General features: G+C 32.1%; 9 protein-coding genes and 1 long non-coding RNA gene across 11 annotated transcripts in view; 4 read left to right on the top strand and 6 right to left on the bottom strand.

The window, feature by feature from the left end:
- Positions 1-4,117: 4,117 nt before the first annotated feature.
- On the top strand, positions 4,118-5,316 carry LOC100526861 (uncharacterized). The gene has a single exon (XM_003528193.5). It carries the CDS (start codon positions 4,378-4,380, stop codon positions 5,203-5,205), a length of 828 nt encoding a protein of 275 aa, XP_003528241.1. The 5' UTR covers positions 4,118-4,377; the 3' UTR covers positions 5,206-5,316.
- Positions 5,317-10,843: 5,527 nt separating this feature from the next.
- LOC100816325 (protein MIZU-KUSSEI 1) lies at positions 10,844-12,364 on the top strand. The gene has a single exon (XM_003528192.5). It carries the CDS (start codon positions 11,006-11,008, stop codon positions 11,699-11,701), a length of 696 nt encoding a protein of 231 aa, XP_003528240.1. The 5' UTR covers positions 10,844-11,005; the 3' UTR covers positions 11,702-12,364.
- Positions 12,365-23,793: 11,429 nt separating this feature from the next.
- Positions 23,794-24,941, top strand: MYB124 (MYB transcription factor MYB124). The gene has a single exon (NM_001248996.2). It carries the CDS (start codon positions 23,919-23,921, stop codon positions 24,582-24,584), a length of 666 nt encoding a protein of 221 aa, NP_001235925.1. The 5' UTR covers positions 23,794-23,918; the 3' UTR covers positions 24,585-24,941.
- Positions 24,942-29,097: 4,156 nt separating this feature from the next.
- Positions 29,098-30,222, bottom strand: LOC100810439 (uncharacterized). Its single transcript, XM_003528188.4, has 2 exons — positions 30,008-30,222; positions 29,098-29,569 (listed from the first exon to the last, which is right to left on the bottom strand). Exons 1-2 carry the CDS (start codon positions 30,183-30,185, stop codon positions 29,316-29,318), a joined length of 432 nt encoding a protein of 143 aa, XP_003528236.1. The 5' UTR covers positions 30,186-30,222; the 3' UTR covers positions 29,098-29,315.
- A 2,124-nt stretch (positions 30,223-32,346) lies between these two features.
- LOC100808301 (uncharacterized) lies at positions 32,347-34,059 on the bottom strand. The gene is made up of 2 exons (XR_001388970.3): positions 32,990-34,059; positions 32,347-32,901 (listed from the first exon to the last, which is right to left on the bottom strand). It is a non-coding gene; the product is annotated as an uncharacterized lncRNA (long non-coding RNA).
- Positions 34,060-35,663: 1,604 nt separating this feature from the next.
- LOC100782299 (gamma-tubulin complex component 5) lies at positions 35,664-44,847 on the bottom strand. Its single transcript, XM_014777238.3, has 16 exons — positions 44,518-44,847; positions 44,147-44,410; positions 43,953-44,050; positions 43,558-43,720; positions 43,352-43,462; positions 42,124-43,149; positions 41,887-42,039; positions 41,711-41,810; positions 41,472-41,566; positions 38,590-38,778; positions 38,425-38,481; positions 38,204-38,275; positions 37,945-38,043; positions 37,485-37,616; positions 37,189-37,362; positions 35,664-36,099 (listed from the first exon to the last, which is right to left on the bottom strand). The coding sequence occupies exons 1-16, from the start codon at positions 44,830-44,832 to the stop codon at positions 35,941-35,943; spliced, it is 3,207 nt and encodes a 1,068-aa protein (XP_014632724.2). The 5' UTR covers positions 44,833-44,847; the 3' UTR covers positions 35,664-35,940.
- Positions 44,848-45,454: 607 nt separating this feature from the next.
- On the bottom strand, positions 45,455-51,715 carry LOC100781764 (mitogen-activated protein kinase kinase kinase 5). Of its 2 annotated transcripts, none has more exons than XM_041016237.1 (12): positions 51,298-51,715; positions 51,074-51,204; positions 50,028-50,517; positions 49,669-49,756; positions 48,683-48,745; positions 48,408-48,571; positions 47,915-47,990; positions 47,686-47,745; positions 47,469-47,594; positions 46,492-46,713; positions 46,046-46,152; positions 45,455-45,928 (listed from the first exon to the last, which is right to left on the bottom strand). In XM_041016237.1, exons 1-12 carry the CDS (start codon positions 51,591-51,593, stop codon positions 45,739-45,741), a joined length of 2,013 nt encoding a protein of 670 aa, XP_040872171.1. In that variant the 5' UTR covers positions 51,594-51,715; the 3' UTR covers positions 45,455-45,738. The 2 variants fall into 2 exon arrangements, with proteins under 2 accessions (XP_040872171.1, XP_006581230.1); XM_006581167.4 differs by having other exon boundaries at positions 51,074-51,207; positions 51,298-51,714.
- Positions 51,716-55,657: 3,942 nt separating this feature from the next.
- Positions 55,658-58,496, bottom strand: LOC100806180 (serpin-ZX). The gene is made up of 2 exons (XM_003528182.5): positions 57,966-58,496; positions 55,658-56,737 (listed from the first exon to the last, which is right to left on the bottom strand). The coding sequence occupies exons 1-2, from the start codon at positions 58,353-58,355 to the stop codon at positions 55,958-55,960; spliced, it is 1,170 nt and encodes a 389-aa protein (XP_003528230.1). The 5' UTR covers positions 58,356-58,496; the 3' UTR covers positions 55,658-55,957.
- Positions 58,497-64,728: 6,232 nt separating this feature from the next.
- Positions 64,729-68,760, top strand: LOC100781215 (protein NRT1/ PTR FAMILY 4.5). The gene is made up of 6 exons (XM_003527662.5): positions 64,729-64,822; positions 65,027-65,105; positions 65,196-65,413; positions 66,498-66,944; positions 67,331-67,455; positions 67,583-68,760. The coding sequence occupies exons 1-6, from the start codon at positions 64,820-64,822 to the stop codon at positions 68,427-68,429; spliced, it is 1,719 nt and encodes a 572-aa protein (XP_003527710.2). The 5' UTR covers positions 64,729-64,819; the 3' UTR covers positions 68,430-68,760.
- A 1,776-nt stretch (positions 68,761-70,536) lies between these two features.
- Positions 70,537-71,553, bottom strand: part of LOC100802457 (thylakoidal processing peptidase 1, chloroplastic) — a 2,603-nt gene continuing 1,586 nt past the window's right edge. The window contains exons 4-6 of the mRNA XM_006581166.4: positions 71,535-71,553; positions 71,373-71,440; positions 70,537-71,145 (exon numbers count right to left, since the gene is read on the bottom strand). The exon at positions 71,535-71,553 is cut by the window's right edge and continues 68 nt beyond it. Coding sequence (XP_006581229.1) covers positions 71,019-71,145; positions 71,373-71,440; positions 71,535-71,553 — 214 coding nt within the window. The 3' untranslated portion in view covers positions 70,537-71,018. The remainder of the gene's footprint in view (positions 71,146-71,372; positions 71,441-71,534) is intronic.

The raw sequence follows: 71,553 nt of genomic DNA, 5'->3' as shown, positions 1-71,553 counted from the left end.
AGCCGCCATGCCCAACCGCGAGGACAACTAAAATTGTTTCCTTAGAGGGTGGTGCCGCGAGGGTGTGCATGGTGGCGCGGAGCACGTGGACGCGAACGGAGGACAGGTGGGACTTGGTGGATAGCGCTGCGGTGACAACATACATTTTTTCACTATCATCATTTTTCTTCTTCAATATGAAAAATTAATTAGTACCATATAATTTTATTTCAATTTTGTTTGTTGGGGATGTTGTCATTTCCAATTTTGAAACATGGGTTTTGGTCTAATTGAGTGAAAATATCGAAAAGGTTAAAACTTTGTCTTTGGTTCGTAATTTCCACAGGTTGTTGTTGACATACATATGCCCTTGCTGCTTGTGCATAACAGTAATAGTGGAGTGTGCGTTGGAGTTGAGGAAGGCTCCATTGCATGTTATGGAGTGGTAATAAGAGCGATTGTTGAGATGCAAAATGGGGAATATATTGCAAGTGGAGGGGCGGTGGGGTTGGAGAAGCGGCGGCGGTGGCGGCAACGACAGTGGGGGTTGGAGAAGCTGCGGTGGCGAATGATTTACCAGAAACAACAAGTTTTCCAGTAAAGGGAAGTTTTTTTTATTTTTAATAATTTTTAAAATAAATTAAAGATAATTAATTAGGGTTAGGGACACGTGACTGTCAATGTCACTGCCTAATGGTCAACGTCCAATTGTGACGTCGGGGGACCAACATTGCGCTTTTTTACAAAATAAATGACTCAATTCATAAATTAAATTATCGAGGGACCAAATACAAAATTGAAATTAAAGTGGAGGACTAAAAGTGTAATTTTTCCAAAGGAATATGTTAAAAAAAATTTGCATAAAGAAAATATGAGAGACAATAATTAGCAAGAATATCATGTGTTATATGAGATCTTTTAATTTAGCTAAAAAAAGTAATTTACATTTAAAAGGAAAAGAATAAATCTAAAATAAATTAAAGCTAAGATTTGAAATATTAAAATTTTACCATTAAAAATTAATATGAAAAAGGCATCTTGAATAAAAAGGAAAAAATTAAAAATAATTAATAATTTAAATTTCGTATAAAAATACAAAAAAAATCAAATACTAAATAATACTATAAGATTTTTTTTAATTGTGTTAGAATTTTTGAAAATAATTGAAACAATCATTTTAGATAAAGAATGATTCTTATATAAAAAACTGTTACTCTAATAGTTTCAATAATAAAATTATATAAAAATTACTTCTTATATTTAAGAATTTTATAAGCAACTCACAGCAGGGGATATGCTGATAATGTTAATCTCGACACGTGCTACAATGGTTCCCCTTTGTACAAAGAGTTTACCTAAGAAGATTTGAAATCGGAGGCATAATGTTTGACATCGAAGAAAGGGACAGCTTGAATCCTTTAATTTGGTGCTGCATTTGCTTTAGAGGGACATGAGGATAAAGCAAATGCTAGTTGTGAGGCAATTCAAGTCTCAAGAAGTTCATTTGTGCTACTAATTGATGCGTTAAGGATTCAAATGACCATGTTACTGTTACTATGTTATCTCCTAGAAGCCTTTTTCATGGGCAAAGAAATTTCGATGTACTGTAAGAGATTGCATTCAAGGGAATTTCATTAGGTCGTTTTTATTTTTACCTTTAAAAGATTTTTTTATTAATGTTTATTCGTTTATTTAAATTTTTAAGATAATATTAACTATCATCTTTCATCTTTATGATTATATTTTTCATTTTTATTTAGATTTTAAGTACTTTACATACTTTTTTTTTTTGCTGAAAATACTTTACATACTTATCATATTTAATGGTGAGTTATATTAAGAAATTAAAATAATTTAATAAAAATATTAATTACTCTTATTAATTCATGTATTATCTTTTAAAATGGTCAAATGAAAAAAATCAAAGGAAAAAATAAAAAATAATGTTAAAATTGTAAAAAAAAAAAATTTAAATTAATGAATGAATAAAACAGTTAAATTATTTATCTTCATTGACATTTACCTTTTCAATCATACTTTGAATAATTCATTTGTGCCTGATTAAAAGTCCATTTTAATTAATTCATGTTTCTTAAGAAAAAAAAGTTAATCACATTAAATTTATTAATTACTTGTATTGATATTTTAAAATTATTTTTTTCTTATTTCTTTATCTACTTACTTTTCTTAATAATTTTTGGATAGAAAATAATTAAATAATGATATTTATGGGAAAAAATTATTAATACATCTAAAACTTAAAAATCAATTTTATAAAAATGGATAAGTAGATTTATGAAAAGTGTCTTAGAATAAGATACGGAGGGAGTAAAATACTCTCTCTCTCCATTAATAAAATATATTAAAATAATATAAACTTTCATTGGTCACCATATTTAAAATTTTGTTATTTGTAAAAATTAAACTCAAATAAACACACTCCTTAATCAACTTAACTTGATTTCTTTAGTTAAATATTTAAAAACACTTATAGTAATAATTTTAAATTTCTTACTTCAAAAAACATATCTACCAGATTAGTTAGTTGCTTTTATAAAATAATTCATTCATATGTTAATTTTTTTTGTTTGTTATATGATATAATTTTTAAAAATTATCAAAATCATGGCTTTTCTAAATGAAAAAAATAAATGTTTTTATAAATTACTTTGATTATATTATTGTGTCCAATTCATTTTCAAACAATAAACACATGAAACAATACACGCTTTAAGGGAGGAAAAAAAAACTAGCATAAAAGAGATAGCTTTTGTTGTTTCCTTCAATTTCGAAGAAGTATTTTTAAATAGTGTGCACACGAACCATAGACAACTTTAGTGTGTTAGGAAAATAAGAACATGAACAAAGTACTCATTACGACTTTCATTGTCGCAAAGGTTGTCAGGTTGGTGCAAACATATAAAAAAATCAAACTTGATTTAATCGTGACCTAACTAAGGAGGAAATTAAGTCCAATATTCTATATTATATTAAATTCTCTATAGCTAAGTTATACAATCTTGAGAGAGAGAGAAGAAAACTAAATTGTATGATTCGAAAATATTATAATTATAACGAGGAATTTTACAATACAGTTGCATCGTCCAGATTCAAGTTTTCATGAAACAAATGTCGAGTTCTCGGTGTTTCTATTGTTTCAGCTATAGATTTTAATTAATTATTATGTTATAAAGAAAAGGTCATTATCTTCTAGAGTCCAACCTCATCCTTTGTTTACCGCCACCGAAATTGATAGCTATATATCCGAGCTTGTTGCATATTTTAATAGCAGGTCCTAATTGACCAAGTCATATGAGTAAGACACCGCATATAGGCGGGGGCATCATTCAAATTTTAACTTTTCTTAATATAATTACAAATTACACTCACAGTTATACATTTTGATAATTATTAATTACATACTTTCAAAATATAAATCATTTTATTACTTTCTTCTTATCATTTAATTTTAATTAAATTTGGCATAAACAGTTTAGGTAATATATATTTATAATTCAACAGTTTGATGATAAAAAAAAACAAAATTTTATATAAAATTATTAATAGTGTAATAATAAATTTAAGTTAATTGATATAATTTTATTATAAAATTTAATTATCACATGATTTATAAATTATATCAGTGTAGCTATTAAAAAGTATTTATTAATTATTTAAATTTTAATTTTATAATAATAAATATAATCATAATAAACACATTAAAATACTAATATATATATATATATATAGTTCTACAATTTAAATTTTCTGAACTTATCAGCGCACATGCAGCTACATACATCCACTCATTAAAATATAGGATCTGCATCAAAACTCATCTAGAAGCAGCCAAAAACTATAATTAATTAATATTGATATATATCACCGTCCATATGAAATTCTGAATCCGTTACCTCACGTTAAATCCACACGTTGAACTACTCGCTAAGCTATATTTTATCATTTACATACCAACAAGGGATTGTTGATACAAAGTGATATCATACTCAATTTATTTAAAATTTAAGATAAAATCTCATGAGGAAAAAATGCGATTAAGAAAAAGAATTTTCAATAAAAAATAAAAAATAAATTTACAGATAAAAATTAATCATAAATAAAACTAATAAATATTTTTAAAAAAAAAAATATTATTATACCCCTGTTCCTGCTTAGCAAACAAGGCGTTGAAAATCTTGCCATACCACGTGGTCCATAGTAGAATGATATTATGAGAATAAAATAATTGTATTGATAAGAAGTAACCGAGCGGTATTAAAAGGCGGCGTGGCCCTGTGAGTGGTCAACAAAACAATCTAATCCCTTTTCTCACTCCTTCCTTCACTATATAATCACACATAACACATCTATTGCTATTGCTAAGCCAATTAGGTCAACATGGAAGTCCTCAGCAGCCACAGTCCCTCTTCGAACGACCCCTTCGATTTCAATCGTGCAAGGATTTCCCCCTATCTCAGCGCTCCTTCTTCTCCCAAGCGTTTTGGCCAATTTTATTACCTAAGCGCCCCCTCAAGCCCTTCTAAAGATTTTGATCTTGCGGCTCACGATGATGATGCCTTCGCCTTTTTCGTTACTGGGGAATCCAAGAGCCCTCGATCCGCGGCAGAGCTTTTCGACGGCGGCAAAATCAAGCCGCTGAGCGAGGATGATTCCTCGGAGTCTGCTAAAAGCCCACTTCTCCCTGCCAAACGATCTTCCATAGCCCAAGGCAAGAAGGCCATTCGCGAAGCCTTCTCGACGAGAAAGAAGAAAGAAGAGGGAGATTTAAGTGAAGAAGAACAAGAGACACGAGGGAGAGATAGGACTGCGAGTTCTAGTAGGGTCACGCGTTCTCTCTCTCCTTGTAACAGAATATCTCACTACACGTGGGACGAGGAACGCAACCAATCGCAGAGCAACAAAGCCGACTCGCTTTCTAAGACTTCCAGGAGATGGAGGCTCACTGACTTTTTGCTGTTCCGCAGCGCCTCCGAAGGAAGAGGTTCCAGCAAGGACCCCTTGAGAAAGTTCCCCACTTTCTACAAGAAGCCCGAAGACCCAAAAGCTTCCAACCCAGGCCCAAAGACTAGGAGAAAGGAACCCCTCTCCGCGCATGAATTGCACTACGCCAGAAAGAAAGCGGAAACAGAGGATTTGAAGAAGAGAACCTTTTTGCCATACAAACAGGGGATCTTGGGAAGGTTGGCTGGCTTCGGATCAAAATGATTCATCATCACGTGCTTTTGCAACCACCGCTATCAATCCAATTCCTTTTTTCTTTGCGTCAGCAAATTGTATTCTTTTCTTTAAATTTTAATATACTACCATCTTTTCTTCTTCTTTTTCTCATTATAGTATTTTCACTGATAGCTTTTCTCGGTAAACGTGTTCTCTGACGATTATGTATTTTATCTATTCACGTTTTTCGTTATATGCCGACACTGTCTCAGACTCAGACAATAACATGTGCTGCTAGCGATGAAAGACAAATCGGTATGCGTATGGGCCTAATGACATTACATTGTACCAAATTCAATTTGGTGATAATCCTCTGCTGCTTAGAATTGCTCATTACTTACCGGCAAAGTATTAGACATCTCTATTTATGTATGTTTTGTAGAGGAGAAGAAGAAAATAATAATAGTAAAAAAAAAGTATGGGTCTCGTACCTTTTTTATTTCTTTGTAAGTAAGCACGAAAGTAAACATTTTTGTTGGCGTTGATTGCGACATTGATTATCACATCTTGATAATCCATTACCATATTTTGAAAATTAATTATTTTATTTAGACCATTTATTTTTTCTGATTTCTTTTAAATTAAATATTTCTATTTGTATTTTATTTCATATATTTCTTTTTTTATACTAAAAACTCCGTAATTAAATAAATGAGTCCATTAAGTCATGCACAAATACACGTCTCTTCTCATTTTCAAAAGGACTGGATGCAGGCTGTAGTGTGATCTAATGTAGGTCACCTGTGGCATCCTAACTCAACGTGATATTTCAAAAGTCTTTGATAAAGTAACTTTTAATGGAATGACAATATACATTTTTTAGACTAATAAGGTTTGAAAATTAAATCGTTATAAATATACATTTGATGAAGTTTACAAGAATGAATCAATATGATTTCCTTAATATGTATGTAGCCTCTTTAGTGTAAAAAACGTTGTTGGCGTATACTGTACACGTGAAATACAGATTTGGGCTATGATCGTGTGAATAGAAAGAAATGTAATACTCCACCAAAAAAGAAAGGAATGCAATAAAATGAGAAGCAATACATTACACGAGGAGTATTATTTTTTTTAATTTAAATTTTTTTAAATGTAATAGCATGAAATGAAATGTTTTCAGTTCAATTAATTTTAAAATTTAATATTTCGTATTAGTTTTGAATAAAAGACTAATTATTTTTTAAAAAACTAATCAAAATCTAACATACAATAATAATCATCAGAAATTGAGTTAATAAAAGGGACAAACTTCCCATAAAATATTTTTAAAATGCACTCTCATTTAATGTCTAATTATTACACTTATTTTGAATAAAATCATCTCATTGAAGAAAAAAAATAGAAGAGAGAAATGTACCCAAAAAAAAAAAAGTTCCTCTATCTATCTACCCAAGAGAGAGAGAGAAATGTACTACCAAAGGCACGCAAATAATGAATCGCCATATGCGGTCTGTCCTAAGTTAACTACTGTAATATCAATTTAAAAAAGATTAAGTTTTATTAAATTAAATTAATGAATTTATTATATATCAATTTAAATATTTAAATTTTATTATATAAAATATAATCTAAATTAAATTCTTCAATTTTTTTCATGTTTGAAATTAAATAAATTACGATTGTTTCATAATAATATTGAGGTTTAATTACTCATTTAATCTATATCATTTTTAAACTTATCATTTTTTGTCCCTATAATTAATAAGTGAATTTTCTAGTCTAGTAAAATTTACATTTTAATTCTCAAAAGATTCTTATTGTTAAATTTTTTTTAACTCTGTTAATTAAATAATTTTAGTGACAGAGACCTTTTAAGAATTAAAATATAAATTTTAAGGATTAAAAAAATTCACTATAGAGATTAAAATGGATAAGTTTAGAAACTATGGAGATTAAATGAGTAATTAAACCTAATATTTATTTTTAAAACTGTTTTTAAAACTGCAAGAGAGATGGATAGTGTTGAGGGTTTGGATGATGATGATGATGGGTTGGAGAAGATCATGTGAGAGAGGGATGGTGTAGGGTACAGTATGTTTGCTACATATTTCTTTTATCGAATCTTGGCACAAAAAAATTAAAGACATTAGACACCATCCTCTCTTTTAATCACCGAGAGTTTCAGGAATTGGAGGGTGATGGTTCTTGGATGATAAACTGGCAATTAGGGGGAGTGGAAACGTTAAGCTGTTTCAGATTTCTACAAGAAAAGGGTATTATGGAAAAAAATATATGAAAAGAGAAGTGTACTTAATGGATTTCTTCTCATGGTCTTTTGTCCATTATGGTTGCCAAAACGGGCCAGGAATTAATTAGGCTTGAAGTCTTCATACCGAGTGGTAGGCTGATGCTAGGTGCACCTAGCATTATTGTTGGTGCACCAGCACTTAAGGAAAAAAGACTGAAATATCCTTGATCCGTAAGTCTTTTAAGTTGATCCGTAAAAGGCTTACGGATCAACTTGATCTGTATGCTTAATATCAATATACGGATCAACTTGATCCGTATCAACCTTATGGATCAATTTGATCGGTACGATTTACGGACCACCCTTACATACACCCAACACAAATGCAAAGAAAGTGCAGGAGCAGCTTTGGTATTTTAAAAAAATGCTGGGTGCAGCAAAAATACTGAATGCACCTAGCATCAGCCCGAGTGGTAATATTATAACAGGCCTTACTTATTTAAATTGTCATTTGGCAGTGAAAGCCCAAATTAATTAGACCGACAGCAATATTGGAAAAGTAATTGCGTTTGCTACCATATGTTGGAAAAACAATAGCATTTGCTACTATATGTTAACTATCAATTTTACAGTGGAAGGGAGAGTCACGGGAGGGGTATTTTAAGGCAAATTACATCATTCTCTTTTCAAAGATTTTTAAATTAATTATTATTTTATTTTAAATTTCACACTATATTTTCTTAAGAAATGAAAATATGCTACACTTATATTAATATACCTCTTAGAGGTGGTAAGCAATTATGAATAAGCTTCTAAGAGAGTTTTACTCTATGCAACATTCATTGTCATTCTCAGTGTTATTATTTTTTAATCTGACTTACTGTTTATTTTAAAACTTTATTAAAAGATGTAATTAATTAATTTTGAGACTTTATCTTTAAACCTTTATTTTATCAATAAAATTAAAAAATAAATATTGAAAATTACACTAACATCAATAACTAATAATCTTAAAAAGACAACCACTTTTAAATATATAGATCATTTGCTTGAAAATAAATTAAAATGTAACACATTAATTTCTGAAGAAAAATAATTAGAAATTTCAAAATGAAAAACAATATTATAATCTACTATGATATTATAAGTTAAAATATATATAATTTAGACAATGAATCTTTCACTCTCCCCGCTCTCAGTTAGACATTCTCAATATCTTATCCTTTCTTTTTATACTTACGGATTCTTATTCTCAGTTATTCCTGTCTGCATAGAAATGCATTCGGAGAAAGTATAAAGGAGGTAGATATAATAAAAGTACCGAATATTCCATGCATGTTTATGTGAGTTATTATGAGAAATAGAAAAGTAAAAAACATTTTTGTATGATTAACTCATCATTAATTTGCGGTAATATTCTCAATGTTGTTGAAAGTTGAAACGGAAACTCTTTTATTTTATATTCTTGTACTTTTTTTCCATTGAAAAATTGAATGGAAAGTTTAATTTGGATATATGAACAAATTGTATCGAATACGCGATTGTGACTGGTTTTTTGGCGAGCTGTTACAGTCAAATCTGAGATACAGCATTATTGCCCACCAAAGCTTCCCGCTATCTCCTGAAAGTGTATTTTCTAGTAAAATGTTTCTGTTATGTCTATCTTCCCAAATGAACAACAGCCAATTCAATCTGTCACATAATACAAACCAAAAAGAAAAAAGAAAAAAGAAAAAAAGTAGTGTACAATCATCAATTATCACCACCCTCAATAATTCCAAGGAAATGACAATGCCACTTTGATTTGAGAATAATTTATTTTAGGCTAATTCATTGATTCGGAACTGCCGCTCTTCCGTTGATAATAATGTCAAAGTTTAGCCTAACTTGATGTTTCACTTGTAAAGAAAATCAGAACCAAAAACATTAGAGCTAGCTAGGGACGCAAGTGTAAGGTGGAGAATAAACATTGCTCCAAGTAAGGACATACTTAGAACATAGTGGCTGGCTGGTAATCAGTCACTGCTCTCTGTAGTGTTGTAGGTCCATTCAACCAATTAGATTATCAAATCCATGGCATAGCTGTCTTCAATTCTTTCTTGGCCACATTTGAAATCCATATATATCCACTAAACCATAAACCACAATTTTCTACAGTATCCCACACCCCCACTTGATACACCCTCCTTAATCCTGATTATGATATGTGAACTTAATTAATTAAGCTGTAATTTATTTTTGGCGCTAGCATTTATTAAATAGAGTACCTAGCTAACTTGCTCGTGAATGATGCAATCAAAACATAAGCACATGAGCGGCAGAAAAATTAGGAATGACCAAATCATATTGCAATGCGCCATACGTAAAAGGAACTTTTATTTCCAATGCGTACTTGTCAATCTCCCATGGTACCAGGCTAATACCCACGTTGCTTCTTCCTTTTTTCATTAGTCGCGTGAAAGGTCCCCACCTTGGACGCTAACCATATTTGTTAATTTTGAACATTATTGTTTTTTATGCGCCTGTTAATTTGATCGATTTTCCTTCTTGCTGTTTACCGATAATTAATAGGGTTTCTATATATCTTTCTGTTTTCGTTTTTTACTTGTAGGACATTTTTTTAAAGGAACGCATGCATATATATATATGAAGGTAGATAGAGTTAGTTATATTATATTGAAAAGATTCACTTTGTAGTTTGCAATTATCATAAATGTCAGCTGTTTTGGTTCGAATTAATGAGACGCTTGGAGCCTGTTGTAACTGTAGAAAAAAGTAGTGTTACATTTAAGATTATTAAGTATCCATAATTACCATTAAACTGTAATTGAGTTTATAAATTAAAAAGGTTAATTTCACTTCACGTAAAAATTGATGGAAACCTCAAATACAGTGATCCCGGACCATACGTACAAGTTAGGGGCGAAGAATGGGGTAAGTGCAAAAAGCACTAGCGTGGTGGAAAAACAAAAGAAAGAGTCGGTTTCGTACAACCAAGGCCTCTTGATAATTTCTACTGCCTAACACGCCTTTGTTGAATATGACCTATGGTCTGACACATTTAAAAAAAAAAAAGAAAAAAAAAGAGGAGCAACTAAATAAAGAGAAGAAGGAAAGAGAGAGTCACTAAGAAGCAAAAGCAAGTTTTCATGTACACACAGCAGAAATGTTAGGGGAAGGACGGGCTTCATCTCAATAATTATTAGTGAGGGTTTGAGAAAGCAAAAAAGCAATTGACGTTGATACTCTAAGTAATGATCAGAGAGGCACATGCCAGTCTAACACTACCACAATCCTTTTTTCTTATAAAATTAATTTGAGTTTTTCTTTCCTCATTATAACCCCACACCCCGTGGTCCAGCCTGTCCTTATCTTATCAATTCACAAACTTGGTCACACCAACCTTTAATCTCGGTTTTTTTCCCTCAGTGAAGCAAATTGAAAGTAACCCCCTCACTTGCCACTATAAAGATTCCCATGACAAGCAAATTTAGTGAGCAACTAACTTCACCTTATCAGCTTGGTAGACCCAGAAGTTAGTCTTCACACCTTCCCTTGAATTCTATATATATTGTATTGCATGATTAACATGCTATAATGCCATCCGTGCATTCTAGTCCGTGTTACTCGATGGAAAACCCGGCTTTAGCATCGCTACTAGGGCAGACGAGAGGGGAAAACAAGCGTAGCAAGTTGTCGAGCGGAGGAGGGCTTTTGAAAATGTTGAAGCTGTTTCCCATGTTGAGTTCGGGATGCAAGATGGTGGCACTGCTGGGAAGACCACGAAAGATGCTAAAGGACAGTGCGACAACGGGGACAATCTTCGGTTACCGGAAGGGGAGGGTGAGTTTGGCGATACAGGAGGACACGCGCCAAATGCCGATATTTCTTATAGAGTTGCCAATGATGGCGAGCGCCTTGAACAAGGAGATGGCGTCGGACATAGTGAGGATTGCGCTGGAGAGCGAGACCAAGAGCAACAAGAAGAAGCTTCTGGAGGAGTTCGTGTGGGCTGTGTATTGCAATGGGAGGAAAGTTGGCTACTCCATAAGGAGGAAGCAAATGAGCGACGATGAGCTTCACGTCATGCAGCATTTGAGAGGGGTTTCCATGGGAGCAGGGGTTCTCCCCACCTCATCGGATCATAAGGATTGCGATGGGGAAATGACTTACATCAGGGCCAGCTTTCAGAGGGTCGTTGGCTCCATGGATTCCCAAGCCTTGTATATCATTAATCCTGATGCCACTGCTCATGGCCCTGAGTTGAGTATCTTCTTTCTTAGACCTCACTAGAAATCAATTAATCAAATCTAGCTTACATTTTATCATTATTATTCTAACCATTTAAGCTCAAGCTTTTTCAAAACCTGTCTTTCAATCAATCCTCTCCCTTCACTCTTGTTTAATTTTTAAGATCAGTTCTTCTATTATATATTACTACTACTATATTACATCCCATGTTTGTGTTTTTCTTCTCTCTCTCCCTCTTTTTTTTTTCCTTCATGATTGGCAATTATGACCGTCAATTGATCCTCAAGCAGCCTAGTTTTTTGGGTTCCCTCCCCAGATATCATAGAAACTTTTTTCTTGGGTCAATTCTTTTTGAAAAGGAATAATCCAACTTAAGCTATGGGCTAAAACTATAAACCCCTTAATCACTTGTTTGAGATAAGTTATTTTATTTGTTTATTGTCTAATTGCCTTTCTAGTCTCTCGATGTTTGTCCATTAGTAGTTTAGTCAAGCTTGAAAGGATTTTGGTGGCGAAAAGAGTTCGTACTGGAAACAAGAATTATAGGATCTTTGGCAGCTGGGACGGACTATTAATGGTAATGAGTTTTACGTAACATTTTCGTAGAAGATTTATTAACGAATACAAAGTTACAAGACGTGTAATTTTTCTCTTGGATCATGTAGAAATGTTCCAGCTTTTAGTGTCAGATTTCAATTACAAGTATACGTCAATACTCGTATCTCTTGACTGTTTGGGTAGACATAAAGTGAAAGAAAATACAAGCGAGAAAAATATAATGCAAATATTAATTTTTCACATTTCTTTAAGTGGAAAAATAGAAAAGAGAGATGTTATTTTCGTAGGATCAAACAAGAAACATTTAGTTACCAAAAAAAAAACAAGAAACATTTATCTCAGAATTGATGGAATGAAAAAGGAGAGAAATCTTTTTTTTGTTTTTTTTATGGTTTTCATAATACAATTTTTATAAAATAAAATATTATATTAAAAATTACACTTTTAATTGTTATAAATAATTAACTATTTTCTATATATAACTCATTTAATTTATTTCTTTTTACTCTCTTTTATATTCATTCCTTCTCATTTTTATTTATCTAAACATTTTTTCTATCATTTTTATTTATTTTCCCACTATTTCTTTCTTAATAGACACAGAACAGTAAGGAACTTTGTCAGCTACAATCAAATCGAGTAGGACTATTGTTACTCGAGGATACTTGTGATATATATGATAGTTTCTTTTTTAAAAAAATAAAATAAAATACGTGCAATTATGTTTGAACATTTTTTAAGACTATTTTTTACCATATTTATTTCTTGAGAATTTGATTTCCTACTAGTTGTTTTCTCTTTCCTCTGAATAAAAAAAAATATATGTGAATGCATTTTATTTTTGCGATTAAATTTGTTCAATTTGTTTCATAATAAATAGAAGTGCTCTAATAAATAAGGAATTCTTGAAGTAGTTTAGTCAAATAGTTTCAAAGAATTTAAAGAGGAGCTGCACCAAAGATGGAATATTAAATAAAACAATGGTTTGTACCAAAAAATTGTTTTATTTAATATTCCTTTTGCTAAGCAGACTATCAATAAAAATTATATCACTTTATTTAATAGATATTTGTTTTAAAAAGTAGATTCTTTTTATAATATTTATTAGAATTAAATATGTTTAAAGTCAATCATAAATGATAAAATTTACTTTTGGGTTCCTAATAATTTTTTTTCTTATTTTAAATCATTAATATATTAAAACTTTTATTTTGGGTGATGAGTTATGTAATAGCGTGACATTATTGAATGTTTGAAATATCAACTTGTAATGTGATATGTCATCACTTAATTTATGATAAAAATTTAAAACAAAAGTTAAAATATATCAAAGACTCAAAATAAATAAAAAATATTAGAAATCTATAATAAAATTTATTCATTTATCATAATGTAGTTAAGCTTATTTATTAATGTATTATTATACAAATTATCACTTATATGCTATATATTTGTTTATTTCTATAGTTGTAAATGTTCTTCTTTTTTCAACATTGCGAGACGGTTTCTTCTAAGATTTTTAAGCTTTGATTCTTAATACATTATAGTAGATTTCTCAAATAACTACTATTACATTTTAAGATTAAATAATATTTTTTATCTTAGATTTGAGTTACAAAATATTTTTCTTTGATAAATATAGATTTTATAAGATTTGTAGTTCATGACTGATCATAGCTAACTTAGATATTTGTCAGCAGCGGCCTGTCTTTCCCCCCCGCGTACATAGAGGACAATATATATATATATATATATATGACCTCTAACCTTACTTGAAAAGACTACAACCAAATTTTAAAAAATAAAAATGCTTTCTATTTATTTATTATAATAATCTGAACTTTAGAATGTTGAAAACAAAATGAAACTTGTTTTTATTAGATAAAATCGTCCTTTATTCTTTAAACTTTATTTTTATTTGATTTTTCTTAATTTTATATTTTGATTTTTTTGTTATTTGTAACTAGTTTAATCGTAAAAATATGACATTTTCTGTCAATTTCTGATGTTCATCTGCTACCATTACAATTAATAACTCAACAAAAATATTAAATTGAAATAAATAAAAAAGGGTAAAGAATCAAAGATAAAACAAAAATTAAACCTAACTTAAAGTATTTTTGTTTTGCTCTTTGACAATTAGTAAAACTCAAGTGGAAAATCAACCTTATATTTTTCTTACATAGATATTTTTTTAATTAGTTCAACAAATTGTACCCTAGGTTCAGACTATTAGTAAGAGACTTGGAGTACTTTACATGAAAATATAGTCACATATAAAGTTACTATTTCATGTGTTTTTTTCTTTTTTTGAAAGCTATATATCTCATGTGTTTTTTTAGTTATGTCAAATTTGAACATAAAATTTCATATAAATTATTTAAATCTTCTATTATTAGGCTGATTTTAGTGATTTAAACATAAGATTTCGTACAAATTATTTAAATTTTCTATAATTAAGCTTATCTTAGTGATTCAGTATCAAAAAGATTTGTGCAAGAATTATATATAGCATGATGTCATTATCTTACAACTCAACAGTAGTCATATTTCATGGGGACAAAGGTAGGCATGAGGTATTTGATGTTTACTCTCAATCCAGCAATCACGCGGTGTAGAGTGTAGACAAAACAGACCCAGAGTTTGTTTCGATGAAAAGTAATAGGGATTAAGGGGAAAATGATAGCAAGCGGATAATTATTATTATTTTGAGAGATTTAAAAAATTATTAAAGCTGAGCGAAATTGTTTCCTTCCAACATTTCTTACTCTTAATTTTGATTTGTTTTTGCTTTCTCAAAAAATGGGAGGATAACGATGGAAAATTTTTCAAGGATTTGAAGTATATTTATGTTTTTGTTTTAAGTTTCATAGAAATGTCCTTTATTTATTCTTTGAATTTATCTACATTTAAATAATGTTTTTGGAAAAAAAAGACTTTATAGTATAATGTGAATAACTAACGTGCCCATGCGTTGCACGAGTCCTATAATACAAGTTATTGTTATCTGGATAATTGAAAATTTATGAAAGCTACGAAATGTGAGGGGAATTGTTTCCTTCCATCAATCTCAAAAAGCTTCTATCATAATGCTTGAGATATGAGATAGAGCACAAGCATTTTCTGTCTCTCCAAACAAACACAAACCTATGTTCAGAATTTGCATGAACAGGAGGAAAAAGAAATAGGCTTTATTGGTTTAGGTTATATAATGGGCTAGAAGGACAAAGTCTCATTTACACAATTTTTTCTTCCTAGGTCAGAGAATCAAAATCATGTGTGTCTTCTACATATTAGGTCAGAGATTAATCTCGCTCGTAGTGTATAACTGTTATTGATCCAAGAAAATTTTGTCTAAGATAAGAATCAAATACAAATTCTCTTGTTAGATAGATTGTTTTTACTCATATGAACGCAACGAAAATTTATACCACTACACCAATCCTTTAGGTTAAAGCCCCATTTACATAATATGTATACCTTACTAGACATATGACTATTGCTTCTGTGCAGGAAACAACAATCTAAACATATTCCTCATTTACGTGCATTTGACAAAGGCAACTTTAAGCAATAAAATAGTCCATAGTTTTTTTTGACAAAAAAATAACCCATAGTTAATGCTTCCGAATTCCCATTTTTGGGCTTGCACTTGTTCCGATTATTTTAGTATATAGTAGTTTCAAAACAAAGCTAAATGTTGTAGCTTGTGCATAAAAAAATTGCTTCCTGCGCCCTTGCTTGGGTTTTAGATTTGTCAATTCAGTCGGATTGATTACACCTTTTGTCTTTCAGAATGACCAATTCGAATGGTGAAAATACGTATTTGAAAAGATGCAGAAAAAAAATTTTAAGGTGGAAAAAGCAATGGCCCATAACTAATAGACAACATTAGCATTTAAAGTCCATACTACTAGGGCCAAGACTTAATGGCTCAGGTCAAAACAAACCTTTGTTATTCTTGAGAGTGCATTTATTTTTTACCATAAAAAAAAATGTATTTCAAGGATTGAAAAATTATTTTTGAACAAAGGGTTTATCGTTACATTTTTCTTTTTCTTTTGCAAAAGAATCATTTTTTTAAGAACACTTTTTAAGGGTCTATTTAGGGTGCTTTTAAGTTGCAATTTTTTTATATAAAAAAAATAAAACGACAACCATTTTAGGGTTTTGGTTTCAAAAATTGGCCATACCTCCTAATGTTATCGAAAATCCTGCATCTTTACAACCATGTCCTCTAACATTGCCCAAATCGTCCTTTACACCATCGCCTCGAATGGCTCGAAGCCTTCTATTACCTCTTCCCCTTTTAACCCCAACATTTGTCTCCGTCCTTGCCTTCGATCGAAACATCTTTTTTTTCACACGATGATGCCATACTGCATATTGGTTAGATGTACATTACCTTTGTTTTGAAGGACAACTGAGTAAAGGACTAAAGGAGATGTTTTTAACAAAATATTAATTAATTATAAATAAATGATATAATTGGTAACAATCTAGTCATCTAATCATCTTAACCTTTTAAACTAACGGTCCTCAACTGTTTTCACCACCACAAATCACATTTAGCCATGTTTCACGCTAGTCTCTGTTTGGAAAATAAATATAAAATTTTTCTTTCCACTTTAATTACATAGAAAGTTAATATATATTGAGAGATAAATAAATAAAAATATAATATAAATAGTCATTGGGTAAAAAATAACACAGTTTTTATTATTTGAGTAATGATATATAAATATCTATTTTTTAAAAAAAATATCTAACAAACACTCATCATTTTTTTTTATTTTTTTCCCTTATCACATGTTTATAATGCATTAATACTTAATAATATTTTTTCCTTTCTCATTAAATGTCACATAACAGGTGTTGGTAAAGGATTTTTTCTTTTATTTTCATCCACTAACGGACTGATTGTAAGAGTACAATTGGACTCATCTGCAAAGGAACTTCTTTCCACTACACAGAACACATCTGCACATGTGCAGATACAGATGAAGGAGGATTTTCTTTTACTTTTTGACTTTTTCTTTTCCCCTATATGCATCCCTCCCTATTCTAGTGAAACAAACTAACTGTTAAGGTTGATAACATTGGTATTTTTATAACTATTGTCTCTAACTCTCTATTCCGTTAAAGCCAAAATTACTTATGTTCTTTTATATATAATTTTCTGTCGTCTAAATTGTGTTCCCAATACCTCACAACAACACTACAAAAGAAAACAAATCATACTAATAAAAAGAATTAAAACAAACGAAACACAAATTTTTAATATGTACTTATAGAGAGTGTTTAGAAACAAATTAATTATAAAGAATAAATTGATCGATTCTTCCAAAAAGTCTTCTGAAAACTGACAAAATTAGCTCACTATTTTCTGTAAAACATGTTGAGTCAATTAATTTACCATAAATTATCCAGATGCGAAATTGTTCCCTTTGGCGTAGGGTAGGAAAAATCCATGCATAAAATGAGTATATAGACAAATCCAACAGACTTTTTATTTTTTAATTATCAAGGGAATATATAAAAAAATTATACATTTTTAAGATACTAAATGCTTTTTGTTTTAAATGTAATAGCAATCACTAGGAAACCTATTAATTATGAAGGGAGTAGCATATTTATTGATTATAAAGTCTAGATAAATGTTGTAGTTTATTAAATTAATCATAATCTGAACTGTGCTTTATCATTGAAAAAAAAGAAATTATAATATTATCAATGTAGAATTAAATCCATTGAGAGAAGTTATAATAATGAAATGGAAAGAAACAGAATAGAAAATGAAAGAGTTTCATTTAATTAATTAGTTAAGGAGAAAGAAAGAGGGCAAGATTGAAAGACGCGTAAGGGAGTGGGTCCAAAACAAACAAATGGGTTGTTAGGGGGCACCCATTGATGGCAACATTTCAATGTCTTATGAATGAAACATTCATGCTCTAATTCCAGGCCCCACTTTGCAGCCGCATTCGTACCACACCTAAATTATTACTATGCTCCAACCCGACCCGTTTCCGTTAAAACCTAACAAATGTTTCCTACACTTGAAATTCATGGACAAAATGTAGTATTTCCTAAACACATTGATACCGTCCAATATTTTAATGATTTATTAACGTTTTTTTTTTATTTTCAAGAAATATACTATTAGTAAGTTATATTTTTATATAATTATAATTCCATCACTCTTACGAGACTTAACTTGATATGGGAAACAGAAAAGGAGCAGGGAATAATTTGGGGAGTGGTTGAATAAAAAAAAACTTCCAAATATTTTTTTCCTTGCACTTTTAGTTTAACTACAAACATGCGAGGAAAGAAAATTTTGTGAATCCCATCATAATTTTGGTTCTCCTATATTTGATTAAAAAAAATATAAAAGAAGACTTTTCACTACATAAAAATCAAATTGATCTTATCTTTGTTCTGTTTTTTTGGGATATTAAAGTTATTTTATGTATATTTTTTATTTTAATTATTTACACATATGACATTTTCCTCTATTTTATTTTCTCTTCCACAAGATAACATTAAAACCTTACTTTCCATTATTTTCTCTTTCTTTATTTGTACTTTTTTTCTTGGTTTTCATCCTAAATTATTTTGCACTGATAAAAATATAGTAAAAAAATAAATAATAATTTTATAAAATTATTGTAATTATTAATTCATTTTTTAGGGTTTGTAGCCCATATTATTGATATAAAAAATATAAGTAAGGGAAAGTAACTAATGATACATTAAAAATTTTAAAAAATAATAATTAATAATATATGAAAAACTAAAATAATTATTATTTTAAAAAAAAATGTTTCACGACAATTATTATATGAGGAACTTTTATTATCGCAATAGATTATTGTTATTATATTCACAGAAAAAAAATATAGATTATTGTTATTGTGCGGTGCTGTGGTCCATTGATTTGGTTTGGTTCTAATTCCAATGTAACGGAAGAAGTCGGTGCGTTAGAGTTTGGTGCCAGCTGTTTTAATTAACTGCCCAACTGCTTCCCTTCTTTAGGATCAGCTACAACACAACAATCCAAAACCCATTTATTATTATTTATGCCACGTGGGCGGCTACTATGTCATCATTCCTTCCTCCAAGAACCAAACTGCATTTTAAGCGCGTGCGTTACTCAATTTCTCCCATTTTTTTTTTATTCACCCAAATAATTCTCTCACTTTATATATATATATTTGATTTTCCTATCATTTGCTTATGAAATATGTTAAAGAATAGTATTTCTTTTTGTTATTAAAAAATCAATGTTACATATATCATTTTTATATATTCAACTAATTGATGAATTTCGTTAATTCATGTGATTGATATAGTAATTTAAGGTCTATGGTATCCATGTGTGAATAACTATAAAGATTTGTATTTGATTTTTTTTATATGTAAGATTTCTTTAGAGAAACCATACTTATATATCATGAATGAGATTAGTATTGATCCAATGAATTGAGAGATAATCATGGTCTCTTATTTAGAATAAAAAAGTATTCTTAAAATACTGGTTAATAAATTAAAAAATATTAAAATTATATCAACATACATATAAAAATCATAGGGGATAGTTAATGAATTTGATAAGAATTTTTTCATAAAAAAAAAACAAAAACTATTATTTTCTCTCTAAATCTGAAAACAATTGACTATGAAATTATAATTCTCTTTAAATCTGAAAATAATTGACTATGAAACTATAATTCTTAAGTTAAATGCTAACTAGTGATATTAATTAAAAAGTTATAATTTTTTTTTTATTAAAATACGTAAAATTATGTGATGTTTAATTTTTTTATATCCTCTTATTATTTCCATAATAAATATATTTTTAAAATTTTTTCAATTAATGTAGTTAGCAAAACCCTATTTTTAATACTTCATCGCTTAAACAAATAATTTAATTTGACAACAAATATTAATTAGTGGCAAATGATTGTGTTAAATGCACAAGATGTAGGTTGGATTTTCATCGTCGCCTCAATAAAAAAAAAACTATTATTGGACTCAAATAATTATGAAATGACACGTCATTGAAATAATAATTATATTTTAAGTAATTTTTAAAAATCTAATCACTGTGTGAAACCTCAAAAGGTGATAGTTCTGAAACGATTTTTTTTTTTAAGATGAACGTTAAACATACTTCAGAACTTTTTGTAATACACTTTTATTATTAGATAGAATTATTTATTGATCATGTTAAGTAGTGCTTAATTTATTTTATGACCAGCTTCTATTTTTTAAAATAAAAGCTGAGCTAAACAAAATTCAAAACAAATATTTTGTAAATTAACTTTTTTAATAAAGAAAATTCTGATAAGCATACTTTTAAAAAAGTTAATTCCATGAGTTTTACTTTTTCCTTTTTATTTTTTAAATCCCAATATCCAATGACATATTTAAAAAAACAAATTAATATAAAAGTAACTTCTAAAGATAATAAATTTGTAAAATACTAAACAACTTTAACTTTGAAATTTGAAATTTTAATTGGAACTTTGAAATACTTTTAAAACTCTAGAAAATAAAGTCAAACATTATTTAAAGTTTAAATATTTTGACTTTCCTTTTTATCGGTAAGATAAGGATAAATATAAATATTTAAAATTTATTATATTTTAAATAGATAAAATTTTAAAATACCTACTTAGCTACATGCTTTTTAATATAAATTTTGTAGCTAATTGTTGTTAGTAATTGCATAATCATTGAAAAATATATTTATTTATTTTTATTTTAAATTAATTATTAGCATACATTTTAAGATGGAACATTAGTTAAATTTACTTAATTATTATATATTTTTCTTCCAACGAATACATGTTAGTCCTATGTTGTTAAAAATTCCTAATAACATATTATCTGCATTTTTCAAATATATTTTATAATATTCAATAATTTATTAAATTATCCGAGTTCAATAAAGTTATATATAATCCAATAAGTACAAAAAGTATGACTCAAGTACATTATTTATCTCTTTATTATTGTTAAAATTTGATTTTGATCTTATTTATTTTTTCATGTTTTTGGTTTTATTATTTATTTTCCACAAGTATTTTTTTAAAAAAGATAATCATATTTAAAACACAGTCAAACATTAAATATTCAACATGATATTTTGATATTGTTTTGACTATGTAATATCTGAACATGACATCTAATACTCCTTTTCATCTTTTTTATAAGAAATAATTTATAATATAATTTTTAAAAAAAGTTATAATAGAAAATATAATATAACTTGTTAACACATAAGAATCAAAGGTAATATTTAAGGGGGGAAAAATTTACGTAACAATGCAAGAGGCGAGAGAGTATCACATCATAATCAACATAGTGACATATGCTTGCATATATTAAAATGTCATTTATAATTTTTGTTAATTATTTTTTAAGGGACAATTTCGTTAATTATTAAATATCAAATTAACAATGAAATAAAGTTTTATAATGTTTTTATTAGAATAGAAAGTTTTATACTTAAAATAGTAGAGAATGACGTTCACACAAACAAAAAAACAAAATCAAATTTCAATACTAATAAAAAGACTCAAAGTTGGATTAAATCTAAAACTAAAAGTATCTAAAAATGTTATCAACAAATATTTATGAAAATAGGTGCTTAACCGAACATGGACGTGGGAATTGGTTACGGGTGGATTCATTGAAATTGGTGTGTAAAGTCAGGCTCTAGGAGAAAATGTGGGGCCATTACTATTGGTAGATTTAGAGCTAAAAAGTCAAAGGGATTCAATTTGAATCACGTGAGATTCTTACAGGCTGGAGTGGGGCCTTCCTACGTGGAGGACGTTGAAGTCATCTATATATATAACATAACTGATTGCTGCACAGCACTTATAGATAAAGTTGAGTTGAGAGAGGAGAGAAGAATGAGTTTCACTTTTACATTACAGCTGTATCTTTATGTCCGGCAAAGAAAAGTAGTCAAAAAACTTTCGACCCCACTTGTTCTTCTTTTAGTAATCTTTGTATTAACAATTTTAAAAAACGTTTGTTGTGTGTTAAACAGCTCGACTTTTCCTGTCATGTCATGTTTTAAACGCACCCAACAAAGACCAATTAAATTAACTATTTGTGCTCCTATCCATAGTATTATTATTATATCCAGTTACTATCCCAATTTCCATACTTCACTTATTCAGTACCAGAATGATTTTTTATAATTCAATTCACACCCACTTTTATTTCTAGCTTAATGTGCCTAGCTATCCTCCTCTCTGTACAAACCCACCATATATTATAATGGGGAAATGACGAATATATACATATTAGGGTGTATAGGTAAAAGGAAGAAGAAGAAATAAATAAATATAATGAAAGATGTTATGGAATGAATGATATGTTTGATTCAGAGAAAAAAATGAAAGGAAAGAATAAGAACATTTTAGTCATTTAAATAAATACTGACATTTTTATTTCATTTTCTTCTCATTTTATAAAGAAAACTAAACATGTAAATTTTCAATTGATTTTTAATCATTTCCCTCATCATATTAATTACTAAGTAACCAAACTAAGGAAATATGATTTTTCTATTTTTCCTTTCTCTTCCATTCTTTCCTCTTGTTTTTTCACCGTACTAAAATAGTGTAAGAGATATAAGAAAAAAAATGTAATGTATATGAAAGAGAAGGAAAAAAGAAATAAAAAAACCAAAGTATATAACAGATAAATTTTTATTGGAGGATTGCACACAAATTAAATATTTTTCCTTTAATGTTATTTATTTTATAATTAAGGATCAGTTAGGATTTAAATTCTACACTATTTAGATAGAAGACAAGGACTGTTTTCATTTATATTGATGATTGTTGGTACTAAAGTGTATAAATTTAGTTATGAATCATAATAATAACTCTATTACACTATTACGTACGGTCTCCCCTCTACAGCTGTTGATTAGGGTGGTGGGGAGGGAGGTGTCTGTTCCAATCGTGTAGCCACTCTAAATTTGGATTGTTTATTTGTATTACATACGTGTGAAGTCGAATAATATGTTTCTTATTCTAACCTGAGGATACCTAAATACAGGCTAACTGTTATGAATTACAAGGTGCCAAATTAGTAAGGAGAAGATGTCAGAATAATTAATAGCTAGAATAATACTATTGCAGAAGAATAACAAAGCTTGGAGCCATACTATTATATTATTGATTATACGCCATGTCTGGAAGCAAAAGCAATAATAGTAATAAAGTAATGTAAAATGAAGGTGGTGAGGAAATTTCAAAGAGGAGAAAATGGACAAAGAAAGGAAGGAAGACAAAGGAGGATCAGAGTGTGCCAGCCAGAAAGCTTGGTTTCACAAACAGATAATAGTAGTAGTAGATATCGATATCAATACCAATATCAAATTCAAAACAAAAACAAATGGCATCATAGAGTCATAGTAGTTAGACCCCTCACACCCACCAACTATACATAAACCCAGTTTCCTGGAAGTACCCCTTGTCCCTAATCTCATTCATTTCATGCCATTAATTATAATTATATATAATTCTACGCTGCATGCACCTTTAAGTATAATCATCATCATCACTCTCTCCACACACATATATAAACCCAAACAAGTGAACAACACTCCCTCCTTTGTCCCATTACTAGTACATACATTCCCCTAACCAAGTTTTAAGTTTTTCTCAACAGAATGGAAGCAACCAACAGAAGCTCTTCCTCCACTTCCTCTTCCTCTGATTGCTGCTCTTCCGAGTCCAACCCCAACAAGCCCGACAGAATCAAAGGCCCATGGAGCGCCGAAGAGGATCGGATCCTGACCGGACTCGTCGAACGATACGGCCCACGAAATTGGTCCCTCATCAGCCGCTACATTAAGGGAAGGTCCGGCAAGTCATGCCGGCTCCGATGGTGCAATCAGCTTAGCCCCGCCGTGGAGCACCGCCCCTTCTCGGCCCAAGAGGACGACACCATCATCGCGGCCCATGCCCAGTATGGTAACAGGTGGGCCACTATAGCCCGATTGCTACCGGGCCGAACCGATAACGCCGTTAAGAACCACTGGAACTCCACTCTCAAGCGCAGAGCCAAAGGTATTAACATTAATGTTAATCACGCCAACAACGAAGTGGCTGCTTCTTCTTCCGCTCCTTCTCGCCACTTCGACTTCGAGGATGATCCGTTGACCGCGTTGACTCTCGCTCCTCCTGGTATTGCTAATGGCACTGTGGCGGAGGACGCCGTGCCGGACCATCGTGCCTCGCCGGAGGGGTTTTGGGATATGATGAGGGATGTGATCGCGAGGGAAGTGAGGGAATATGTGTCTTCCAATTTTTCTGATAACTCGGGTTTTCATTAAATCAATCATAATCATAATTGTTATTATGCTTCTTCTTTTTTCTTTTTTTTTTTTTAACTTTAGGCAAATTATTCTGCAATTTGATTTTGCCTTACTGGACTTTGGAATCGGATCAGAGAATTAAATTAAATTAGACCCTTCTGACTTTTGCTATTCATAACAATTTTCTCTTCCGGCGAATCATACTTCGTTTTCTAGCTGATGGGTCTATTTTCTTATGGAGACTTTTGTTTATTATATTTGGGGCAAAATCTATAACGTAACAGTTTGTGGATTTCACTGGCCAACTCACCGAGTCGAATGTTTAAAGATGAATTAATATTCATTGTTGAAGCTGCATAAGTGATAAACAGTACCTCGATCTTAAAGCGAGATTTTGTTTCAATAATATTGATGATTTATTTTTGTTACCGAAGTTCGACCTGGAAAGGATTGGGGAATCAACTACAAAGTCCTAACTTGGACAAATAAAAACAAGCATATATATACAAATGGAGAAATTGAGTCTAATTAATTACTATTAACTTATTAACGATATACCTTTTATGTTTTGATAATTGATATATATCTAGTCTAATTCAAACTTTGCTATTGAATTTGAATCCACACTTCACATTTCGACAAATCTACTGGTACATATATGATTTAAGGAATCCCATATTTCACTGGGGAGAGGGAATGGAGAGAAACGAGAAATGAATGGGTAAATGCATAATTATAGCAGAATAAAATATACAACAGGAGCAGAATCTGGATTTGTCGTTATCGAGACACGCTTTCTATTATTATAAACTCTAATTCTCCTTATTCTGTTTAAATTAATGAAAAGGCCATCCTTTAATAATTATTATTTGAACCGAAGCTCCTCAAGGCATTGTGTCGTTACAAGTGAATATATAACTATAGTTTATAATTTATTTTATCAGTAATGAATGACTATATATAGTTTATAATGCCAGGATATTAGTAATCTATATTTTTTATAATTGACTAAAATTTATTTAAAATTATAAATTTGTGTGGAAGTCTCTTCTTAATTAATAAGTACCATACATTATTTTATATTTTTTAATAAATTTTAGTCAATAACAAAAAGTGTACTAAAAAATATATCACTGGTAATTTAAATGACACATGATCATTTTTTTGAGGTGAGATTATTGCACTCAAACACTATAAGTATAAATAAACGTTTCGAAGTTCATGCCAATACCAAAGACTACGTACAACACTTGAATTTTCCTTGCTACTCATCGATCACAAACTTGAGTTGAGTCTTTTATATAGATATTTAAGTATACATAAAATAGAAATGAATAATAAAATTGCTACATGTGCGGTTACAATATCGAAGATAAATTTTTTCATAAAAAAAGTATAAGTATGAGGAGAATATCTTACACAAATTTCGCCAGTCATTTCTAGTGGTGGAGGAGAAAAAAACCTTCCATTGAGAAGTTATTGGAATGCACGAGAAAGATAATTCATTGACAAGTTATTGAAATAAATACTAAGTAGGTTCTTGGTCTTTATGCCAACCATGCTGGATGTAAGGTTTTATAATAACTAAATTTCATTCGCTCGAAATTAATAGCAAGAACATTTGATCATAGAGGGTCTATATATATATATACGAATTAAAAGAGTAAATCTGAATTAAATACTTAATTTAATTACAAATAGTGAATTTTAAAATATAAAGTTAGGTGATTTTTTACAAATAGTGTTTTTTTAAATAGTAAGGTGATTTTTTAATTAATTACATAATCATTGGATAACTTTTAAAAGATATTTAAACAACTAATTAATTATGGCTATGTAGTAAATAGTTTTCAAAGATGGTGAGGAGTGAGAAACTCTAATAAAATTAGTCTTTAGTAATGACAGATTATTTTTGGATATATATATAAATTCAAGAATAACTCTAATAAAATTAAATCTTTGTTCCCATAATTAACTAATCTGAATTATTATGTTTTAATAAATAAACTATGAGAATGAAAAATAATTCCAGTTAATCTTTGACTAACTTTATTCTTTCGATCTCTATTATATGAGATAATGTTCGTGCCATATGCAGCCAAAGGCTTAGGTATAAGGTCATATATTGTTGAATCTGGAACTAGTTCATTATTAGATGATGGACCCTACGATTCTAGCCGAAAATAGACAAACTTCGTAAAAGCATTTAGAATGCGGCAAGCTATATAGCTAGGGTTATAGGTATGGTTGGTTTATCTTGCACCTGAAGACTGGATCACATGGATTACAATTCAAATAGACAAAGTTTAGTTGAGCTTCCTTGTGTTGTGATTGACAGGGTCAACATTTGGATTACAATCCATATAGCTTACTACTCATATTTAATCTGTTCATAAGTTGCACTTGATCATTGATAAAACGTTAATGTAGAATATGATTATCACTGTTAGGTAGAAAACTTTTGCTCTTTTGTTTTGACTCCTTTTTTTGGACATAGATTAATTCAGATATCACAAACTTGCCTCAGTTATCCAACATAATATTCCCAATTTCCCACCAAGCTAGTATGAACATCATTTGATGGCTTTGCTTCGTGGGCAGTATGATATATATCACAGACTGAGCACCAAATAGATCTCTTATCTCCATAACGCGTAAGTGTAATGATGAACAAGCGTTGCGCCACTTTTACGGAATAATGACACGGTAGTTATTAACTTTTCCACAATCAAAATTTAAAACAGTAAAACTAAGTAGAAAAACGCGCAACCATACTAGCCGGAGAGGAATTTTTTGGGTTACGCAATCAAATCCAAGGTTGACTTAGGGCGTCTTTCAGTAGGCCATTATAACTTCTTTTTACCGATCAAATGCATATTTGATTTTCAGGTGAAAAAATATTTTTATTTAGATAAAAGTGATTCTATCAAAGAATAACGATTCTTATTTTATTTCTATTAATTAAATTTACATTAAAAAACATATATAATATTTCTAATTTCAATTCAAACATAAGAAGAACAGTTTTCCAAGTACAAGGGTATGAGCGTTATTAGTCACCAAAAATAAGGGGTATATAAGTCATTATGTAATATTATCGATGAGCAACCAAATTATAATACAAACAAGGTCTGCACCATCCATGTCACTGTTAGGGGTACGTGTAAAAAATAATTCGGTAAAAAAACTGAAACAAACTGGTTTTCAACGGTTTTAACCAGTTTGATTTTGTATCTAAAATGTCAAACTGAATTAAAAACTGATTCAAAATCAAATTAATTTAAAAATTAATTTTAAACTGAATTAGTTTTTAATCAGTTTTAAATTGATTTTAAGAGTCGAATTGATTTTTTAACTAATATTTGAACTATTTTTTTAAAATGAAAAAATATTTAAATGAAAATCAGTCTGGTAATTATAGAAATAATTTGGTTAACCAAATTAATTTTATAAAATAATACACTTATTTTTTTAAAACTAGTTTAAGAAAAAATAAATTAAATTTAAATTCAGTTACAATTCGATTCAATTGGAATAAACTATTTCCACATCCCTATTAGTGAAAGTGTCGTGTGGTAAAGGATGACCCATAGTTGGTCAGACCAAACAAACAAACATTGGGCTGGCTGTATGCCCAAACAATGGAAAATGCTTGGGGCTCCCAGCATTTTTGTTGGGGCACCCAACAATTTTTCAAAATGTTGAAAATATCCTTATGATATTTTTTGTTATAAATAGTAGCAAGGTTTTTATTTTTTATTTTTGCAGTGCCATTTTTTTTTCGCAAAATTTCTATCACTTAGTGTAACTTGCTTCCATTAAGGGCGGTTTGGAAACATATTTAGTCTCCGGTGGTGTATGTGCGTTTGTGAGGAGTATACGATAATTTTTGGTCAGTTTTTGTCGTCGAAAAAGGAGAGGTAAACAAAAAAAAATGATATGCACATACAGATCAACCATACGGATCAATCATACGGATTATCGATCCGTATGACACATACGGATTGCCAATCCATGTGATTCATACGAATTGCCGATCCGTATGAATCATACGGATTGATGATATGTATGAGATTTTTTCAGAAAAATGTCATTTTTTGTTAAAGAGGAAGAAGAAGAATCACATCAGCGGATGAAGTGGAGGAAGAAGAAGAACCATAAGGAACAATCACGAACACGAACGGTGACAGGAAGAAGAAGCGCCGTAGGAAGAGGAAGACGAAGAAGAAGCACCATAGGAAGAGGAAGACGAACCGCCGTAAGAAGAGGAAGACAAAGAGCCGTTGGAATAGGAAGAGGAAGAAGAAGGCTGTAGGAAGAGGAAGAAGAAGGATGCATGCCGTACGAATGAAACTGTAACTTTATTTATATTATTAGGGTGAAGGACATTTTATCATTTCACCCTACATGCTGGGTGTCCTAGCAAAAAATGCTGGATGCACAAGTAACACTCCCAAACGATGACTTCTCGATATTTCAAAGCAGCCCTGAAGACAATTGACTAATTGAGCCTAAACCGAAAAACGAAGAATACCAAACCAAATGCAGTTTTATTGAACACGAGACAAAAATAATACATCATACTAAAAAAGGAAAATATACTAGGACCAAGGGTGCATTAACATAGCATAACACCCGTACAATGTTTGGCTGATGAGGATCCCGGATCCATTTATTTAATTTTGGAATTCAATAGTGTCAGATGCAAATTACTTAATTTGTTGGTGCAAAGGATGAGAAATTAAGGATTCAGCCAGAGCTTGTTGATGGCACAGCAATGAACTTTGAAAGGCCAGCAATGCAGTCATAAAAGTTGCCTTCCGCAGAGGCAAAGTAATAAGGTTTCAACTGATTAAGTTCAACCTTAAAGCCCTCGCCATCACCCTCAGTTGCGTTACCCAACAGCTTTGCCCCTCTGAATTCGCACGTTATGTAGCTCCACTGGTTTGGTAGTAAGTACACACTCTGAGCCAGCGTCGTGGAATTCCCTGGATACTTGAACACTGCACCTCCCAAAATCAACCCATCAATCATCCAAAACTATATATTATATGCTTAATTAGTGTATATTTGATTTGCGGTTAGAAATGTTGCGACGTATGTTCCAGTGTAAATCAATGGATAAAAACAAAATAAACGTCAACAATAATTTAATCTGTTGACAAAATTACTTTGACCTCAAACGTAACACTACAAAAAATGTGAATGAATGTCTCAAGAAAATTCATCATTGATTAAGAAATTAAAAATAGAAAAAATTTAGGAATATACTGTGACCATAATTTTGACTAATGATCAATCAAGTTGGATAGCAAATTTGCAAAATTGCTAGTAGCTAGTAAATTGATACTAATGAGAGTACTTAGTGCTACCAAATAATCACTAAAATTTGGTGAAAAAAAATTAGTAAATTGATATTGATGGTGGTACTTAGTACTTACGAAGTGTGTCATTGATGTGGAAGGGGCTATTTTGGATGGCCCATTGGGTGTAGTTAGTGCCGGCTTGCCAACCTTGAGAGTCTCCAACCAAAATGGTTCTGGGCTCGCTCTCGGCTCCCACACACGTAATAACAAGGAACACAAATACTCCTTGTGCCAAAATTCTAGTGGCATCCATCTGCTTCTGCTTGATTATCTGATTCGGTGGTAGTAACCGATGCTGGTTGCAGGTGTTTATATAACATGATTCAACATTAATAAACCAATATATTGGCTTCGAATTTCAACTCAATTCTGTTATTTTCGCACACGGGTCGGTATGTGTGACTTGAACTTTTATGACTTGGGTTGAATAGCAGTGGTGGGTACACGGAACAGAAAATATAAGAATCTAGTACATTTTCATATTTAGAAGTCCACATGCTCCTATTGACTCTGTTCATTTATTCTTATCTTTTTTATTGATGGTTAAATTTTAAATGCTCTCAATTCTTCAAAAGAGATAAACGAAAAACTTTTATACCACTCTTATTAGGTAAAAAATACGCATACAAAAATCCAGTGACGAGAAGAAACCAATATACAAAAAATGGATTTTGCTAGCTAAGATCATTCTGAGGTGAGACGTATCTGGAAGAGTAGTTTGGCAAAAATGCACCAAATTGGGTATTAAGGTCGCCATACGACAACTGCAGTCCTTTCACACTGTCTTAGACTTTTCTTTTTCTTCTTGACACTGTCTAAGTCTAGTAATATGTTTTTTTTTTCCCCCGAAGCGAACTAGTAATATGGGTTGGTAACCGTTGATCACTTACAAACTCAACTGTCAACACTATGTTTGGTTACAAGAAAAGAAAGTGGAAAAAAAATGAGATAACTTTTCAGTTGTATGATAGGAAAAAAATAGAAGAAAAAGAAAATAAAGGTGTTTTTTTATTCCTGTATTTGATTGAAAAAAATAAAACAAAAGAAAAATGTATGTTTATAAAATGACAAAAATACTCTAAAATCAAAATGAGTTTTGTTTTGCACATCCATAATAGGACATCTATTAAGGATATTTCCACTTTATTTTACAACTTCAGACTAAAACATTTTATGAAGTTGCTTCTCAATCAATATATAGCACAATATTCATTATCGTTTTATTTTTATTTTTTCTTCCTCCTTTGCCAAGGAGTATAAATTGTGTGTTTAGATTGGTGGTGAGTTGAACTCATCAAGATTTATGAAAACAACAAATAATTGCTTCTGTAATGAAATCATCATGATTTTGCACTCACCATGGTTTTTTAGCACCAAACCAAACACCCTATATAAGTTGCCGTCATTGTCTACTTATGTCTTGATCTTTGCAAACTCGTTTGAGGTGAATTCACCACCTTGATCTGTCCTCAAAGAAGCAATATATGTACTAGTCTCTTTTAGAACACATGATTTAAAATTTCTAAACATGGCAGAATCCTCTGTTTTTTCATGTAAGAAGAACTCTACGTTTTACAAGTGAAATCATCAATAAAACTTAGAATGTACCTCTTGTTGCTATTTGATTATGATTTAATATACTTGCATATATTTGCTTGCACGAGTTGTAGCTTGTTTGATGGGCTCCATAAACTTTTCTTAGGATAGAATCTTTGTGTGCTAAAGCTTCTTTGAGTGAAGGCAGCCCATTTACCATCTTATAAAAAAGTGTTCTCTCTCAATCCCTTATAGCTTAAGTGACCACACCGGCATTGCCAAAGATGAGATTCATTTTCTGATAGCAGTCTGAATAAATGAAAAAACTTTTGGTATCATAGTAGCTAATAAGAAAAACATTTATATTCACACTCATCTATTTGCACAAATAAGCCTTTCTTAGGGTGATACGGTATATCCATTTATATTGTTACTTCTTCTACCCATTTAAATTGTCATTCTACTATTATCATGTTTCACCAAGCTCCTCCTTTGCGAGAGGAATAGAACTCTTGAAGAACCACCTAGTCAAAGCATGGGTCAAAATTTGTTGTGCCATCTCATAACAAGTTATCAACGTGTTAAAAAAGATATGATATAAAACTTGCAACTTGCAAGAAATTTATTTAATATAAGACTGTTAAATATTTAATTTATCTTGATTCTTGTCTGCTTATCACATTTTATTAGTAAAATTCTTCACATAATAAAAGTTTTGCTAATCCATGTCATTAAGCAGCAGTTTAATAATAACGAAACAAGAATACTTGGGAGGCTGTGAGAATGTGACCAATAATATATTGTAAGGTACATAACTAAAGTGTTAAACGACCTCTGTAAAGTGACAGTGAAGCCTGGGATAGTGGGATACTGCATGATTGAGTAGATAGTGCAGCCTTATATATTACAGATAGAAATTACATCTGAAGACTAAATTTTGGTAACTACCTGAAGAGGGTGATTCGATAGGACAAAAAGGGAAAAACAAAAGAAGAACGAAAATTGAAACAATAACACAAGACAACAATATTTTCTTTAAAAAGACACCCAGATGGAAATCAAAGGTTAGGTGGCGATGTCTGAGAAGATTGTTCTGGTCGCTTGGTTTCTTGACAAGTGTGGATGGGTGTTTCAGGAACTGAGTTGCTTGACTCACTGGCTCTTGTGGGAAGTGAGAGGTTAATTCTGCCATCAATGCAAGATGAACATTTTCTCTCTGCCCACCTTTCTACATCGTATTGACCATGCCCCATGATTCTTCTTCCTGAACAAAGCCTTCCAATCATAACAGCAATTACGCCTAACACAATAACCACGACCAGAACCCCAATCACGGGACCAATGGACTCATGTGGTGAATGTTGTGTCACACTCATCGGAGGAGGTTGTTCTTGTTGCTGTTGATACATTGGCATAGTTGACATTTTGACCACCTGCTATGTTGAAATGGTAGATTGATGAAGCAATTGGAAAATAAATAATGAATAAATATAATGCAGAAACAAGGACAAAGAGGATTACTTGGGGGTGGGGTGCTTGAGCTCTGTAGTGTGAGGTTCTTCTTCTAAGGAGCAAGATAAAGATAATTAGAAAAGGACATTGAGATGGTGAAGGCAAAAGAGTGGTGACACATTCTCATTCTGAAATTCTTTTTGCGAAGGATGACCAGATGGGAGTTATAAAGCAGATAAAAGGAGATCTCTGTTGTGTTTAGAAAGAGGAAGGGGTGAAGAGTTTTCCATTGTTTATTTTGAGATCAAACCTTGGAGGGTTTTGATTAGAGTTCAAATGGAAGGAGTTGGGAGGGTTAAAATATATTATTAGCTGAGGGCTGAGGTGAGTTGAGGGAACCCGAGGGACACTAAAAGGACGAAAGGAAAGGCGAAAGAAATCAGAAAAGTGGAATCTTTGGAGAGGAAAAGTGGTAACCCTTTTCTCGAGAAGCCCTTTTCAAAACAACATCGAAGAGCTTTTTCAGGAGTCCGGGTACTGTATGGAGCCATGAGTGAACAACCTTAACAATACGGTAGAAACTCTTTTTTAATTCCAAGTGTGTTAACATCTCATTCCAGAATACTTTGGCTCCATCCCTTCTCAGGAGGAGGTAGGGTATAGGGTAATCACTCAACATGGTCCACACCTAATGTTAGTGTCTTTTTTTCACTTTCTTATGTCTCTCTTGTATGACACTCTCGTAAGTAAATTTTATTTTGATGCGATAAAAAAGATATTTTGAATAAATTGTTCAAATGAGTGTAACAGACACTACTCCAATTCAAATGGCTTAAAAATTTGAATAATGTTTAAATATGCATTTATTTGCATCAAACGTTGGAAAGAATTCGGGGATCAATCTAGAGTATCATGCATGCTTTGGAGATTGTAATGGCCAATAACCATTCCGCATTGTAATACTCATTGAGAGTTTCATGACATTGCTGTCTTGGGTTTCTTGTGTTTAGTCGTGATCTACATTTCTATTACTGTGCTGCTGTGCTCACTCGATGCCAGAATTGTGTTTCATATAGTTTTATATCAGAGGTGTTCATTCTGGGGATACCCCTTTAAATGCTAATAATCCTGGACCACAGTTTTAGATCAAGAGTCCAGAACTTTTACAGCTGTCATCCGTGAACCTGTTTATGTTGCACTTGTATCTTCCGGCACGGGACTTACTCGGGAGTTGTTTTGCTTGTATATTTAGCATAACAATGTAATTTTCATATTATTTTTTTCATAATTGATTTACGGATTTATAATTTCTAAGTTAATTACATATCAGTCCAATCCGTATATGTGGCTCATATGAATTTTTTTTTAATTTTTTTCTTCAAAAATATGTTTTACGAATTAATTTAAAATTAATTATCCAAGTAGGAATCAAACATATGACTTTTGAATTATTAGTATAACATTTTAATCAACAGAGTTAACTCTAAAATTTCTAATCCATATTTAATGCACATGTTTATTTATATAATAAATTTTGTGACAATTAATTTTAATCTAATGATTAATTTATTTACATATATAAATTATAAATAAAAATCATAGATTTAATAAAAATTTATATATGTAAAAAAATACATTATCAACATAAATCTACTAATATATTTTTTGATCTTATTACAATTAATTTTGATATAATAATGTATTTATATATATATATATATATATATATATATATATAAATTTTAAATAAAAATCATAGGTTTAATTTACCATTCATATATGTAAACAAATTAATTATTAGATCAAAATTAATTGTCACAAAATTTATTATGTAAATTTACATGTGCATTAAATATACATTATAAAATTTAGTATTATATATAATGATATTAATTATTTTATAACATATTGATTTATTAATAACTCAAAGTTACAGTTTTGATTTCTACTTGAACTATTAATTTTAAATTAATTCGTAAAACATACTTTTGAATTTTTTTTAAGAGGATCGTATGAGTCACATACAAATTGGGCTAGTGTGTGCGGGGTCGTGCTGCTCTGTTCTATGCTGTGCGTTCTCCCCGCTGCACTTTTGCAATACAATATCGGATAGGATTGGGTCGGGTCAGCCCAACACCTACTGCGCAAAAAACACAAAAAACCTGCTATTCCGCCTTTTTCGCTATCCCGGCATGACCGGCATGGCTATGTAATTGACTTACGGATGATAAAATCCGTAAACCAAATATAGAAGGATAATGAAAATTACATATGTTATGTTGTGGAGGGTGGACAAGCAAAACAAATGGAGCGTGTAACAATACCTGACCTACTCGTGTTTAGTTGAGATTTATTTGAAAAAAACAATTACAAAAGAATGTTATTAATATTAAAACTCTAGTTAAGAAATCAAAGTAAAATGCTTTTATAAAATATTTTTCAATAAAAGCTTGCTATTATCTTCATCAATGCACCAGCACATAATTTCTAATAATAACTTTCTAATATTAATTCCTTAGACAGGTGTTTGGAACGAATTTTGGAACATAATTCACTCCACATCAGCAAAAACACATAGAAGCTAGATTGGACGTGGTTTATCACATCTTTACCCATATTTCCAAACGCACGAGAATAGTAACATTCAATAATTATTTTCAAAAACTTTATAAAACCTGACATTTCAAAATAAATTAAACCAAACATGAGAGAGAGAGAGATCTCAACGCAGGCTTAAACAATCAGACAAAAAAGTAGGAGTTGATCTTACGTAGCTGCCATATAAACAACAGCGATACAATTTTATATCTTGCTATGCACTCATGGAAGCTGCCAGGCAAGTGGCCCTGCAGTTACAGACAACACGGGTAGCAACAGCCTTTAATTTCCCCCCTTCACAAAGCCCAAAGATTAAGCAAATGGAGGATATTCTCAAAATATTTTACAACATGAAAGCAGGTGCAGAACTATTCTCATATTCAGATTATAGTTGTAACAATCCACCTTTAGATCAAACAATTCTACCCAGGGGCCTTCCCCAACCTTGAAGTAACACTTCCAGAACTGGAGGCAGTCATCAAATTTCCATTAGCAGACATGTAGAAATAGTTGTAGTTGATTCTGGTCACCAAATCAGCCAAATGAGGGAAGTGCCCCACGTTTAGTTTGAATGATAAAACCTGAAAAACCCAGGGTAAGAGTTATATTCTTAAGTAAGCACACAAACACCATTAACCTTTTATTTTCCAGAAGGTGGGGGAGGGGAAGGTACGACCAGATTCTTCTGGTAGTGTTCAAATCTTAGCATTTAATTTCACGTACTAAGAGTACCGTCTTGGATGCAGAGAGATAAATTTACATGCAATATGCCATAAGCAAATGAGTAAAATGCTATCAAAATAATATTGGGAGAATTATTCTTCAGCGTTAATTGATACCATCAAAAATACCATTTTGGTGTGTAATTATGCATTCTTTTTATTTTTTATATAAAAAAGCTAAGGAATAACCACTTTCCATAACAAAACATATTATTTTGTAATAAAATATTGAAATATAATAAACATTAATCATTCCTCACCCCATTTTGTGCTTATGCTGTAAGGAGAGGTTAGTTGAAGGGAAATTTGAGAAAAGAAATAGTTGCATGTCAAATCAGGCACCAAACTGAACTATGGTGTCCGATTGGGTAGTCAACTATGATTCCCCAATAATGTACTATGTACTGTGCTAATTTGAGGGCATAAAACAATCACCAAAGCCTTTCAAAAAACAAATTCTTCGGATAAGCCATTTTGATCTATATCTGTTTTAAGGTTTTCACTCGAGGTATTCTTAGTCTTTTTCTACCTATAATTAGTGTGCTATCATGTATCTAATCAACTCATCTAACTTGGTCATCTATTGATCCAAATCGTTTCCCTCTAAATTGAGAGCATCGTAATTCTAAAATCAATGTGCCCAACTGCCTATGTGTTACAGTGCACGTTGTAGATTATAATATTACTGCAAGTTTGTGACACAATAATAGCAATGACACAATTCATGTGAACATTTTGTTATCAGGTCACATATATCCGTAAATTTCCCCAGTGCTCAGTTTCTCTTACATATTTATATAAACATCTGCATGGGGAAAATAATGCTGCATATGTATTTTAGTCATAGTATAAAGAATCCATTATTTTCATCAAGACCAAGTAGAACTGGCAGACTGGCAGCAGCCACATAGTAGCGGCATGATTAAAATAAATTCTGTAGAAGAATACCCTTAGTAAGAAAGCAATGCAATCGTCAAACTGTTTCTCTATCCGGTCCACTTCCATCTCACACCTTGCTTTGATTGCAGAAACAGCTCCACCACTACCTAATGTCTGTTGTATGTTATAAAAATCTAAAGCTATGCCAAGGATGCTGTTGATGCGGCTGGCAATAAGAGCCCCCTGAATGCAATAAAAAATGCTAAAACTACTGAAGCTTGCTCCATTATGATTAATAAATAGACCAGTCAAAACATGATAAAAGGAGAATACAAATGCCCAAATTAAGAGATATGATAAATCACCAGCTTATCAGGAACCACAAAGCATTGCCGCTGAATTGATAAGATGTAAGCCTCATGGACTTCGATGACTTCATCCAGAGACTTTGCTGCAGTCATACCTTCACATAGTTCACGCCATGCGCTGTGATATACCTGCATAGAAATTGTAGTAACAGATAAAAATGCTCAGGTTTCCTTCCCAAAATGCAGAACTGATGGAAGCTTGCTTAAGCACGAGTGTATACTAATGGGAAGATTCCATTGTGTGATTAGTGATTATCATAAAAGGAATTAAAGGGCATTAAAAGCCATTACAACTAGAACTAGCCATTTTATTAGTAGATTAGCAGGCCTTACTATTATTTGTGTTTATGCTAGATCATTTCTTCAATGCCAATTAATCATGTCCCACGTATAGTGTGCTTTGCAGATAAATCTTGGAGAAATTATTTTTAGAATTATCTTAATGCAATCTGCATACCCGATCCATAACATATTGGTGAAAAGCATCCACAAAATGAAGGAGTTTCTGCTCCACTAACCAATGATGCTTTCTGTTGTTTGTAGCAGATCCCTTACCCTGCAAAGGATGATTGCAGTTTCAAACCTTACAGTTAATGTCCATAATTTAGTAAAATGCAAAACTAGATTGTTAAGTTTATTCCAGGAAAGATTTAGCTGAGGGAGGACATGCTCCACCAAAGAGAAATGAGGAATAATCTATGGAACTATAGAAGCACCTTCCACATCCATCTCCGCACTTTATCTAATACAAATTTTGCACGCTTGACCTTCAACAAGAACCGCATCACCTAAAAATATATTTATTTAAATTAAAAGTAGAATAGAGCTAGTAAAAAGAACCAACTAGATAGCAGGAACAACCATCATAATCTGAATGATGAAAAGAATTAAAATGCCAAGGCAAAAAGAGAAAAAATCCCAAAAGCAAGCCAGACACCTGGTTGTACTTCTTAATTGCCTCTGTATTTGCAATGAGTTCAAGAGGCCAAGGGACCTGCCAATTCCAAATTTCCAATATCCATTTATAATTTTTTGTAAGGAAGCTCATATTCTTAAATAGGAATTCAGTTAGAAAGGCACAATAAATTAACTAAAGAATGACCTTATACGTGAATTTGAGCATATCAAGGCCATTAATTCCAAAGCTATTGGCATGACTTTGACGAGGAGTACTCAAAACACCAGCTGTGCTAGCTTCCTCATCACCGTCAACACGATTTTTGGTTATTGACACTACCAATGAATCTGGAGCACTTAACAGCATACAATCAGCAGAATTTCTGATTGATTCCTGTAATTGATACGCATAGATAGATTGTGAACAGAAAATAGTATAAAAAACAAAGGCATATAAAGATTCCTAAATTTATTAAATAAACTGATGCACACAATACAATCCATCATTATAGGAGGTATATACAGCAATAGCAATATCACATGATCGCAATCATTTACTCACTACTAGTTCACCAAACAAGTATAGAAGGGAGAAGCAGAGAAGCCTGAATTTAACATCCCCATCTTCTTTTTTCAAAGCATTTAATTTGATATTTGAGACAACTTCATGTGCCATCATTTTACCATTGATTCAATATACCTCAAAAATACCAATAACAAAATGGGCTTTATAAGAGAAACTCCACAACAAAACCATTACAGATGAGAATGGTTTACAGTGCTCCAATTCTTGCATGCTAGGTAGAATTGGAATCTAAATCTAAAAAAGATGGTTCTGCAGTAAATTCCAAACCAGTAGATAAAATGTATCAAAATTTGTAGGGTAGTAAGAAAGAAAGATTAAGACCAGAGGAACATGATATGATAAGACACACAAACATGCTCAACAGTCCAACACACCTAGCCATGTCCCCACAAAATCATGTTGCAGAGAAAGAAGCAAAAATGTGAAAATCAGTTAATCATACCATCAAGTTCCCAATGGTACTTCATTCTTGTCCAGAAGTAATATGTCTATAGACAAAGTCACACATGCATAAGGAACAAATACAGTCATTAAAAAGTCCCATATCCTATTAAGTTAGCCACGCATAATAAGGTACTGATAAAATGGAATTTGATAGTATTTTTGAGTGAGTTCTCATTCCCATTTAATGCATGTTGACAAATTTTCATTCATAAAACTCGGTTTGGTGTAAGTTTGTGAAAGACAGGCACTTAAGAGGCTTCATGTGAGTGAAAATGAACTAAAAATCATGCATTTTTGGAGCTAATTAAAAGACCACGACCATGGTAATTTTGTATGATTGTGGTAATGTTATACACGTGTGGTAATTAGGTATGGCCGTGGGTCACTTGCATTACCTGTCACTTAAGGAATTAAAGACCTGCCAAAATTAAGTCTCAATTAATGAGATTAAAAAGATAAAGATGACAAAGATCACAGGTCAAAACTCATGCCCATTTAATGCATGTTGACATTTTCATTCACAAAACTCATGGTTTGATGTAAGTTTGTGAAAGACAGGTACTTAAGAGGCTTCATGTGGAAATGAACTAAAAGTCATGCATTTTTGGAGCTATCATAATAATTTCGTACGACTGCAGTAATGTTGTAGACGTGTGGTGATTTTGTATGGTCGTGGATCGCTTGCGTCACCTGTCACTTAAGGAATTGAAGACCCACTAAAATTAAGTCTCAATTAATGAAATTAAAAAGATAAAGATGACAAAGATCACCTGTCAAATTTAAATCCTAATTAACAAGATTTAAAAATAATATTCTTTAATTATAAAAAGATAGAAGGAGGACCTCCATAGAATACTATAAATAAGGATTGAGGACCTCTCTTTTTAATATCTTTTGTTCTATTTAAGTTTGTGAGGGTTCCAAGTAAGGAGCAAAAGCAGTGTCAGACTTTTTCCAGAAGAGGAATGTAGGATGCATCATTGGGGTCAATTTCTGTAATGTTTTCTTTCCTTTTGCACTTTCTATGTTTCTTATTGAGTTTTTAGTCTTACCATGACCATGAATCACTAGTTCTCCTTAGTTCGGAATTATGATGTAACTATACTTTGTACCCTGATTTTGATTTTAATGAAATTCCTTGACGTCATTTTGTAGATTGAATTTCTTCTATACCCTTAATGTCTTTTAGAACTGATCACTTTAAATTAAGTTTATTGCTTGACAACGATCACTTGCATGTAATTAACTGAACTAGGAAGCGATTGAATTCACATAAATTGCACGATCAAACCTTTTGTGTGAATTTCTAGCAGATTAGATTCTTTTAATCAGCCTCTCTGTGATTATCATTTTCCCTAATTATTCACCAATGATCAATTGAGAATTAAATTAGGGGAAACAACATTGTTAACTATGGAAAATTATTAACTGCGAATTTAAGAGGCGCTGACAATTGAATTTTTTTTTTTTGGATTTTTGTTGGAATTACGATTGGGGAAAAATGGTACATAAAAGTCACAATTCTAGGCTGCACTATAATTATTGTTTTCACACTAAATTTTCCTGCTTTGATTCTTACTTCATAATAAACAATTGATCACGTCTATCCTTTAATTAATTTAAATCTTAATTGCTCCCCAACTGGTCCTTTGGGTTCGATATCTGGACTTTTAGTCCACTGCTACTACTGCATAGGGTATGTTTTCCCTTGTGCGAGTACTATTTGTACGCATCAGGTGCTGAGGTCCTTTCTAGTTGGCTAACACATTATGACACTATATAAATTTACTCTCTGGATAGAATTAGCCGAAGATCTTACGAACTGTCATATATCAAGCATTAAATGATAACCCATTCCATTAATCCTCAAATCATAGAATAAATTTAAACATAATTTAATCTAAGAAATTAGACCTTAGAAGCAACTTCCTAGTCTAACTTGAAGAATAAATTGCAGCAGAAGTTAGACGGAATCTAAATAGAGTAGAACCAAAAAAGTCTACCAGAGCAAATAGCATAGCATAAAATAACAGTTGAACAACATCAAGTAAATCTACCTGTAATATGGTGTTTAACTCAAAATCATCATCCCATGCTTCACCCTTATCCAACTTATTGAAAATTACAGTCAAAAAGTGTTGCAGCAAATCACCTGCACAAGACAAAATATCAACACAGAAAACAGAGAAACCAAGATAACTCCACTCCAATCCTGCATAAAGAGATTAAACAAAATATTCGAGCACAATATACAATATAAAAAAGAATAAAAACAATCCAAATAATAAGCAAATACCTGAACCTAGCAAGTATATAGCTCGCAACACTGCAAGCTCATCCATGAATCTCCATTCGTTCATCAACTTTAACAACATATTCACTCCAATATAATCCACCTGTTTTATTCAAAATAGAGCTTATATATTGTATACTGTTAAACCCTGGATATGACTATGGTTTAATTAAATTCACCTGTTTCTGAATGTAGACGGTTAGGCAGTACTGCATAATAACCAGAGGAAGTGGAGTAATTCTTAGGTCAACATTTTGCATCCAACGAAGAACTCTTGAAATAAGACTGCTGTTTCTCTGAAAAGGCAAGAGCTCTGACACAGGAAGATCATCCTGTTTTCATATCAAATATTTGATCAATATACCAAAGTACTGCAGCCTAAATCTAAAGCTGCTCAGGGTACCAAGTAGAAATACCTGAAATGAAGGCAAAATAGTGGGAAAAGGAAACAACATTTCTAACAGCTTTCTGTCATCCTGTGAGCGAAGGTATTCAGATTCACCAAAGTGAAAGCCAAAAGTATAGTTCGTTCCTTCACTATCAGAAAATGCTGCACTTTCTCCACCAAATATAGCCTTTCTTAAACCCTCATCATTTAATGAAGGCAAGCTAAATTTTCGAGATAAACTCAATGTTTTCAGGGCATCCCCATGCTTTCCTAGGTTTTTTTGACATACAGTAATAACTGGATTTTCTATGTATGACCTCAAGAGGAGCACTTCGTCATCAATAACTCTAGCCCCTCTCAGCTCTCTTGTGTCATTATTTATGTCTTTGTATTTTAGCTTCAAATCAGCTGATCTTTTCTGAAATAATGTATCAATCAAGAACTTATACCATGTCTTTTCTGAGTAAGGTGGAGCAATTAATTTTTCAGTATTGTCATTATCTGCTTTTTCCTCATTTACATGAGATACATTGGATGAAACAGATACAGATTCATACCAGTTGTCTTGCCAAAAGTACTTACAAACATGGTCGCCATGGCCAACAAGTCCAACTAGTGATACAGAAAAAACTTCGGGCAACGTTAACCCAGTCATTCTTTGAGAAGGATATAAACCATAGTTTAAACATTTGGTATTTCCAATCTCATAATTGCTTCCTTTGCTACAATTCACTGAGCAATCAGGTACATGTCGCATCAGCTGCAAAGATTTTCCAGCAGAAACTATTGATTTAGTTAAATCCTTAATAAAAAAGGGACAGGCTGGACGGTCTCTAATGCTCGGCTCTTTTCCTTTAACTGTACTAGACAAAGAGATGGAATCTCTCCTATCCATTTCCTTGTCGTTTGATGCTGGCACAGAATCATTGACATAATTCGTGGAAGAGAAGAATTCTGAATCTAACTTGCTATGCTGCAGCCTTCTCAACAAATAACTCTTCTCCCAGAACTCAGCCTCATCAACTGAGACTTCTTTATTAGTAAAAAAGAACATCTGAAAAGAGAGATGGCACATTCAATATAACATTTTAATACATGTTTAGATTAACTTATTTTATGTTTTGAAAAGTTTTTCTTAACAATTCTTGCACCAATGCAAAACTCAACATGAGTAATTTCTTAGTTAAACAACAAAACAGAACATAGAGAAAGAACTTCTTTCCCCTCAAGGAATTGACAGATTCAATAACCATTACCTCACCAAAAGGATCATCAAGAATTCCTTCAAAAAGCCAGGAATCAAGACCCTCAATATATGGCAACAAGCTCCCAACATACATATAAAGCACCATCTGATAAGCTTCCTCCTGAGATTAGAATAGTTTTTAAAGTTTATCATCCCGAGCCAAAAAAAAGATGTTCAAAAAATATATATGAGCAGCACAAAAAATTAAGTCACGACCTCACCACCTTGTACAAGACACACTTCGTCAAGCTTCTTATGAAGGTAGTCAAGCACATGAACTGCGAGTTCTGCAGCCGGTACAGACACACCAAACTCAAAGTATACAGCAGGAATAGCCTCATGCACTACTTGAAATAGGAACTCAGCACCTGAGCAAAGACTGAATCCAACAAACGACCATCAGATACTATGGCAAACTCACAACTGCCCAAATAAACTAAATTTCAAGAAATGCATTTCAAAGAAAATTCCAAATGTAGAAACCAACTTTCCTAAAATCAAATTCTCGTCAGACAATATATTGAAAGTCGGAAAAAAAAACCAACCAGTAGTCTACATACAAACATAACCCTTAACTCTGCTAGAGTTCAGAATTTAAAGAAAGCAGAAACCTCGATAAGGAATTAGCCAATCCTAACAAGGTTGGAGTGGTTACACCATCTGCATTGCTCGTGGACGTTTCCTCCTTCAAGGCAATATTACGCAACCGCTGCGTAACAACACATAAACCTGGTTTAAAAAGAGAGAATAATAGCATGTGTAAAGTTGGATCCTATCTATCCTATGAGCGTTATTAGAAAGAAACCTCGAGGCACGCTGAAGCAGAGCACGCAAATGCGTTCAAAGTAGGAGGAGATTTTGGCATTGCGGTTTCGACTTTATCAAGTGTAATCGCCACCAATTGGAGACACGTGGCTGCGTGGATAAACTGATTGAGAAGAGAGTGTAGACTTTTCTGTGAGAGATGACTCACGTACACTCCGCTCTTTGCACGGAAACTGTTAGCACTTTTATCCCAAAAGAATAGGGGACCAGAAAACCCTTGCAGCATTCGTAGAATACCTCGCACCTTTCATCAATTAAACAATTGGATGCAGAAATGCACAATTGAATTGGCAAGTTCTTTAAAGGATAATGCAAATTAAATTCAAGAGTAGAATCGAGAGAGAGGCATACGAGTTCGCGTTCATTTGTTCTGGAGGTGGAGATTGGCGCTGCAAAATGAAATTCGTTGGCCAAGGGAGCGTAGATTCTGTGGATTAAGCTTCGGGGAATTTGTGACTCTGCCCTCATTTTCTTCTGCTGAATTAGTAGCGAACACTCATAGACACTATGCTCCGTTGGTAAGAAAGACAGAAGGCGAGAAAAATAAAAGAAGAAAAGGAAAGTGTGTAGTGTGGAGATGGAAATTTGAAACAGAATATGACTTTCAAATGTTAATGGCGGAGGTGACCAACCAACCACTGGGTCTGCCCGACAGAACACAGGCATCAATTGGGCTGCACATGGGCCGATTTTTCTCCTAACATCTTTTCAATTATTATATGAAAATAACTTCAACTAAAAAAACACATGTATTTCTAACTTAAAAATTAAATAAAACAATATTTTTAAGTAATTAAAAAATTATTTAAACAATTCATTCAAAAGATTTTTTGTTTAGTATTATGATTTTTCTTTCTAATATTGTATGTTTTGTTTAACAAATGACTCTTGGATATCAAAAAGACTTGTGCACTATCTTAACCCTATAATCAAAGGGACCATTTATTTAAAGTTTAACGGAATTGATTCTGATAAAATTAATTTTAAAAAATAAAAAATATTTAAATGATGTATACTCAAATTAATTAATCTCGAGCTTTAAATTTACCGTTGTGTTAAATACTACCTCACTCAAATAAGATTATTTTTTCTAAAAAATATTTGTGGTCTTATACTAAAAAAATATATTCAAATTAATTTAATCATCAATTTATATTAAAAAGTTTATTCCTTGCTAAAATGTGAGAATTGATTTATCAACACTAAAATAAATTAGAATAGATTAGAGCTAATCTATACAGGTTAGGTCAACAGGTTTGAGAGGATGTAAATTGCATACTACTCTTAGTAAAATAAAAAAATACTAAAATATCATATAATCAATTAAATTTACATGTGAATCTGTCATGTGGTAATAGGTTCAACTAACCTAGCCTTGTTATTATGTACATAATAACTGCAAATGAATGTGAATTTATCATTTATTTCAACACTTCGGGTTGATATATTTTTCAATAACGTGTAAGACTGTCTAGCTTCTAAATCCCTGCTGTGATAATTGCTGAACTTCCGAAAAATATATGCCCCAGTCTTCTGTCACGATCCTTCCAAGTTTTAATCGAAATCTTAGCTTCAAATGTTCCTGATGATTTTCATAACAGCACTGAGGGGTATGTTGCTGGGATTGGTTACAGTCATGTAGTTAAGGGCACTAGATTTCATGGGAGACTGAGGATTGTTCATTTCTGTCATCGAGCAAGGAGAATCACGAGAAGATGTGACATGATTAGAATCCTCCGAAACATATTTTTTCGAAGTGACACTGTAAAAAACAAAACAAAGAGAATGGTGTCAATCAATCAGTTAGCAGCCATAAGCATATTACCAAATTTAGCATTCATATGTAAAATACCAACAGCAAATAATGATGAAAATATACCCTATTAAATTATGAGTTTTGTTAAAAAACCATGCACGAATGGATGCTGACCCTACACCACGGCTATTTCTTGAACTGTTACCGGGGCTATGTCTACGTGAATCATCCTACAAAGCACAAAAAATTGGGCAAGTTATCAGTAAGTCCTTTACATGAGAAATTATTTAATGGTTCCAGGACCATCATGGTGTTTCTGGTCAATCTTCACATGACATATAATTAGCTTTTATTAACTTTTTCTCATAAATTAAAATACTCAGCTACATGTCGAGTAGAGATTGGCTGGAACCAGGACCATACAATAATTTCTCTGTCTACAAAAGGTAGCTCAACTCCTATAAATCCAAGTAAGGGTGGTTTATAATTCATAATGATTGATCTCCTTGGACCATGACAAATTGACAATGGTCCATTACCAAGGAGTTCAAAATATAATTAGCACTTACTCCTGGTCCAGGGTCTCCTCTGGGACAGTTTTGCCCTTGGGAATGAACTTGAACATCTTGATCATGCAAATTTTGTACAAAGGCATGTGTAAGAAGCACTGCTGCTGATGGTCGTTCTGCTGGATTCCTTCTGAAACACTGCTGAAGGAAATCCTGTCCCTCTGAAGACAAACTTTCAGGTAGATCTGGGGATTTGTGCAGTACCTTGAACATTGCTTGAGGCTAGTACACAGAATACACCTGGGTCATTAAATTCTCCAAGTAACCAAATCTGAGCATACTAATATCAGAGATAGGAAAATCTAAGGAATGCAAGGATATTTAAATGCCTTGCTTAGACATATACGAAAGCACAATCAAATCAACGAATTAATATTAAAAACAAGGGAACCACTGAACCAGTACATGGTTCAAGTTAAAAGGGTGTTCGGTATGTGGAGTCTTTTTTATTCCTAAAGGAAGTGAGAATTATGTTCGTTAATGTTTTCCAGGAATCATTCATTTTGGGAATATAATAAATGATTTTCGTATGCCTGAAATATTCCTCAGAAAGTTAGACAATGTTTCGTGAGTATGCCTAAAACTTTCGCACATTCATATCTTGGATTCCCACTTCCCCTTCCATTAAAAAAATAATAATAATTAATGGAAATGTGGAAAAATAAAATTCCTGCGAATGTATTTTAAGAACATCATTTTAAACATGGGATTTTAAGATTCCTAGAAATTTAGAAAAGTTAAAGGGATTCCCCTACCAAAGAAGGGGAAAAACCCATGCAGAATTTAGAGCATAGCATATGTAGTTCTCTTGCTGATAATTTTTTCCAATGATAATTATTATTAAAAGGAAAACTGCTACAAATAATTGCCCTGCCACCCAACAGAGGTAGAGGGATTTTTTATCTTCTTATATTAAACCAACAAATTAATATGTGCAATCCTCTATAATGAGTTCACATGCATAATAAGGTGCTCACCCCTTCAAATTCGCTCCAAGGAGGTTTTCCTGTCAGCATTTCAATGATAGTGCACCCTAAGCTCCATATATCAATGGCCATGGCAATGTCAGGACTGGACTCTTTCTTTATGGAAGCTTTCATGAGCTTCAATAAACAAATTACAGTAAAAAAAAAGGGGCACGGCATTACTCATTACCCATCTAAAACTCCATAGATAATACAACAAATAAATTACCTCAGGAGCCATCCAGTAGGGACTTCCCTTCAATGATAGTTCATATGATTTCTCTGTCAGCTGAAGAAACAGAGTGTTCAAATTACAAAACCAGAAGAAAAGAAAATAAATAAAACAAAATAAAAAAAAATTCTGGTTTCAAAGATAATTCATAAACCAATTGTGACAAGCTGACAGCTTATTAGAGACAAGTTAACACATGTAAATGACAAAGAACTTCAGAACTCACAATTTTTGACACCCCAAAATCTGCAAGCTTAACACTGCCTGATGCATCGACCAACAAGTTTGCACCTTTGATATCCCTAAAGAACCATATACAGCAATGGTAATCAGGTTTTATAAGCTAAAAAGCAGAATAGGGGGGGTTGGAAGAGCTTATCTGAGCTTATAAAAATAGCTTAAGACTCACATAAGCTCTTTTTATCTATCTTCAATAAGTTTCCTTCCTAGTGTAGTTTATTAAAATTTTAGCTTATTCCAGTAAGTTTCATGATCAAATTTATGGTATAAGCTCTCGTGGGATAAAAGTTTATTAAATAAGAGCTTAAGTTGTTTATCCAAATACACATAAAAAAAACTTCTACCAGATCAAGACCAAATTCCATACGATCTTTTTTATTTGTTTGAGGTAAGATTTTGGATAGAATCAGCTTGTGCATCAGATGTCAGTACATAGTGCATCTGATGAGATATAACAAGTCATCATAGTAAGTTGTTACCTGTGAATAGTCTTGGTACCATGTAAGTATGCCAATCCAGAGAGAATATGTCGTGTGAAATTGCGAACCACAGACTCTGTCATAGCTCCACAATGTTCATGCATAAATTTATGAAGTGATCCAGGATGAACATACTCCATATATATGTACAATCGATCACCAACCTGAAAACCAAGATGTGTCACAAATTCAATCTTATTCACAAGAACAAAGATCCTTGGATTTTTCTGTAAACAGTATAGTATACTTGGAACAAGAACCAATAATTAACTCACTATTTCACTGCCATAATACTGCACAATGTTGGGGTGGTGTAATTGACGGAGAATTCTGATTTCCTGAAACATGGGACAATTCAGAACAACAGGCTCTAACAGCAGCCAATTGGCAAACAATTATACAGTACTTAAGAAAAGACTTCATTGCAATGGAAAAAAAAAATAACAATCAAAGAAAAGAAATGTGAACTATAATCCAAAATTCTTTACAAACTATATTAGTGTGGCTTCTATTTAGTTATAAACAAATCATAGTACTAAGGCTTATATTGAAAACCTCTCCTTGTTTGTATGTGTTAGACTTCTGTTTGCTTCGAGTGTGATATTTACTTAATCTTTGCCTTTTACTATTAAACAAATATAGGAATTTGTTCTAGTTATCAGAACAGAGAATAGGATACACAATATACTAACCTCTCCTAGTGTGTGTGTGAACTGTACCAAGAGTGTAATTGATTGAAAATTTTAGTTTCTGTATTAGTTAAAAAATAAATCTTGGCACAGAAGCTCATATGGTAAAACTACTGTTTGAGTGTGTTTTCTACTTAATTTAGCTTTCTTTACTCTAAAAATCTTGGATTATTTGTTCTAGTTATCAGATCAATGAATTGGAAAACTCAATACAGTAACTGAAATGAACCCATGACAGGAGTGAAGGATGGAAATAAATTAAAGCCGGTGACAATATTATTAATATTAAGATCAAAATAATATTCTTTTATGTTCCAAGTAAATTTCAAACTATTCCTGAACAATTATGATGTTGGCTCATGAGTTCTGTTCACATTGGCAAATTGGCAGTTAACCTACAGTGACAATGCGGCTATATCCAACTGTAAGGCAGTAGTCACAGCTAATCAAATTGTGCTATGGAGTTGACCATGTTGCACACATATATTTTTTACTATAGCCATAATATTGTTTTCTCCAACAGATGTGTTGTTTTTTAACATAATTAAATTAAAAACACATAGGGGAAGAACCTGCTCAAGTTGCTTTATGCAGTCAGCAGATTTAGGATCATCAGGGAACAGATCCACCTCTTTCAATGCACACGAGGCTCCAGTCTCTCTGACGCAAAGAAAACAGGAATGCATGTGAGTAACTAGAAAAAAGTTAAAAATGCAAAGCAGATAACAGCAAGGCTTTAAAATAAGGTCAACAGCCACAAAAACAGTAAAATATCTTGCAAAATCAAGATTTTTCAGACAGCAATTACAACCACATCCACCGCATTTATCAACAATTTTCCATAATATTAAAGATCTTAATGAAACCACGACTGTGGCAACAATTTAAAACTTTGCACAACAGGCTATAAAAGGAAGGAAGAAGTGCATACAAGTTGGTTGCATGATAAACAGATCCAAATGATCCACGCCCTATAAGTTTTCCTTTCTGCCATTGACCTTTCATTGAAGGCAAATTTTCTGTGTTGAGGTGCACGATACTTGGCTGATGCTGCGGAGATGAGTGTGCAGTCTGTGGTGAAGCTTTAGGAGGAAGGGGCAGTGGATGTGGATTTGCATCCACATGATTATTTTCAGGCCACACTCTGGAGGAAAATTTATGAAGCTGAGACCCCTCTTGATTGAGGTGGCTCCCAGGGCTGCGCAGAGGAGACCGGTCTGGACTCTGAGCAGTTTTAGCCGGTGACACTTTCAAAATGTCATAAAAATCTACATTGCTGGACCTACGTGGACTAGTAACAGGACTGGAGAATATGCTGTTGGGGGCACTCTTGGCCGCAAAATGCAATCTCAAGTTGGAAACATTTTCAGAGTCATGGTCATGAGAGAGTTCTCTGTGATCTTTACACGAACTAGTATTGCCTGTCTCAACAGCCGTACGAGAAGTATGAAAACTATAACATCTCCTATATTTAATATTTATTCCCAAGAGAAATTATTATATAGTCTACGACCACCACCTAATCAATCACTACTTAACACATAACCGAGTTATATAGAGATTCACCAAGATCATAAACATGTACAGATGTGCTGCTCCTAGATTATTTAATAATTATCTCTAAGAACGTACTCTTTGCTAATGTTTAAAATTTATTAAAAACAAGAAAATCATAAGTAGCTCTTCAAAAAAGAAATGACACTCACAAAAATTTTATAATTTTTTATACATTTCAGTCAATGATAAAGAATGTTAAAAAAAATGTATTAGAAAAAAGAAATTAGAAATATTGTTCAGTGGACCATGTGATCTCAATAATCTTCATGTGACAAGTATCACATTTCTCAATTAAAAAAGAAGAAAAGAGTTCATCACATGTATGATTCCAATTATACAATCACTTTCTTTAGAGAGTGAATTTCTGATATTTCTCTTTCTCTAATACCTGAGGTGCTACTGCACGAGTGGAGAACTCACCTGCCAACACTCTGGCGGGCGGAATATTTACTCTCAAATCATATTTAGCATTGGGAGTCACCGGATCAAAAGAAGGTCTCCCCAAATTGCTCGCAGACCTTAAACTTCTCACCGCATCATGATCGACCGACCTTCTGAAACGTTTTAAAAAAATCACAAACGAATCAGCATCCGACACGCGCGTTTGACCGTGTCGAAAGGAACAGCAGCGATGCTAATTTTACCTGCGAAAAGAGAAAGCAGGATGTTCGAAAGGGGGAGATCCGAGGTGATGATGGTCGTGACGGCGGATCCACGGGGAATCGGGACGCGGAAGCGGTTGAGGAACCGCAGAGGAAGACCAATGGTCGGAACTGGAAGCGGACTTAAAGGAAGGAAGAGGAGAAGCGGGTAGAGAGGTAGTTGAATGCAGAGCAGCGTCTTTGTCACTGGTGTAGCGAAGCTTCCTCTGGCGGGTGAGCCTACGCTGGTGAATCGTAGGTGAAGTAGAAGAGAGCTTGTTACACTTGGTGGTACTCATTGCTGTTGCTAATTGAGAAGAAGAAGTTCGTCATGTATTGCGGCAAAAGCGAGAAGTGCCCGGGGAAGGAAACACCTACGCTGCTTCTTTGCTTGCGAGAACTATTATTACTTTTCCAATTCAAATTGCCTCTTGGGTTGAATGGCGAATATTTCGCTTTCATGGTCAACACTTTTGACTTTGGATTAAAATAAGAAAGGCAATTGGTGAGTGAGTCTTGTCTCTTGACTTGGGCTTCTCAAGTCTAAACTCAAACCTAACTACAACTCTCCACACCACACCCCTCAAAACTTATCCCAATACCTCTTCATGAAGTCAGAAAAACGACCCCCTTGATTCACATTTTGATTTTTTCTAATGTCAGATGTAAATTTCAAGGCTTTAAATGTCGATTTTCTTACAGCTTACTACTATCTTCACATTCATTTTCATTTCTTTTAATGTCGTAGGTTTGAATTTTAATCTATATGATTGTATTTTATTTTAGTTTTAATTCATGTGATTTTATTATATTTTAGTTTGGTCCTTTAATGGTAACCAACATTAATTCAAATGGTTATATTTTTTTTATATCTGCATTTGGCAACATTTTTCAACCTGTTGAAAATATATTTTAGGCTAAATATTTTTTTTCCTCCAAGCTGAATTTAGTTCTAATTTAATTCCTTAAATTTTAAAAAAGTTGTGCTTTGATTTCTCATAGTGTCTCAGTTAAACTAGAATATCCTTTGTCAGTGTTAATTGCCTGTTGTGATAAACACCCATGTGGTTTTACATCATATCTTATCTTTTGTTACATATCCAAAGTAGTGTGTGATAGGATAAGCAACTTAGTCTAACAAAATTACTTTTAAGATGGGATATTCAAAATTAAACCATACTATTTCTAAACTGTTAAATAGACATAAAAAAAAATTGATTAAACTAAAAATCGTGAAAACAAAAAATCTCAAAAACTACAATTTTTGTTGCAATTTAGTTTAATTTTCAAATTTTGTTATAAAAATCAAACTAAACAAGATAGCATATTATAATTATATTAATTTTATTTAATGGATGTTTAGTATTATCTACTATGTAGCTACCTTCACAAAAAATATATATTATGTAACTAATATTATTTAAATTTTCAATGATTATAGTATGTGATTTTTGTTGTGATAATTAATAATAAATATTAAACAACTTATGACATGATATTTACTTTGTAATCAAAATGCATATTTTATTTTCATACGGTTTAAACAAAATGTATTAATATTTTTTAAACAAAATGTATTAATATTGTTAAAAATGATGTTAAATATTAAATGATGAAGAATTTACTATTATGTTGGAAAAGAGCTGATAATATTATTTTATAATAATTTAAAATATAAATAAAAAAAATCAACTAAAATATAGTGACAGAACTTAACTAAAAATATTTTTAAAAATAATATAACATAATTATGCATTATGATAATATATTAAAAAACCAAATTGAATCAAACTAAATTACAAAAGATTGATTTGATTTAGTTTCAATTTATTATTATATTTAAATTAAATTTAATTTAATCACATCATTATTTTATATTTTATATTTGATTTAGATCATTTAAAAAAAAACAATCTCACATTAAACATCCCTACTTTAAGATATCAAAATCAAAATTTTAAATTTAAGAAATTAAAATAAAAAATTCATGCGAGGGATCGAAATTGTATTTTTGGCTTGTATTTTATTAATTTTAAAGCTCATCTAAGCAAAATAGACATGCTTGAGGAACAATTTTTCTTGTAATTTGTGTTTTTGAATTTTTTATTCAAATAGAATTTTAACTTTTTTTAATTCTTGTTTAACTTGTTTTTCATTTTTCATCCGTGATATTTTTTTTATGGTATCTCGTATTCTTGTTTGTTCGTGCATTGCAGTTGTTTTGATATATTGTTAGAAATATTTATTCAATTTTTAAAATTATAAATAGTGGATTTTAAAGTATAAAAATACAAAAATTAATCGTGGATTTTAAAGTAAAAAAAAGTACTTGAATTAATCAAACTTATAAGAATAAAAGTATGCAAATTAATTTAAGATTATAAAATAAGTAACGTGACCCAGGGACGAAGATACAAGAAATACGACATGAGCACAAGAAATAAATAAATACAGAAAAAATTACAAACATATAGAAAGTTTGACAAAACTCTAAAATGAGTGTTTTCGAATCCAAACTAATTCAAATAGTTTCATTGAATTTTTTAAAAATTTGTGTTAAACTTAACTCAATCTAATTAGATCTATTTACGTGTGGATTGGATAATAATTTTTTTTTAATCCAACCTAACTCATAACGTATAATTAAATTATTATTATTATATGTAAATTAATTATTAAATATAAATGTATTAATTTTTAATTAACATAATTTATTAAAATAAATCACTCATATATTTTTTTCTTTTTTAATTGGTTGTTATTATTTTTATTTATATTTTATTTATGCTTTCTCAAGTTAATAGTTTAATACAGTATTTTGATTTCTATCTAAGATAAAAAATGTTGTAACTAGAACACTGTTTTTAGTCCCCAACTTCATCTTAAGAACTAAAAACCTGTTTTTCTTAAGCTCAAACTCACTTTTGAACTAAAAATGTTGTGTTATTCTTAAGCTCTCCAAGAAGCCAGATTCATAAGTCAACTTCTCAACCAAATTTGAAAGCCCGTCTTTTGCATCTGGAAGGAAAAAGTACATGGTGAACTGTCGCTGGTCTTGGCCTTTTCTGTTGCCAATACCATGCCAAGGACTCTGAAACCATCAAAAGCCCTCATAAACTGTTTCCCGTGGCTAGTCATGAAAGGAACCTTGACTGAACTGTCATTAAGAAGGTGAATATCGTAGTCTTTGGTGAGTGAAGCATACAAATTATTATTATTATAAAAAAAAGTTGTCACATAATAAATGTCATGTGACCATATTGATTCTTTTCTTGCTAAAATGTCACTAAATTTTTTTTAATTCATCGTAATTATAATAATGAAATATATTCTGATCGATAAAGTATAATGGAATATATTCTGATCAAATCAATCTAATGTATTATTAATTTTTATGAAATATTTTTTTATAATTACGATAATGCGTTTTATAAAAATGGTAAATTAGGTAATATTACATCTACAAGTATACCAATATTTTTTCTAATATAGGACATTTAAAAAATATAAACAAAAAGGAATTATTTTTATGATAATAAAAAAAAGAAATCTTAATTTTTAGGTTTCAAGCTTAATGGTGATCCTTTATCAATGGACAATGGTGATCCTTTGTAGGACATTTCAAGGACGCTCGATTAGTGAACTCTTTAAATAATTTATCAATGGTGATATAGTTTATTTTCTGTTTCCTTGTTAAACGTCAAGCTTATCCCCTATATCTGACTGACCAAATTATTTTGAAATAACAAGAAAAGTTACAAAAGATCTCTACCTTATTTTAAGTTCTAACGATTCCTCTGGGGTTAGGTCCTCCCCCAAGTTTTATAATTAGTTTATTTTTTTATGTGCTGTAGTGATGCCTTAGCACCCCTTTTGCAAAAATAAAAAATAAAAGTCTCTTGTTAGCAATCCAGATTTTTATATCTCTTATAATGCTTCTCGGACATGTAAGTGTAATGCGCAACTGAGAAAGAGCCATCAAGAAAGAAAGATAAGTTGCAAAATGTAACATGTGAAGCAAAAGCATTCTTCAAGAGAAAATCCCTGAAAACTGAAATGCATTAACAAATTATAGAAAATTTCCAGATTTCAAATCACATATCATCAACTTTTTACTACTCTTCTACTATCCTACTATAGCATTAACATTTGGTTATTTGCGAATCACACACGGCTATTACACTCGTGGCTAAATAACTCACAACAGTTCATTAGCGTCAACAAATGTATAAAACGGTTAAATTGTTAGCTAATATAAAACGGTTAAATATGTTGGCGTCAACCAATAACCGTTAGATTAGAACTGTATGAGGCGCGGTTGAATTCCAAACTCTGTAGAGGATCCAATTCAATCAAGGAGAGATAAGAGAAAATCCCTGAAATGCATTAACAAATTGTAGAAAATTTCCTGATTACAAATCACACATTATTTTTAGTACCAGCATCGCACTATGATATTTGGCTATTCGCATATCACCCTTGGAAGACGAAATTAGTTAGACAACGCCATACTCGTAAGTGTTCAAAACTTAAAACGGTGATCCATATGTACCTTTTTACCTTCTTAAGCCACATGTGAAACTGCCAGAAATTTTGGATCATCCAACCATAGGTAAATCAAGACAACAGAATAGGAGCATAAGTTTTGCTACCAATGTTAATATTATTCAGCCTGAGGATTCAACACCTGTCCGATAAAGAGTACTGTTCCAGTTAAATCTTCTCTGATCAGGAACAAGAAAGGGTGGTCAGCTACAAAGTCTATTTCAGTTGGAAACATCGCACACCCAAATTGTATAGTTGCAGCGGTGGCCGCTGCAGCTTCAGTGCCTTCTTCATTTACTTCTATAAAAGACTTATGAAATATATCGGAAACAAACAAGTTTTGACCCACAGCAGAGTCCACCATTTCTGTCAAACCTCCAACGGAGAAAGGCAAAACCACTCCCAGCTCCTTCAGCACATTAGAGGCTTCAAACCCAAAAGAAATTTTGAATCTTGGGATCCTGAAGTCTCCTACTTCCAATTTGTTATTAGGAAGCTTGCGTTCCAAGAACCCAGATTCAGAAGCCAACTTCTCAGCCAAAGCTAACAGCCCATCTTTTGTTTCTGGAAGGAAAAAGTACATGGTGAATTGGCGCTTATCTTCACCTTGCTTGTAGGGAAGACCAAGGACTTTGAAACCATCAAAAGCCCTAATAAACTGATTCTTCCTGCTCGTCATGAAGGGAACCCTGATTGAACGGCCATCAAGAAGGTGAAAATCATAGTCTTTTGTTATCGAAGAATCAAACTTTTCATTCCATGCTCCTTTGAAGTACAGTGCATTTGCAAAGATGAGTCTGGTTGAACTGTCAACTGATCCAGGAGGAAGAAGGTCTTTAACAAGTCCATTTGTCTCCTTTTCAGCCCATGAATTAACTTCATTGGCCACTTCAACAGCCTTAAATAGTAAAAATCATTAATCAAATTTAAAATCATTTGTATAAATAGGCTTTTTTTTGGTTTGTTAAGCATTTCAATAGAAGAATTCATGTCTTTACTAATCTTTTTTCTTCTTCATATTTATGCTACCAAATCAATTAGATACAGTGCAGATCAAATATGACTACAACAGACAAACAATGAGGAGAGTTACAAATCAGACCATGTCAGGGAACAATTCTCATAGAAGTTGACACTTATCCTGCTCTAAAATCAATAGTGACATGGCAAAGGATCTGGAGATTTGTTTTCCATCTAGTACTAGATTATAAGAGCCAAAGCCCAGAGGTTCATTGTGGCCAGCTGTTGCAGCACTTGTTTGGCATCTTGTTTACACACTTTTTTGCTTGATCACACACTCAGACTCAGGAAGAAAAGATTAGCAGGTCTAGTTTAGTGCTTGGATCAATTTTAAATTGGTAATGACTACAAAGATGACACTTGAATGTTTTCCATATTTTGTGGTCAGCAGCAAGGCTGTATGATCAGAATAAGAAGCATGAGATACCTCTAAATAGCCACAGAATTCAAAAGAATGGAAAAAGGTATTCACATTTTACACCGTCACACACAACGTTATCTTGTGTTGAAATTTACACTTTTACTTTATTTAGTTAGAAGGCAGCGAGGATCAAAGTCTAATATCTTGTTTGGATAAACTTCTCTATAAATACTTATGAGAAAAAAATGAAATAAGTTTATCTCAAAAACTAAAATTAATTTAAGCACAAGTTAATTTCCGTTTTTGGAGAAGTTAAAATCATCTACCTTCTACAGAAGTTGTAGAAGTTGATTTTAACTTGTGCATAAGCTAATTTTAGGTCCCATATTATGAAAGAAGCGTATTTATATTTTTTTTCTCCTTATTTTATTCTCTTACAAGTGTTTGGAGAGAAGTTTATCCAAGTAAAAATTACTTGAAGAGAAGCTCTACTAGTTCCACGTCATGAACCAACTAAATTGAAAACCATTGGATAAAGGCATACTAAGGATCTGATACTTGTAGACTTGATCCTTTAAAGGAAGAGCTTACTCTCTACAGTGGAACAAAGAGTTTTCAAGTGACTTACAAAAGAATTTTAATTTTAGTAATTATTGAACAACTACAAAAAGGGTTTTCCTTTAATATAAAACATATCCAATGCTACCACAACAAGGGGATGAATAAAAGAGGGAAATAAAGTTACCTTGGTCTGGAAATCAACTGAAGCCAAAGTGGCCTTGTAATCAGCACTGACAAGTTGTTTGAAGGAAGGGAGAAGCGAGAGGGATTGCTCAACCCACACGCCGTCGGCGAAGGAGAGGCGAGGCCCGCCGGCGGGAGAGGCGTCGGAGAGCACGACGGCGAAGAGCTGAGAGGCGAAGGAGTTGAGATGATCGGTGGATTTGGATCGGAGGAAGGAGAGAAGCTGATCGAGTGTGGGGCCCTTGGAGCCAGCGGCGATGATGCTCAGAACAACGTGCAACGACAGCGGCGAATACACGAGGTTCTTGTCCCGAGCTTCTTTCGACAACAGGAGCTTTGAGATGCTCAGGGCCACGTCGGTTTGGTTGCTTATCGATTCACGGAGGTCCATTGTTGTTTGGATTTTCGAATTAAGTCAGTCTCCGAAGACGCTCAACTTATTAATATAACTATCAGGAGGACAACCGTGTCCGTGTGGCGCCCCCACTTTGACATTTCATTTCACACTTGTCTCCCTGCGTGGCTACGCGTATGCATAGGGATTAAGTTTTCGAATTTCGTGTTTATGATTTTGGGCCTTTCAAGCTTCAAGCAGGCCTATGATATTCACACACAGCTGTTTGTTCTTAGTTAATTTTACAAAAAAATGACTTTTTTTTTTTTTACAGAATCTTTACAAGACAATGAAAACTTGTTTCTTTTGTGTATCTTGACAATATACATAATAAAAATTTTCGTCGTGTATCTTTATATAACGAAAACTATTTTTTGTTAAACCAGCGGCATGCAAAAATATAACAAACGGAATGATGCTAGATAATAAATAATGAAAATGTAAAAATTAAAGGAAGACTGGGCAGAGCAATACTTATAGAAGAAGAAAAAATGAGAGAATTTTTAAAGAGAAAATGAAGAGGTGGGATTGAAGGGTGTCTAGAGAGAAGGGGGAAGAGAATGAGGAAGAGGAGGGAGTAGAATAGAAATTTTAAAAAATTTTGAGGGTGAAAATATTAAAAAGGGAGTCAAAAAATCATTAGTTGTTGTCAATAATAAAATCAGGCCCATGTTTGACATACTACTTCGTAGGGTTTTATATCCTACACCTCCCTAATCGCATCCTGCACCTCCCTTGTCCGTGTCAATTTACTAGACTACCCTCAATGACTTTGCACCTCCTTCCCAAACCCTAACACCTCCCTCCTCCTTTCCCACGACGCCCCTCCCTCCCGCAACTGCTCCCTCCGCGACCCACTCCCTTCCCTGCAACAACTCATCTCCCTCTCGTGACCCCACATCTCTTCTTTCCCCTTCAACCCTCTTTGCAACGCGACACCACAAATTCTCCTTCCCCTTTCGCCATAGTCATTGAAGGTAAGTTGAACTCTTCTTTCTAGTGTGGGGTTTGGTTTGGTTTCTGTGGGTTTGGGGGTGGGTTCTGAGTGCTTGTGTTTTGGTGTTGATGGGGGTTCACTATTCCCAAAATGTCCTTTTTGGAACAAGCATTCCTAAATACCTATTCCGGGTACCATTCCCAATATTTCTCTTCTGGAATAGGGGATCCATAAATGAAAATGCTTCACAAATAAGAGAGAAGACTATGTACTTGGACTACCTCACCGGATAAGACAACACTTTTGCTACCTCCCTCATGGATGAGAATCACTGCAAGATGGAGAAAATACTCATAAAGTTTAGAGGTTGAATCGTGGAGTTGAATGATGAGCTGGTGGCAACATCTAGTGGTCGTGAAGTGGAACAACTCATTGGTGGGGGTGTTCAACGCTGAGGAGGAAGAGGATATAAAAAGGATACTTTGGGGTTTTTATAAAATTGGAAGGTGCAGGATGTGATTTGGGAGGTGTAGAATATAACACCCTACTTCGTAAAGTAGAGTTGTTGAAAATGGCCCATTACTGCTATTTTTTTATTTCTACAAATGAGCTGTGATTGCTTGTTAGGCCATTGTGTGATTGCAGAAGGTTCTTCTGTTTTATCAACCCATGAAAGCATAAACTAGCATTTGCTTAAGATTCGGTGAGTTGGCTTGAGGGTTTCACACTCTAAATTAGGCATGATAAAAATGGGTTAGGCTTATTCAATACATTATACTTTATTAGTTATTTTGGTACGAGAGCTATATAAGCTTATGCATCAAGTCTCTCTTATACATTAAAAATGTAAAATAATTAAATAACTTAATCGAGACTTGAGGGTGGGGTTGGACTTGATTGCATTTTGATTTTCCAATACCTAACCAAGAAAAGTTGAAAACCCAATGTCTGACTACTCTGACAGTTTTAAAATTTACCATGCCTTGCTATCAAGCCACAATATCCGGCCTTATTTATCATGTGTATCTAATAGGTTATCTATCATACTTATAAGTGAGGCACTGATTGGTTCAAAGATTGCTCTATTTAAGATGAGGTTGATCTGTTATATGAATTTTTCTTGGGACAAAATTGCATCTCTTCCGATTTTAATTAAATAACTGGATAAAATATCAATTGAGGTTTTAATGCTAATGACTTTTTTATTTTATTTCTGATATTAAGTTATAACAAATGATATGTTAAGAAAAATATTAATTTTTAATTAAGATCGATCCGATTAAATGCGATTAATTAACTTTTTTAGTTAAGGTGAATTATTATTTTTCTCTTTTACATTTGATTGTAGAAGAAGTACTAATTTAATTAAACAAATTATATCTCAAAGATATACAGTGAGTGTTATAAATTATTTGATACTATCTTTTCATTTTTATGAATAAAAAAATAAACAAATTATAATATGCTTAAAACTCCTTATTGGTTGCTTTGTCCCCCATCCAAAATTTGCTTGATTTAAAATTGATTTTAAAACTGTTATTTATTTACAACTAGCCTTATGGTTTGAAACTAATTTAAAAATCAGTTTTTAACCAAAAAAACAGCTTCTTTTCTTTTTTTTTACAAACCAAAAATCAGTTAAAAAAAACTAAATCTGTTTTCTTTAAAAAAAATTATATAAATTTTAAATATAACATATTTAGCGAGATATGGAAAATTTTGGAGAGGGCGATGTGCAGGTTTATTGGTAAAACGAAATAACGGAAAGGATGACGAGGAGCTCCAATTACGTATTTTATAGCAATTAATCCTACTCCCTTCAATTGAAGGCTTGCCCATTAACTCTAGTTCTCCTTAAAAAAATGAGATTTGATTGAGGAATGATCTAATGCGATAGAGTTTTTCAGAATATTTTTTTGGGGTACATTAAGTTGTTTTATTTTGCGCAGCATATGAGAATCCCTTGTCAAAATTAGTTAAATTATCCAATGAATCTCATTCTCCATCACTCATGTGAAGGGAGAAAATAGGACAATGTCCGTGACATTAACCGCCTTGACATGAAGAGTATTGTTGTCATAAGTTGCTTGATATAGGCTTATTTATTTATATTATCATAAATTGCTTGATAAGCTTATTTATTTAAATTATACTTGTTATTATCGTTGTTATAGTTGTACTGTATGTAGAAATAAATCATCAACTTCTTATTATTATTGTTATGAACTTAAGATGACATTTATTTGTACTATATTCTATAAAAAAAAATATCAACTGCGTCCTTTGTAATACATTTAGAAAGGCTTGGCTTACTCAATTTTTTTAAAGCTGAATATTAGTTGTTGATTTGGTAGATTTTTTTATTAGTGATAATGATTCAAACCTGGTTATTAGGAGAAATGGGTTGGACTGATTCGGAATTTGATTAGAAGATAAATAAAATATGATAAAAAAAGATTTTTCATCTTAACTCATTAATATTTTTTTTCAAATCACTTGCTTAATTATTTTTTCTCTATTATACTCTTACTTCTCACCTAACTTTTGTCAAATCATGAAATTGAAGATGAAAAATAATTAATATGTATTTGTTGTAGAGCATAAATAAAAGAGAGTCAAATAGAAAAATTTATAACTATTTAATTTAATGAGAAACGAAAAAATTTATTGTATTTCTTTAGTTTGGGTAAAAAAAATTAAACAACACTTAAAATAAATAGAAAAGTATCAAGCTAGATGTTGACAAAGATGCAAATAAGCAGCTGTGATTCACGAGACATTTGAAGAGAGTGTTTAGAGCAAGCGTTTCAAATTTTGAAATTTTGTGGGAATTTAACATCTACCTTTTAACAAAAACAGGTAAATGTTAACTTGTCCTTTACATCTATATTTTCAAGTTTACATTTGAATTTTTTACTAATACATCTAACGACGATTAGCAATAGTGGTCCACAGTAGAAATTACCGTGATTTTATTATTAATTTTAATTTTAATACATATAAAAGTAAAATTGAGTGTTGGTTAAGGATATTTTATTAGAGTACATAAAAATCTCGTGTTTCTCAAATATATATATATTTTCTGTTCAAGTTTGGGTCATTAGTATACTTTGTCGAAAAATTCTTTTTTAAGTCAGCATCCATTTTTATTTATAACATTTAATTGCTCTATAAATATCACGAATAAGTTTCCACAGTTAATTGCTCTATAAATTTCTCAAATATAATATTTAATTGATCTATTTAATAAATCCATATGTTACATTTTGAGACTTTTTCTCTTCTTGAAATACATCCTTTTTTTTTTGCTAAGCAAATGAAAGTTGTATTATTAAAAGCCAAATTTGTTCCTTAAAATAATTATAAAAATATTTGTCAAATATAATTTATAATTTGAATAGCAAGAATAATGATTATTTTCTATTTGCCACTCTGAAAATTTTATCTTGTTTTATTTTATAATATATAAGAACACATATATTATTTAAAATATTATTATAAATAATATATTTTATAGAATAAAAGATTATATAACTAAACTTTTTATTATTTCAAAATACAATAAACACGCTACTTCCTGGATTCTAATGCCAACGGTAGGAAGCAGTTGCAGCGCAACTTTTTGATTAGTTAATTAACTTACTTACAAAGTTAAAATGTTTGTCTTAATTAACTCTACTTGATAGTCACTCATGCAAAAATACAAAAGGCTTAAATTGGTTGGATTTGGAATATGTTGAGCTGTGATGCTGATTCAATCCTTAACACATTTAATACTATTGGTATTGACATGCAAATAGCGTAGTTGAGATATTATTCTGTAACTATGATAATTATCACAACCACGTCCTTACACTAGATACTATTATATACGAGTTTATTGACACATGTAAATTGAAACCGATTGTTTTATATTTTTATCAATGTAAAACGGGTCTTGCTAATTGCTAATAAGAATGTTTAAGATACAGGTTGTTAAGAAATTAAAAAAATATTGTGGTGAATATAGGAGAATGTAAAAAAAAAATATTAGTTAAAGAACTAAGAAGATAAAATATTTATTTTGAAGATCATAAGAGTGTAAAAAAATCATAAACAACATAATTTTATACATCTTAGTAAAAAAAAATATCCTTTTAATTTCTTAAGCAATATTCGAAGGACATTGGATAATATTTTTTATCAACTTATTTTAAGAGTAACTTTTTATAGTTATTTCTTATTATTGGAATCTAAAGGATAAAATTAGTAATTTATTATAATCAATAAATTTTAAGAAAATGAATGATGAATATGAGAAATAATTCTTAGTGTAAATTGATTCACTCTTTTATATGAAGACTGTATTCATTTTAAGGATATAGGCCAAACTTCTAATCTAATTAAGCAAATCCATAAATTTCTGAATCTAAATTCACGTTGTGTTGTTGCGATGGATAGAAGATTGAGCAGAGCTAATCCTGTTAATGAACAAGTGTTTTTCTAGGTATAAACTAACCTTTGAAATTTAAGGAATCTATCAATTTTAGGACCTATTTATACTCGTACAACAGTATGTATTCGGCTCTATACGGGGGTCGTTTTCTTTTCTGACTTACATATAATATACAAAAAGGATGTTACATGAGCAGCATCAAACAACAGAAGAGACAAGAGCACAATCCAAACAGGAACCATGCAATATAAATGTGCACGCATAATGGACAAACGAGCAAAACGCCAACTTTAAATTAAACAAAGAACCAAATTGACCCGTCGCGTAGTTGCCTAATTCGGACGAAGTTTTGATTGCAGAAAAGATATTTCTTAAGTTTATGCGTCTGCATGAAGAGAACGATTGGCTATAGGAAACATATATGGTTTTGTCCCTAGCTCAAACTAAGTAACAACCTTTCAAATATAGCAACCATGGCAAAAACAAATTATTAGCCTTTAAATCGTCTAAATTTAAGATCCCATATACTCAAAATTCAATAGTAAACTTTTTTTATCTTCATAAAAAAAAATTATTATAAAAAACAATATAAAAAACCTCAAAAATTACTTTTAGCCTTTTGTATGATCTAGCCACAGCACTATATTTAGTTTGGAATGCATTGCCAGATATGAGAATGGAGCTCTGGAAGTTTCACAAGAAGGTCAAATACAGGGATATACGCCTTGGTACATTATACATTCATGAACAAAGTAGTTCAAAGATGCCAATCAATCCCATTAATTAACGTGGTATTCAACCCTACCAAGACTTAATTAATTCGTTCAAGTGATAAAAAAATGATTATGTCAACTAATAAGTTCAAAACAGCCACATTATGGGGGTTGGGCGGGGGAGGAGAATAGGAACTTAGCCCACAAAACGTGACAAAAAATATTTTTCTAATGCCAAGTTGACATTTGATTTTCTTATGGCTTACTTCAATTGCAATTTGCAACTTAATTGGTTCCTATATAAATTTATGGCGAATGAACTACTAATTCCTATAGAAGCTAGCGGCGCGTTCTGTCCTAAAGAAGACACTTAACAATGGTAATTAATCCTTTCCTTTTTCTTGCAAGACATTTTTTATGTTCTTCTAATTGAACCGATCACAAAGAGTAGATCAGTTTCTGAAGCATCTTTAGGCTTACTTTCGTGCATTTAGTGTCATATATATATATATATATATATTCCTCTGTCTCCTTTTGATAGAACTTGCTTTGGTTAATTGAATTTGGTTTGATCACTCACCAGGGAATCTGCAGAAATATGGGTACCCAACCAAGGGTACAAAGAAGGCTAGGAGGAAACAGAGCTGCACTTTTTGTATATGGTAACAACTTGTACCCTTAATTTTATTTGTGGCAAATGTTTTGGTTGTGTTTCTTCAATAAATTGAAAGTATTCCAATTTGTGCATGCAGCTATGGAAGGACTAGAGAACATGGCTTTTGTTGCTAATGCTGTGAGCCTAGTAACTTACTTCTTTGGGTACATGAACTTCAGCTTAACAAAATCTGCCACAACCCTGACCAACTTTTTGGGAACTGCATTTTTACTAGCACTGGTTGGTGGATTAATCAGTGACACCTATCTTTCTAGGTTCAAGACTTGTGTTCTGTTTGCATGCATGGAATTGCTGGTAAGTTGAACTAATATTTTCTCTTACAATTGCATTTCTGGTAGAAGATAAAAAGAGAATTGTTTTCAGCATCATGAATTGAAGTGTTTTTGAATTTTGATTAGAACGACCATTATGGAAGAATCATGTTAATGACCACAAATAATAAAACAAAAATGAATAAGCATAACTTATTTCTTATTGAAAACTTTAGTCAACAATTATAACTATAGTGCTCAATTATTGAAGCACAGCTTGTTCCTTGACTGGCATGTTTCTTTCGGTAAAGACCAACCAATAATATGGCGGTGGGCACGTCTCAAAATCTTCCAAGAAACAGTAGCTTAATTTGAAGTGCAGGATGCTAACACCAGAAGACATTAATTTATTACAACAAAAATAGTATTTAAATTAACGTCAACATCGTACCTTGTCTTTAGTTAAAGAGAATTTGTATTTTTACAATTATTTTATATAAATTTTCGAATAATAGAGAGACAAAAAGAAAAATAAAATATAGAACATGATAAGGGTATGTTTGACTTAGGGAAAAAGAATAAAAAGTGAAATAATATTTTAAGTTGTTTAGTGGAAAGAAAAGAAAGCAAGAGAAAGTTGAAACTTTTCTTTCCTTATCTAGTTACGTAAAAGTATATATAATGGCATAGAGACTCTGAATAAAGAACAAAAATATGAGAAAATAAGGAATGCTTGATCAATATATGTATAAAACATGTACTCCTCTTTTCCTTTTGAGTATGTTCGTTCAACGTTCATAAACAAGCATACCATGTAATGAAGAAAAATATAATAATATTGTGAAAAATGTGTATGAATCATATAGCTCTTAAAGTTCTAAGAGTTTTAACTTCAAATTACCCATAAAATTTTACTCCCAACATATATAAAATAATATTGAAGTTCCTCTTATTGTATATAGGATTCTTTTTAGTTTAAAATTAGTACATTGGACGCTGTAGATCATATTTCATGTTATTTTGTACTCTGAATCAGAATCTTATGATTAGATACGATACAATTCATGATTAAAAAAATCACTTGTGGAGGAATAGAATCCTAATAATAGAACTAATTCTAATTGTAGGGATATGGTATCCTCACAGTTCAAGCACGCTTCCACCAATTAAGACCCATCCCCTGCAAAGATCTGGCACCAACCCAAATGAGTCAATGTGAGGCTGCTACAGGTGGCCATGCTGCAATACTTTATACTGGCCTATACCTTGTTGCTTTAGGAACCGGTGGTATTAAGGCAGCTTTACCAGCCTTAGGGGCTGATCAATTTGATGAAAAAGATCCCAAGGAGGCAGCTCAACTGTCAAGCTTCTTCAACTGGTTCTTGTTCAGCCTTACCATAGGAGCAATAATTGGTGTTACTTTCATTGTTTGGATTGGTGTCAACCTAGGATGGGATTGGAGTTTTATTGTATGCACATTAACAATTCTATTCGCAATTGTCTTCATATGCATGGGCAACTCATTGTACCGAAACAATGTTCCAAAGGGAAGCCCTCTAATTCGAATCATCCAGGTATTATCAATTCCTTTTTTACACTCCCTACAATATACTAAACCACCAATTTCATCTTTCAGATATTATCTTCTTTCTTAAGTGTTCCTATAGTAAGAAAAAATATTTAAGTAGTCGTAAAAGTATTAGAAATTTTGTTAAATATTCGTATTAAAAAACCCTTTTAAATTGATCTCAGAACTTTCCTGAAATACATTAACTTAAAAGATTAAACTATTAATGTAATGGATATTCAATACTTCAAAAAAATAAAAATTTAGACAACACTTAGGAGAGAGGGTGACAGCTTGTGACAAAATTGGTGGTTTATCATTTCAACATGTCCATATACATCAATAGCAAATTTGTTGATACATGTGGGACTCATTTTTTGGTTGTACTATTAGGTGTTTGTGGCAGCCTTTAGAAACAGAAAACTTCCGATTCCAGATAATACAGACAAACTACATGAGATTCATGAAAAGCGAGGAGGGGACAATTTTGAAATCCTTAAAAGAACAGATCAATTCAGGTTATAAAATAAAACAAAGAGATTTGAATGCTCTTATTACTCTAATGTCATCAGACTAGTATTATTTGACTAGAATCACTGTTTTATCAGTTCCTCATTTGGTTTTCTTGGAACAATGGTTTCCCAGATTCTTTGACCGGGCAGCAATTGCTAGAAGCAGCACAGGTGCAGCAACAAACTCAGGACCCTGGAGACTTTGCACAGTGACACAAGTGGAAGAAACAAAAATCCTAATCCGCATGCTACCAATAATAGTCAGCACCATATTTATGAACACGTGTTTAGCTCAACTTCAGACTTTCACTATACAACAAAGCACCACCATGAACACCAACCTAGGGGGGTTTAAAGTGCCAGGACCCTCTGTCCCAGTCATCCCTTTGATGTTCATGTTTGTCCTAATCCCTTTATACGACCGTGTTTTCGTCCCGCTGGCTCGAAGAATCACGGGGATTCCCACCGGAATTCGACACCTTCAGAGGATTGGAATTGGTTTGGTTCTGTCTGCTGTTTCCATGGCAGTGGCTGGTTTTGTGGAAACACACCGCAAGTCCGTGGCCATAAAGCACAACATGGTGGATAGCAGAGAGCCTTTGCCAATAAGTGTGTTCTGGCTGGGTTTCCAATATGCTATTTTTGGAGCTGCAGACATGTTTACCCTGATAGGGCTTTTGGAGTTTTTCTATGCAGAAAGTTCAGCTGGAATGAAGTCACTTGGCACTGCAATCTCGTGGTGTTCCGTCGCATTCGGTTACTTCACGAGCACGGTGGTCGTTGAGGTGGTTAACAAAGTGAGTGGAGGGTGGCTGGCTAATAACAACTTGAATAGAGACAACCTCAACTACTTCTACTGGTTGTTGTCTGTGTTAAGTGTTGTAAACTTTGGATTTTACTTGGTTTGTGCTTCTTGGTATAGATATAAAACGGTGGAAAACGAGCAAGATGATTCAAAAGATAATGTTGACATGGCCTAGGTTTAGATTATTAGGCCTGCAAGATGTTCAGTGTAATTTATTTTATGTTGCTGTTCCAGTAAGTATCTCTATTATAAATATTAGGTCTGCTAGCAAAGCCTGCATAAATGGCTGCTGTGAAAGTGAAACAACCAATGGAAATTACAGAACAGTGTTGGGTTACAAGTGTGAGGTCAAGTTCTACATTAAACAAAAGTGAAAAAGTTAAGTATCATATAAGTGAGGAAAAAACTCATAAATCTGAATCTTAAAGTTTTGGATTAAAGTGTGGTGTCTGTCCAACTTGTCAAGTTTATTTCTGAAACATACACTAGAGGTTGACCATGAAACAGTTATTATTCATATGCCTGTTTTACCGCGACTGGACTGTAAAATGAACTCTTTTTATGATGTATTAGTATAAAAATTTGCATTAATCATAATCATGATTTAAACTAAAAGCTGGCTTTATATTCTTAAAAAGTTGAAACAAGTCTATTCAACATGAGCAATAATGATTGATTATCATGATGTAATCAAGTTAAGTTGGAGCTCAATAGAACTAAAAGCTGACGGAACCTTGTGCAGTAGGATTGGACTTAAAAAAAGGATAATGTTAATCCCCCTGATTTTTTTCTATAACAAGGAAATTAAAAAAACAAAGATAAAATCAATGGTGTAATAAAAAGAGAGATAAAAAGAATTATAAAAGAATATTATAAATTTTAAGTGAAAGAAAAAACATTCCTTAAGGAAATAATTGAACATGGATTAACGCTGGTATCTAGTGTTCAAGGAGGGAAGAACTAAAGATGAAGGATTGGAAAAGAAATTTGGGCTTATGACTTAATGTTTTAAAAACCTGAGGGACTGATATTCTTTAAACAATGATCTCAAGTGTTCTCACCTTAAAAATACAGTGTTTTCATGTATTAAGTCCTTTGTTTGAAGTAAAATAGGATGGAGGAAAATGAAATTAGAAAGGATTGTTTGAAAAACCAAATTGACTGATTCTGTAAAGTTTAAACAACGATCTCAATGTTCTCGCCATAGAAAATAAAGAATTTTGATGTATTAAACATTCGTTTGCTTGAAGTAAAATGGGGAGGGGGTGCAATAGAGAAAGACTACAAATAAACAATTTGCCGTACTTGTTTGTAGCTGAAAAAAGGGGTGAGAAGATGCATTTTCCTTTCCTAAGACCCACATGATTGTCTTTCCCACTTGAAGTGAAATCCACACAAAAATCTGGGATTTACAGTTATGCCCTTATTTACACATTCATGCACGATGAATTTTCCACTATTTGGCCTAACTTTCCCCGCCTGGAACATTCCCATCCCTATAACATTCACGCGTTTGGTTTGGGTGTGCAACAACAAAAAACAAGACTTGAATATCATAAGTTATTGGCAGTTTGTTGCGAGCAAGACAAGAATAACATCCTGGAATGGATGTAAAAAATATCATCTGCATGGAGATCAGAATCATTGTCCAAGCAGACATTGCAATCAACACCTATTATGCGAACATGTACAACGAAAAGGGGCCCATTGTTTATTTGAGAAGGGGGAAATGTTTTATTATTATAAATTACAATATAATCAATGTAGTTATTAAAGTTATATTTAACAAAACATTTAAGTTAATTTTTAATTTTTTTACTTGTTAAAAAATTTAGTTAATTGTTTGATAAACAAGTTTTTATTTTTCAATAATTTTTAGATTTTCAGCCACTTCATCATCAGTTAATTTCACTTAATTTTTTATCTTTCAATTAATTTCACTTAATTTTTCAACTTTCAGCTAGTTTGATTAACAGTAACCTAAAAATATAAACATTTTTTTTATTAATTTATCTATTTTTTCCTTCACTCTTCTATCCAACTTAACAAGTAAAAAGAAGCCATTATTTTCTGTCTTGATTCCATCAATGATCAATTAAACAATTACATGTTTTCTTTAAAATCAGGTAGTCAGGTAAGATTACTGTATCTAAACTGTTCAATAGAATCTGATTTCCAAATCCAATGACCCGGGCTGTACGTGTTTTGTGGATCAATGGTCCATCTCACCCGCCGAATATTCCACACAAAACTTATGCCACAAGATAAAAATACACAAACACTGGAAAGAGTGAAATTGCATTCTTACTTTATTATTTTAAAATAGGCAAGTCCATACAATTTCATGTATGACTGAATGGCATTACAGACAGATTCAAAATGGGAGGAAGCTTGATTATGGAACTCACAGGGAGTCAATTAGCTCCATGTCAAATCTTTCCTCCAGTTTCTAGCATTCATACGCTATGCATACATTAAAGAATACAAAACAAATCAATCACCATGTTTCATTTTTTTTTTTGGGGGGGGGCAAAATCATCATGCTTTTTTAATTCTTTTTTTTCTCCCCGCACTTCAGCAATAGAAATACATCTCAGATGGCACTAATGAACGCTTAATGGTATTATTAGGTCATCGACAAATTTGTATCAATGAATAAGATATTCATCCCAAACTGTGTGCAAAGTCAGCTCAAGCTAACAATTTAGAACAAACGACCGTATCTGGAAACCTTCATCACCTTCACAAAGCTGCGGGAATCATGTCAAGAAATTGCCACAGGTTTGTTACCAGGTGGGAGTTTACGATGGGTATCAGTGTCAGATGCCTTGGATGGAGGCCAGTACCGAAACATGGACCTACCAACAATGTTCTCAACCGGCAGGGGACCCCTGATAGAACAAAACACAGCAAATATGTTTAGTCAGACATCATTATCCCAATGTACATATACCAAAATATGTTTTGAACTTCTGAGATCCGATGGCAAGTTTACTTAAGCTAGATGCTTTGAGAGGAACAGCATCAACAAATGGGCCAAAATCTGTCATCGACCTAAGGCTCAAATAAATATCCTCCAACATAAACACAGAAAGCACAAAAGGGACTAGAACATTACCAGTTATGAGAATCAAAGCTTTTATTCCGATTGTCGCCCATTACAAACACATATCCTTCTGGCACAACCTGCAACCAAAACACAAAACTACCATTAACCACATTCTCAAGTCCCACAATCATTCAATCAAACATAATCACCGCAGCAAATTGTAAACATTACCATTGGATCCATCTCATAA

The sequence above is a fragment of the Glycine max genome, chromosome 6 (assembly GCF_000004515.6).
Source record: "Glycine max cultivar Williams 82 chromosome 6, Glycine_max_v4.0, whole genome shotgun sequence".
Lineage (NCBI taxonomy): Eukaryota > Viridiplantae > Streptophyta > Magnoliopsida > Fabales > Fabaceae > Glycine > Glycine max.
This window is presented reverse-complemented; position numbering and strand designations above follow the sequence as displayed.

Coding starts and splice junctions, on each gene's coding strand:
- LOC100526861 (XM_003528193.5), top strand. CDS start 4,378: ATGGAAGTCCTCAGCAGCCACAGTCCCTCTTCGAACGACCCCTTCGAT.
- LOC100816325 (XM_003528192.5), top strand. CDS start 11,006: ATGCCATCCGTGCATTCTAGTCCGTGTTACTCGATGGAAAACCCGGCT.
- MYB124 (NM_001248996.2), top strand. CDS start 23,919: ATGGAAGCAACCAACAGAAGCTCTTCCTCCACTTCCTCTTCCTCTGAT.
- LOC100810439 (XM_003528188.4), bottom strand. CDS start 30,185: ATGGATGCCACTAGAATTTTGGCACAAGGAGTATTTGTGTTCCTTGTT. Junction 29,570..30,007: donor CCACATCAATGACACACTTC/GTAAGTACTAAG, acceptor TGGGAGGTGCAG/TGTTCAAGTATCCAGGGAAT.
- LOC100782299 (XM_014777238.3), bottom strand. CDS start 44,832: ATGCCTGTGTTCTGTCGGGCAGACCCAGTGGTTGGTTGGTCACCTCCG. Junction 41,811..41,886: donor CCGTCTACATTCAGAAACAG/GTGAATTTAATT, acceptor TGAATAAAACAG/GTGGATTATATTGGAGTGAA. Junction 41,567..41,710: donor TATATACTTGCTAGGTTCAG/GTATTTGCTTAT, acceptor TGTCTTGTGCAG/GTGATTTGCTGCAACACTTT.
- LOC100781764 (XM_006581167.4), bottom strand. CDS start 51,593: ATGAGTACCACCAAGTGTAACAAGCTCTCTTCTACTTCACCTACGATT. Junction 47,991..48,407: donor GGTACCAAGACTATTCACAG/GTAACAACTTAC, acceptor ATGGTTCTTTAG/GGATATCAAAGGTGCAAACT. Junction 45,929..46,045: donor AAAACTCATAATTTAATAGG/GTATATTTTCAT, acceptor TGTTTTTTACAG/TGTCACTTCGAAAAAATATG.
- LOC100806180 (XM_003528182.5), bottom strand. CDS start 58,355: ATGGACCTCCGTGAATCGATAAGCAACCAAACCGACGTGGCCCTGAGC. Junction 56,738..57,965: donor CAGTTGATTTCCAGACCAAG/GTAACTTTATTT, acceptor TTACTATTTAAG/GCTGTTGAAGTGGCCAATGA.
- LOC100781215 (XM_003527662.5), top strand. Junction 65,106..65,195: donor AGCTGCACTTTTTGTATATG/GTAACAACTTGT, acceptor TTGTGCATGCAG/CTATGGAAGGACTAGAGAAC. Junction 66,945..67,330: donor CTCTAATTCGAATCATCCAG/GTATTATCAATT, acceptor TTGTACTATTAG/GTGTTTGTGGCAGCCTTTAG.